This window comes from Peromyscus californicus, unplaced genomic scaffold, assembly GCF_007827085.1.
Source record: "Peromyscus californicus insignis strain IS unplaced genomic scaffold, ASM782708v3 Scaffold_10__1_contigs__length_136768540, whole genome shotgun sequence".
Taxonomy (NCBI): Eukaryota; Metazoa; Chordata; class Mammalia; order Rodentia; family Cricetidae; genus Peromyscus; species Peromyscus californicus.
The window spans coordinates 116,814,278-116,886,366 of NW_026294391.1; the positions used below are offsets into that span (position 1 = coordinate 116,814,278).

Here is a 72,089-nt window from a genome sequence, read left to right on the forward strand (position 1 = left end):
AGAACAAAGCAGAAAAGATTGTGACTACTCAACTTTGAATTCAAAATATTGTACAAAGCCATAGAGATCAAATCAGTATGAGATTTGAATAAAATTGATACATGGGTGTATGGAAAAGAATAAAGAAAACAGAAGTAAACCCATACATTCACAGACAAATATTTTTTGACCAAAGTGTTAAGAAAAAGCAATGGAGATAGAATTATCTTTTTCAATAAATCACATTGGGAAACTAGGGCATCCACATGCAGAATGAGTCTTATCAGCAGGTACAGAGGTCAGCTCAATAGACTTAAATGTAGCTTCTTCTTCTTCCCTCCCTCAGTTTTGTTCCTGGTCTTCATGTTAGGGCAACATATATTAAGTTGGGAACTGTTGCCTCTTGTTCTACTTTCTGGAAGAGATTGTATAGCATTTGTACCACAGATTTAAATATTTGGTGGAATTTGATAATGGAATTATGTAGGTATGGAGATTTCTTTTTTGGGTGCTTCAAGTGTATGGATTCAATTTTGGTAATACTAATAGAGTGATTCAGATAATCGTTTTCATGATGAGCGAGTTTTGGTAGTTTGTTCTTTTCAAGACATTGATTTATTTAATCTTACCAGTTAAATTTATGTATGTGGACTTGTTTGTAATAATCCCTCATTAACCTTGAAATGGCTAGAGGATCTGTAGTGATATCCTAGCTGGTGACTGGTCATCTCCTTTCCTTTATCAGTCTCATTAGAGGTTGGCAAATCTTGGCATCATTGTAATAGAACATATTCCCCAGAATCACTTATATCTGACTTTCATAGTTTCGAGTGATAAATACACCGTGATTTGAATTGCTGTTTCTCTATACATAATGTCTCATTTTTTTTCTATGTGCTTTCAAGATTTCCCCCCTTGTCTTTAGTTTTCAGGAGTTTCATTGTGATGTATATTTGTCACATAGTTCTTTAGGACTATATTGTTTGGGGTTTGATTCACTTCTTGAATATGTAAGACTACATCTTTCTATGAATTTGGCATGTATTAGACATTAATTTTTCAAATAATTTTTGAGACACAGTCTTGTCTTGTAGCTCAGGCTGGCATAGAACTCACACTGCCCATATGTCTAGCTCCCAAGTGCTAGTAATTAGGGGCATGTGCCATTGCACTCAGCTTCAAACATTTTTGAAACTCTAACACTCCTTGTCTTCTTTTTCTGGAAACACAATAATCCAAAATTTAGAGCTTTTGTCAGTGTCCTGTAATCCCTTTGATCTACTATTTTCCCTGCTTCTTTCTGTAGTTCCACAATATGCAAAAAGCATTTACAAATCAACAAGAAGGAAAACAATCCAGTAACAGTTTCCTGTTACTGACTGTGGTGGTTTGAATGAGAATGGCCCTCATGGGCTCATTTGTTGGAATGCTTGGAACCTAGTTGGTGGACTGTTTAGGAAGGATTAGGAGGTATGGCATTATTGGAGGAGGTGTGTCACTAGGTGTGAGCTTTGCAATTTCAAAAACCCACAACAGAAACAGTCCTACTTTCTTTATGCCTCCAACTTTGGATCAGATGTAAGCTCTCAGCTACTGCTCAATGCCGTGCCTGCCTGCCACCGTGCACCCCACCATGATGATAATGAATTCACCCTCTCAAACTGCAAGCAAGCCTCCAATTAAATGCTCTCTTTTATAAGTTGTATTGGTCAACAAAACAGTGACTAAGACCCCAACAGTTCCAGTTTTCTCCAGAGTTGTCTGTTGGGTTTGCTTTTAGAGGGATTGGGTATCAGTTTTCTCTGGTATGCTAAGTTTCACTAGGTTTCTATTCTTTTTTTAACTTAAAGGTTTCTATATTAGTTCTTCTCTCATCCTCGTCTTGCTCTTATGCTTTCAGGCATTCCTTTTTCCTTTTAAGAGACAGTAGAGATAAACGCACATGTGTTTAACTAACTTGTGAGTACCCTCAACAAAATATTTAATGCCTTCATCTACCTACCTGTCTGTCCAAATATTGTGAGCTCCTCATGATCAGTAAAGGTATTTTATTGTCCTGTCTCCACAGCTCCACACATGTTGGCAATGCAATGTCTGTTCGTTAACTGAAGGAATAAATGGTCATTTGAAGAATGTGTGTAGAATGGCCTCACCACACCACAAGTTTGGCAAGAGCCAGATCTTGTAGGCATTGCTTACCAAAGCATCCTTGTTCTTTTCTGGGATGAAACTCAATGATAGTTATTTACCCAGAGTACACAAAGCACTGGCTTCAGTGGCAGTACCACAAAATAAATAAATAATGAACAAAGCACTGGGAACATTTGGCTAAAAGCAGGTATAGATTTCTTATTGTTTAGAATAACATCTATTTATTTTAGGTGTAAAAAACCACCTAAGAATACTGTTTTAAGAGAGTCTGGCTCTTATTTGACATTCTTTGTTAGCAGGCAGCCATCCTTTTTAGGTATGGTGTGTAAGTTCATGTGAGAATAGATATTTAGGAAATATCCACTGGGCCCAGCAAAAGTAAGAAATATTTTCCACTGTCTCATTGTAGATGAGTGGGCTGAAAGTTCAGTTCCCCATGTGATTCTGTGGCAAAAGTGAACCTCCATGTGATGCTCTATCATTTCACCTTGTTGATACTGAATGGAAGTGAGAATTCATCTCTGCCATTAGGGCTCACTAATTTCTCAGTAGACAGCTAATCAGAATGTACACTAAGTAACAGTACCTCCCTTCTGGGCTCTCGATGGGGAAATCCAAAGGACTCATCACCAATGAGATTTTCCAGTGCTGAGCTCACAAGACAGTTGATCTTCCATTACTCCTTTCAGAATCTCCCCATACTTATTTGTTGTGCTATGTCCAATATTTTTAAAGGATTTGTTTTTATTTTATGTGTATGAGTGGTTTGCCTGCATGTATGTATGTGCACTATGTGCATGTCTGGTACCTGCAGAGGCCAGAAGAGGATGCTAGATCCCCCTGGGACTGGAGTTATGGATGGTTGTGAGCTGACATGAAGGTGTTGGGAATGGAACTCAGGTCTTCTGCAGGAGCAGTAAGAGATCTGAACTGCTGAGCCATCTCTCCAGCCTCTAGTAATTTTTGAACTGTGAGAAAGAAGGCTTGGAAGAAATATGCTTTTCCATCTTTGCCAGAATCAGAAGTCAAGGCTTCCCGTAGACTGTCCTCCTAAATTTGCAAGGAAATGCTGTAACTGGGCAGAGGGAGTGATGACTTTGTCCATAGCTCAGTTGCGTTTCTTTCGAATGTGGCAGCGTGGCTACATTGGAGCTTATGATAATGACAACAGCAAACTAACAGTTATCTAATGCTTTTCAAGTGTCAGACACTGTCCTAAGCATTTTCCATTAAGAATTGCCTATTAAAGGCCCATAATCTCATATCCACAAGTCCAAATATTCAAAAAGATCTGCAAATTTTAAGATTTAAAAACTCATTTGGTGGCAAAAATCTGTCCTGAAATGACACTTTGCTATTTATGGTTTTTTATCTACCATGTTTAATGTGAATATACATCCATTTCACAGCAGAAATATTAATGCATTTTTTCTATGGGATATTGCCCCAGAACCCATTAGAGATGAGAAGAAATATAGAGCATATGTACCATATTATCTTTCTAAAATCTAAAATTTTCTGAATTCTGAAATGTAGCTGGCCCCCAAGGGTTTTGGATAAGGGGTTGTAGATTGGTTCCAGCTTATGTGCCTGCCTCTAAGATTCCATTAAGGGAACATTTTCACTGATGCTTTAAAGCTCTTTCCAAATTATAACTAGACTGACATAAGTGAGCACAAAAGGAAGAAGGAGTTGGATAAACCCAAGCGAAGGGGCTAGGCAAATGCGTGTTCTACCAGCAACTCAACCTCCTTCTCATGTCATAGTACAAATGCCAGGCCCAACTGCTTTTTTCCCCTTTATAATTGTTGATAATCAAGCTGAAAACTTGCAGAGGTCTAATAATGCACATTCAAGTAGGAAAATCATACTGTTGCTACATGAGCACAGAGTTGCAATTCTGCCTCTTCCCTTACTCTAGTCTTCTGGGGATTCTTAGTCACAACAATTTAATTACCATCAAGCCACTAATATAAAGACAGGAAGCTTGCCTTCCATACACACACCTCTAAGCTAGAATATGTCCTAGATTTTAAGGTCACTTTCACTGATTTGTGTGGAAAACCATATTCATTTCATTTCATTTGTTTAAAAAATAATTACTAAGAACTTGGTCTTCAAGAAACATTGGAATAGATTAGGTGTGCCCAGAAATAAACAGGATAGAAAAATTCTCATGTATATTTGCCAATGAACATATTGAGTTCAAAGTAGACATGAAAAAAAGGATGTTTGTGCTATCTCTAATTTCTTGAATATTGAATAATTCATTCCATTAACCAGTGAGTTCCAAAAGTGGGTTACGATGTGGCATTTCTACTGGGAAAAACAGAAAAAGGAACACTGTGGTTACAGTTATTGCTGTAATGCTGTCTCTTCACTTCTCACAGGGAAAAGAGAAAGAGAACAACAGACAAATGCCTTATTTTTAGAGTCTGCAAGCCTGCTTTCTTACTGGGCAATGTTCATTCAAACCTTCTGCTACAGAGTTAGGCCTTTCTGAAGCCCCCAACTAACACTGATTTTCAACCCTTGCTGTACACTGACAATCACTTTGAGAAAATTAAAAAAAATTCAAAGCTGAAGACCCACACCAGAACAATTAATTCAGAAGCCTGAGGCTAGGTACCTCTGTAGGCAGAGGCACCTCTTAAAAGACTCCAGATGATTCTGAGATTTTTGTGAGGACTAAGAACCACTACAAATATTGATTAACCCCAAAAAAACTGCAAAAGTCCAGATTTGTGGACTCAATTGTATGCCTGGATTTTGATGACGTTCAATTTGATGAGGTGTGCTAGGCATGTAAGAACTTTATGAACATTATTCTTGTTTTATTCTCAGAGAGTGCAATCACTTCTATTTTATCCACAAGTCATCTCTGACATTTGCTTCAAATGTACCAAGACCCTGCTAAGGATGCTTGTATATAGGTGGCACTGTTTCACTACCCCCCAGCTCAATATGAAAATTCACCTGCTGCCAGAAGGGACTCTGGAACAAGATGTATCACCTATTATCCCTAGTTGCAGCGGACATCTAGTAGAAGAGGTCCCTGGGAGTTCAGGACAACTTATGTAAGCATTTGAGTTTTATGGTTTGGTGCTACATCTGAGGACTGTTTATTTGGACAGCGCTCAAATGTTCTATAGTTTGAGGACAATGTTTCTAGAGATCTAGTCAACTAAGGAAGCCTAAAATTTCAGTTTCTACAATAAGAAGAAACACTCGGGTCAGGGCTTGATGATTTTGGTCTTAGGGGTCCTGATAGGATTTCTTTGTTCAGGTGGTTTGTTATGTTAGAATTTGGTAGATTTATATTGGGCTAACCTCGTTGTTTCTCAATAACTCTAATTCCTCAAGGGTCTCTTTATAGGGACTGCTTGTCTAATTATGGAGGAGCAGAGAAGCCTTGCAATTTGCAGAAACAAATACTCCTAATAAATAGATCTCAGTCATCTGCATCTAGCTAGGTCTCTTGGGAGGATGAAAGGGGCATCTCTGCATTCTACCAAAGTTATAGACCCAATAGACCGTCCTAATCCTTCTCAGCAGTTGTCTTCCTTCTCCTAAAGTGGTTTGGTGCTTAAATTACTGGCCCTGAGTACCTTGCTGGTGGAAGTGGACAATCTGTTGGGCCATAAAACTCCAATGCAGAAGATAGAGGACCTCTTCAAGGAATGTATGGTGGACAGGCCCTTTCAAAGAGGTCAACAGGAGCATGGTGTGGTGGTGTACGCCTTTAATCCCAGCACTGGGGAGGTGCATCTCCATGAGTTCAATACTGCCCTGGCCTTAAAAAGAGAGGTCAGTAAAAACTTTAATTGGAAACTAACTAACGGTTATTATGTGAGATACTCACCACCTGGTGGATCTTGGAAGAGACAATTTTAGCTTAGATTTATTATTAAAAATTTGTAATAGGGACTGGAGGGGCTTAGTGGTTAAGAGTGTACTGTTTTTTGCAGAGGATCCAAGTTTGTTTCCAGCACCCATGTTTGGTGGCTCACAGCTGTCCATAACTCCAACTCCAGGGGATTGGACATCTCTGGTATCTGTGGACACCAGTACTCATGCCCCCACACAGACACGCATATATACACATAGTTTAAAATAAAACTTAAAAGCTGTAATAGATAATCTTCAATTGTATGTAATTTCTTTTGTATGTAAACTTGCATTTAAACTAACCAAATTGAAATTTGAATTGCCAACAAGATAAAAATCTTAGGTTTCATGCTGTATTTTTGTTTCTTAGCCTCTACTTACCATTTTGTGACTTATTATCCTTCTTCTTTGTAGTGCTAGGCTTCTGCTTCCAGGGAGTGCTAGTTCCTATCTCCTGATCCATTACTACCTTCCTTAGCTTTATAATTTGCTGTGGAAGCTAAGGAGTTTGGTCTGAAGTTCAACCAGGCCTCAGAATGTTGGGTTTCTGGAGCCATAATAATATACAACTTGTTGGCAGTTAGTTTCTGTTGTACACTAACTGATGTACACTGGTGTCCTGCGGCTTCTTCAAGGGTGAGAGGCTTATGCAGTCAACAGGATTACATCAGGGCTTCTGCCACAGGGCACAAAAGATGGGTCTCAGTATACCCAGGAGGATTTGGATCTTTCTGAAAGGGGTAGGAACAGTATCTTAAGTGACTCCTCTGACAAACTTCTATCTCCAAAAATATTTACATTATGTTTCATATAGTAGCAAAATTATAGTTATGAAGCAGCAACAAAAATAATTTTGTGGTTGGCAGTCACCACAACATGAGGAACTGTATTAAAGAAGGGTCACAACATTAAGAAAGTTGAGAACCACTGCCTTAAGGCATCATAGAATCTTTTGCAGTTACCCTTATAAGTAGATATGAATATACCATAAGTATACCTGAGGATACATCAGCCGTTGTAGTCCCTTCCATGGATAGTTTGTCTTAGGGGAATCTAACAGACACAGCAATTTGTAGGAGAGACAGATCTGAAGTGGAACATTCTACCCCTTCACTGTGAGCAGGACATCTGTCAGAATAACCATGATTTCACACTCAAGAATCCTGCAACCCGGGCAAGATAAAACCTGAAGTGAGCAGCAGACTATGATGTAAGTAAGGGCAAGTGTTCATCAGTAGCCTTGAGAACTGTTCCAAACCTTTTAGGTCACTGCACTTAGCCAGCTGAGAAGCCAAAAGTAAGAGCTGTATTATAGCCAGCCTATCCCTTTTATTTGGTTATTTACTTTTTTGAAGCACGATGACAATTTTATTGGCGTTTAAAAGAAAAAGCAAGTCAAAAATCTCAGGAGCTTCCTGGTGTAGGAAGATGGAGAAGAAAGAGAGAGAGAGAGAGAGAGAGAGAGAGAGAGAGAGAGAGAGAGAGAGAGAGAGAAAATGAGTGAGCAAGCCCAGAGTGTTCAGGAAAGTATGCCCAGGCTACTGTCTATAGGGTTTGCTGTTCTATAATATAAGTCTTGTTCTAGTTGACTTTTCTGTTAGGGACCAAAAATCTTCTTTGTAGACGTTGATACCTGTACTAAGTGCCCTGTTCAAGCGAGGCACGGTGACACATGCCTGCAATCCCAACACTTGGAAGCCAGAGGCAGAAAGATTGCATTTAGTTCAAAGCCAGTCTGGTTTACCTAGTGATTTTCAGACTAGCCAAGGCTAGCCTAGCCTGTCTTAACATAAACAAGCAAGCAAGCAAATAAACAAACAAATAAATGAATCCCCCCTAACTCCAACCAACCAACCAACTCAAAAGCATTTCATAGGCACTGCTTTGGATTTTCCTTGTGTTTCACTAGAGAATTTGTGACCCCAGTGCTCCTTCTTCTTCCCTTCCCTTGAAGCCTCCCCATGTCTTTCAGCATACATATGCATTCCACTGCCCACATGCCAGTTGCCTGCTATGGACACACTGTGCCTTTTCATCTGTCCTTGATGCAGACTTGAAATAAAGGAAAGCAGAGGTATTTGTAGTAAAAGCTTTCAAGTGTTACCAGCTCCCACTTACACTTGGTGCCACCTGCTCCCACTGTCTTTCTGAGTTAGTCCAGACCACCTAAATCACAGCCAAGAAGTCAGTCTACCAAACCTCCCTCTTCCTTTATCACTAATGTAGCTGAAGTTTTCTCTAGTCCTGCCTCGCCCACGGTCAGGACAAATCTCTCTCACCCGCCAGTCCTGCAGCCACTCAGACCCAACCGAGTAAACTCACAGAGACTTATATTGCTTACAAACTGTATGGCCATGGCAGGCTTCTTGCTAACTGTTCTTATATCTTAAATTAACCCATATCTATTAGTCTATACCTTGTCACATGGCTCGTGGAGTACCAGTATCTTACATGATGGTACTCATGGCAGCATCTGGCAGCGTCTCCTGACTCAGCCTTCCTGTTCCCAGAATTCTCCTCTCTCTTTGTCCCGCCTATACTTCCTGCCTGACTACTGGCCAATCAGCGCTTTATTTATTAACCAATCAGAACAACGCATTCACAACATAGAGAACATCCCACAGCACACTAAGATGGGGGTATGGAAAATGTTCTGGGAGAAATAATACAGAGAATGTGTATTTTAAAAAGACAGAGGTCCCACCTCCCTGGAGCATTTGTGGCTCTAGGTGATGGCAACAGAACACCAACCACAGCCAACATGAGCTAAAGTAGCCCACACAGGCCATCTGACCAGGCAAATTGAGTTGCCCTCCTGGAGACATTCCACTGGTCCTCTGCCGAGGTGCTAGAGCACCTTATCGTGAGCTTCAAGTTGGTATTCTAGAAGTCAAGTCAACTTCACCAACTTATTGGTAGTAGGAGAAAAGCAAAGAGGAAATGACAGTGGCAGAAAGAGAGCGAAGGAGGAGCAGAAAGGACAGGAAGGAAAGGAAGGGAGGGCAGATGGAAGGAAGGAAGGTACAGAAGGCTACAGACTGTCACCTCAGTCTTCTTAAGAACTTCAGTGCTGAATAGTGTCCTACCTCAGGGTCTTCCTCCTGGGGCCAGGAGGATTGCTGTCAAAGGCTGGTTCCCACCAGCCTCTGTGGCACAGAAGCCAGGCTGGGACACTCACTACCAAGCCAAGCCCACAAACTCAAAAGAATCTGATCCAGTTTTCCACCACAAATCCTCTTGCTCAGGGTTCTTCCCTGATGTCCGCTGGTTTCCTGTGTAGGACAGACTTTCAAAGGCCATCACAGAACTCTGGTTGAAGAATTGGCACATCCATCTTGCCTACCACAAAAAAGTCACCAACTGATCTGAAGGTATCCACAGAACTCTGTAAAGAGGTGAAGCCAAGGTTTTTGCTGAGATTTCCCCAGAAAGTGGCTTAGGCAGGATGCTTGGTGTAGTGTGGAGAAGGGAGGGGGCACTGGAGAAGGGATCATGGCTGACCATAGGTAGGCAAGGCTCATGGAGCTGCTAACTCAGTCCTGCAAAGTGAATCTCACATCCCAAATGCGGACTAGTTTGGCTGGGGGTGTGGTGGGTGCAGTTCCCTACTGGACTTCAGGCCACAGCAATGACATAGGACTAGCCACAGAATTTGGGGGATTGGAAAAAATGAAAATATGAGACCTAGTGCTCATGAATAGTTAAAAAATTTAAGAGGATGAAAGTAGGTATGGGGGTCTTCTAAGCACTGGGTTCTGTGTGAACATATAGGTCACATGCCCATAAAGCTGTTCCTATAGCTAGGTCAGTCTGTCAACTCCCAGGAGCTACTGGTAAGGGAGGAAGGAAAGGGAGGGCTAAGAAGCAGAGAGACTGGGAATGGGGAACCAATGTGAACTCTTCCATCCAGGATAGGCCACAGTGGGTGAGGAACTACACCCTGAGAAAAGATCAATTTTAGTCATCAGTGGTATTGTTTCCCAAGCATAGGAACTATGACACAAACCTGGCCTGAGAGGACCCCAAAAGTGCAGTCTTCAAAGTCTGCTTCCATGGAATTTTGCTCCCTGATACCCTTAGCATGGAAGAGAGGTAGGGGAATGAAGTTAGGAAATGGAGGCCTTGACTTGGATTCCAGGCCACACTTCCATTAGAGTATGGGATGTGACTAGTGGCAACTACAAGATAGAAAGGGATGGTGATATTTAGGCCTCAGGAGCGGAGATGTTCCTTCTGAGCACTGGCTCCTTCACTTTTGACGAGTTTTTACTGCAGGCACTTTCTTATATGACAGGACAGAGGTAATGTTGAAGTCAAGGGAAGTGGCGAACCTGCCCTTCATTGTGGCTAGAATCAGCGGCAGTTATAGTGTGTGTTGTCATTTGAAGTAGCCGTGAAAGACTTGTACACACTACAAATAATCGAGTGTTTTCTCTACTTCAGTCCCACCACAGTCGATTGTCCCAGTGCAAATGCTTAGTTTTCTCTGGCCTCTTCCTTCTTGGAACCTGTTTGAAAGCCCTAGAAGCCATGTCCTAACAAACTGCTTTCCCTCCCGAAGCAGCACACTTCTCCCCTAGAGAGAGAGAAAGCAGGGAAAGAGAAAAGGGCTTTGAGGCTCCTGCTTCTGTAAGGCAAGAGGATAGGAATGGCAGTAAACAGTGGATCTGTGGGCAGCATCAAAAACGCCTGAGAAAGAGGTGCTGCTGGGGACAAGGCAACAACTTTTCCATTACTGTTCTTACCAGTCCACAGAATACTTTCAGAAGTCCCTAACAGGGCCAGCCTCTTTGGCAAATCAGCCTGCGAGCTGTCTTTCAGCTCATCACATGAGGCAAGGATCACTATTGATGCACATTTTCTACCACAAATTACCACCCACACTTATCCCTTCTACATAGATAAAGCTGAAGGATGACAGAAAAGCTGTGAGTAATTCCAGACACCTGCCTTTGTGAAGGCAAAAACACAGCTGCTCTATCCCAGAAAACGGATCTCCGACACCTTGTGTTCAGGGTCAGAATACATTCTCCGTTATTTCTGCCGAAAGTTGGAGAGTGAATAAAGGAACTTCCTGTCTGCTCTGTGCACTTACAAGTCTCCATTTGGGCTAACATCAGTGAAGAAGAGGGAGTTAAGTAGGGACAGGGCAGCCATCATGTCTCTGCTGTTACCACTGTTTTCTTGACAATGCCATGTTTCCTGCCCGAGGAACTCTACCCATTCCCTCACTGCACTTTCTCCAAGCTAGCCATCAAGGCTGGGAGTCTCGATCTAAGCTCCCTTTAGTCAGTATACAGTTGCTTCTATAGGAAATAGGTAAGGCTCTGGAAAAATTGAGACTCTACCAGCGCTTCTGCTCTCTGGCATCTGTCAAGGCCTGGGGCAGTTGTTCAGTCTTAGCCCCTTAGCAAAGAGTGCTGAGAGGCATAGGCACAAAGCAGTAGAGGCCTGTAGACCGTTCTCTAGACCTCACAGAGCACACTCCTCCTTCTACTTCCTGCTTACTCTGGGCTCCAACTCCCGGTAAGTCTCCCTTTAGGTGACCCTCTTCCTCATGAAGCAAAGAGGATGATTTTGGATCCATGCCCCTGATAATCAGTGTAAAACTGCTTCTATGGGAAATAGAAGAGGGTCTGGGAACACAGTGTTTCCAGTCCTGAGCTCTGCAGAGGTACAGATGCAGTTGGCTTGCCTCAGTTTACCTGAGAGAGAGAGAGAGAGAGAGAGAGAGAGAGAGAGAGAGAGAGAGAGAGAGAGAGAGAGAGAGAGAGAGAGAGAGAGAGAGAGGACAGTTTGGTAGTTAGAATGTCTAGGCTTGGAGCTGAAAGAAGAAAACAGAATAAAGGATTTGGAAAAGAGTGTATTGATCTTTGTATAAAGAGGAGGATTGATTTGGGGAAAGTTTGAACCCTTGTTTTCCATTCATATGTCTCTAAGTCATGATTGTATATCCTTCTCAAGTCTTCATCACTGAGTGACGTTAAGTCACTGCCAAAGTTTCAAGCATCTGTCCCAGATTCATTATCTTGAAACCCAGAGAAGTAGTAAAGAGTAACAAATCACCTAAATCCAATACCCTAGTCCCATAAAAGCCAAATATAGATACTTGCATGTATAAAGGGAGCTAAAAAACAGAGCCAACCAGACAGGGGATGGAACAAGTGGAGGTTGGATTCTAGAAACTTCTAGAGTGGTAACATTGGCAAATTGATTTTCTGGCTTCACCAACTTACCCAATTTGGTACGTGTGTGTGTGTGTGTGTGTGTGTGTGTGTGTGTGTGTGTGTGTGTGTGTGTGTGAGAGAGAGAGAGAGAGAGAGAGAGATTATGTCCATAATGTAGCATACTAATGCGCACTCAAACATGTGTTGTGTACTAGATATCTTGAAAACAGTTCATTTCATTGTCCTTTTACAAATAGTGTCATATACTCTAAGAGAAAGAAAAGTAGACTGGGGTTGGAAGGATCTTAGCAGCTTTTTTCTCATCCCTCCTGTTCAGCAACCTCAACTTGCTGTGTGGATGTCCATTCCACAACCTTCTGTCCATACGGACCCCTACCTGACCAAAAGATGTCCAAACAGTCCCCACTCCAGTCAGGAGGCTCCATACTACTAAACACAGCCATTCTCGCCAGCCTTGCACCCCTTAAAGAAGCCCAGCTCCAGTTTCTAGGATCTCATCGGATGGAGAACAGTCTTCTTAGAGTCCAGGTGGGATGGAGGATGGACCTTAGTGTTTCTGGCAATGCTGCACTGGGAAGTCCCTCCCGCACGACCACCACCCTGCCTGAGAAAGGCAGGGTGTGCAGCAAACACCCAATTTAGTCTTCACTGGTGCCAAGGCAACATGCCACCTGCTGAGGACAGACGGGGACTGTCCCTCTTGCTTTCATATGAGCTAGGTGGTACACAGAGCTATTTACTCTGCTGGAAAGAAAATGGATTATGTGAAACCAAGGCATCTCAGAAGTAACAAAAGAAAGAAATATGAATGGAAGCATAATTACAGATTCAGAGTGCTATGGTCATTTCTTGTACTTGTCAGGAGTTCACAGTCCTCTTCTTGCTAGGGATTTTGTGCATCTTCAGACCTTGAAACCATCTTTATTGGTCACAGCTCATCTGCACATTTATTTTCCTATAAGTGATATTTAGTTTGCATGTCATTGTGTTTAATGTTTTATTTTTGACATCCTCTGAGCTTCTTCTAGAAATTTGTCTTAGACACTAAAGTAACATGTAATAATGAAGATACCACGGACACAGTCCCACAGCCCAGAAGTCTATCCTCTAAGAGAGAGAGGTTCTGAGTAGGAGTGTGGCCTGGGAAAGTAATTCTCTTGAACTACAGTGCTAAGAGTTTGCATGACCTGGCAAAGACAGTGCAGATCCTGTTATATATCAGACTATGACAGCCCCCTGTCCCAACTCCTGGAGATCATAGGTCCCTCCCCTAGTCCACATGATCAGTCATGGTTTTCAGGAAAAGGAGTGCTGAAGGAGTTCTAAGTCACTCTTTGGTCTCATTTTCAAGTTGTTTTTCTTACTTTCGTGGTTCTTCTCAGCACTGGGTTTAAGATTCCACCCTTGCCTTTTCCTATCCTCTTCTAAACATGGAGCAAAGTTCCCCTCTTGATAACTTGCAAAATCTGCTTTATCTCCACCTCTAGATGCATGACCTAAGGTTCCTTTCCATGCAGGAAGAGGCAGAGTCCTGGTAGTTCAAGTATGTTCTGGCTGAGAACACACTGTCATCCTAAGTACGTAGTAAAGGTTCCTCAAAGGCATAAGCTTCATCTAAGCCACTAAATAGTCAGAATTCTTGAGAATCTGGGGAATTTTTGTTTAGGACATTCTTGACCCAAGTCAGACAAAGTACAGATGACATCTTGAGAAATCATCTTGGTGGGAGTGGATCAAGACAGTATGCTTTGCTGGAACTAGTCAAAGCTTGTGGTTTGGTTGAAGCTACCTCTCTCTGATAAGGGATTGGTTAGGAACACAGACTCAGAAACCTGCAACCATGGTTCAGGTTGGTGCCTTGACTTTCCCAGTCCTTCAGCTTTCCCAAATATACACGGAATAGCCAAATCAATCTGGTGAAAGCAGTAGTGAGATCTCCCTGGTGCTGGCAGTTGTGAAGTCCATCTCAAGAGGTGAAACTACACTATCTATCACCCAGTAGACTGCAGTGAACAAAGGAAACTGATGGGTTGGGGAGTTGGAAACATGAAAGTAACCCTAGAGAGTCTTAGAGTCTTAGTCTGTTTAAATAAGGGCATCATTAGAATGCTTCTTCTGAAAAAAAGGAAGGGGGGGTAACGGGCTTCCATGCCTTCATAGGTTGGACGGAAAATAACCAGGTCTAGTAGACCAGGGGTGACCACTGGGGAAGGGCTGCACTGCTTGGTGAAATTGTGAGAAAGACTATGGCTTGGAGGAGTGACATGCAAAGTGTATGGCTTGGTGGGACTCCAAGCAGCAACAATGCCAGGTAGAATATCCATTTATGAGCACAGTAAAGACCCTTTGAAAGACCCGGAAGGATTAAAAAAGTACCAGTAACTCTAGCTCTGAACTGCTCACTCTCTTTATAGGTATTCAGAAGTGCTTGAGGTAGAAGACTTGAAAAGAAACTAAATATCCCATGTGAGCAAGTATGTGTTACTGAGGAATTCAGATTGCATAGCTGTTTGTGTATTCCCTTTGCTTTAAGCTTTAAGGCTAGGTGCTAAGTCTTTCTCACCCCTTATCTCTCTCTTTCATAAACATGAGCTCTAGTCCTGGTGGAGTGCTATGGAGACCGCTAAAAACGTCTTCCTCATCCATATCTTCTTAAGGCATCTAGCCCCGGTTTTACTTTTCTGTCACATTTTTAAATGCCATGGGTATCGAATCTTTGTATCATGAGACTAGCCAGTTGAGAGTATCCAGTCCGCATTTTAATCAATTTCTACAAACAAGCAACTATCATTACACCACATGACACAGCGTTAGAACACCTCAGCATGCCCAACTGCTTCCTGTGCTCCTCAACAATCATCCCCATTCCAATCTTCTGACCCAGGCAACTGCTGATGTGCAGTATATGTCATGTCCATGTCTCAGCTTCTCCAGAATTTCATATTAAGGACTCATATCATATGTCTGATGTGTTTCATTGCACATATGTTTAACATTCATCCATTTTGCAACAGGTAGGGAAAGCTTGTTGTTTTTGTTGTTGTGTAGTATTCCTCTATTAAATAATTATTTCTGTTTTTTATTTTTTCACTGAAGAGCATTCAGGTTATTTATAATTCATTTTTATGAAAAAATTTTCCATAACCATTTGCATATTGGTCTCCGTGTGGACATATGCTTTTCATTTATTTTGGGTAGATACCTAAGACTAAAATTGTGGGGCCATATGGTAAGCAGCTGGTCTTCATTAATTGAAGCACCTTAAACAGGGATTAATAAGTAAAAGGCTGAAAGTAAGTTGTGTGGAGCTGGGACATGTGGAGAAAATTCTTGAAAAAGATTACTGAGAAGAGAGATTAAAAACACCTGGAGATAAACTCACCTGCCTCATAATTTGTACCTCAGTGTTCAGAAAGCCTAAACATTTTAGTCAATGTAAATTTTTCTCAATTTTAATTGTAGTTCACACTGATCATGGAATATGAGATAGGCATGTGTGAGTGGGGTACAGGTGGCTACATCTGGGAATAGTCTCCATAAATGTCCACTTTTAGGGAGGCATTAGGTTTAGTCATGATGACAATTTGTGTTTAATAAAACATTCCACTTAGAAGATTCAACTGAAAAACCCAACTGTTAGAATCTACCACTACAATTTGTGTTTATTTCACTTGGTCTCTGCAAAGGCCATTCTGAGTATTCATGTCTTCTTGAAGTGGGAAATTATGCAGATAAAATTTAGGGGCTTGCAATTATGAATAAAAACAGAGAGGCTGGTAATAATTGGAATTACTATTGCAGATTACATTCACAAGTCAAACTGTATCTTCTTATAATTAATCAAATCCTATTAAGTAATAACAAAGAAACTTTTACTTTGCACAGAGGTATAAAAACAAGCACTCCCCTGTCCCATCTTGTACCCTTTCAGTACTTTGTACTATAGTCCTAGTAGCCTCTTTTCACTTTTCTGTAACATATATTCTATTTTCCACTTCCCCCTACACACACACACACACACACACACACACACACAAGCATACACAACACACACATGTACAGCACACATACATACATGCACCACACACACACACACCACACACATACCACACACACACACCACACACATACACAACAAACACATATACACACATACAGCACTCATACATACATACACCACACACACATACACCACACACATGTGCGCGCACACACACACACACACACACACACACACACACACACCCCTATATACATTTTCTGTAAAAAAAAAAATGAGCTTTTCTTTTTGGTGCCACAGTGATTGCCTTAATTTTTTAAAGCTTCTTTTAGTTGATGCTACCATCATCTACATGGTCCTTATCTCTGGAATAGTTTGCGGGTTTTTTTTCTATTGGGCAAAAAAGAATAATTTTCATTCTTACACCATTATTTGGGTCAAGACCTCGAGAGGCATTATTCTGTGTTATTTGGTTGTAGAATAAAGCATGTTCATTTGAGTCATTTTTAGAGAAAGAACTCCTTTAAAAGATCTTTTTTATAGAAATCTTTGGAAAAGATTTCTATTTAAACAGACGTCGAATGGAAACCCTGTTTTTATTGAGACACTAAGGGACAAAGTGACTGGTGGTCTGCTGGATTTTTCATCACTTACAAGTTGCTTTGGTATGATATTGCACAGCCCCAGGGACATGGAGGTGGGAATGACCACGTGTCCAAGTCAGCTGTTGAGCCCAGGTCACTGGACGATTGCTGGGGGAGATGACATAAGCTCTGTCGAGGTGTGAGTGATTTGTTGCTTCCTCGTTTCTCTGATATTAAATTTTGAGGATTGGGTTCAAGTTTGTGCGTTGGGGGTCATCCATCCTTATTTGTCATATAAAACAGACTGCATTAGACTACCATGTGATGGGAGATGGTGAGGTGTTTTGTTTGTTTGTTTGTTTGTTTTGTTTTGCTTTTTTAAAAAATCACCAAGATATATCTAGAACAGGCTGGGTAGAAATGAAAACACAGGTGATTCTAATAAACAATTATATGGCTTAATAAGCCTTAATAAGATTATTCAAAGGACTACACACCCCCAAAATGGAAAAGCAACTACAGGGCATTTCTTTAGCCCCCTTCCTTATCTTATGTCATAGGAATGCCAATGAGACTCCTCCATCCTCCACCTCCCATTTCCCAGTGCCAGATCTGTAAGCGCTTAGCCAAGCATTCTGGGAGACACAGAAGAACTGAAGGGAAGGAGTAGCCGGATGTCTTGGGTTTTCTTTCCATTCTGTTCTGTTCTCCTGATACCACCTCATTGCTAGACGTAGGCACTAGACGTGACAGTCAACTACATCTGAACTGAGCAGAGAAGAGGTAGTGAAGGCAGAGAGTGCAGGAGACATGTCTCAAAGGCAGCCTCAGTCACCTAATCAGACTTTAATTTCCATCACAAATGATACAGAATCATCAAGCTCTGTCGTCTCCAACGATACCACACATAAAGGATGGACCGGAGACAACTTTCCAGGAATAGAAGCACTGTGTGCCATCTATATCACTTATGCTGTGATCATTTCAGTGGGCATCCTCGGAAATGCCATCCTCATCAAAGTCTTTTTCAAGACTAAAACCATGCAAACAGTTCCAAATATTTTCATCACCAGCCTGGCTTTTGGAGACATGTTACTTCTGCTGACTTGTGTGCCCGTGGATGCAACCCACTACCTGGCAGAGGGCTGGCTGTTTGGGAAGATCGGTTGTAAAGTGCTTTCCTTCATCCGGCTCACTTCTGTCGGTGTGTCAGTGTTCACGCTAACAATTCTCAGCGCTGACAGGTGAGTTTCCTCTTTCTGTTCTATTGCCGGGATGTGAAATTAGGCAAAAAGATAAAAGAAAAGCTTGTGCTTAGCGTTTACTGGCTACCGGTAGGCTTTTCTTACACTGTGTAACCTAAATGTAAGCTTTGAAAATCCAGTAGCATTTTAAAATAAAAGTTAGATTTAAAATGTTAAAATGCCTTTGTTAGCATCTGAAGAGTGCTTGAAAATATATGCTCTGGGCGGGGGGTTTCTTTTCTTTGAAATGTAATTGTGTGCTTGAAAGAATAGCAAACGGTGTTTTTATTTTCCTCCGGCTTATTAAGTCAGGCAAATTGTTGCAGGTGCAAAGAAAAATACTCATGCTTTATACATTAGTGCAGCCTAGTGGTATAACAGAGTCAACATGAGAATGCTGGCATAGGTGTGAAATGGACCGTGTGTGCATTATCATGTTCCAGAAGGATGATAAAGAGAGAAAAGGCATCAAATTGATTTGAAAGTCCCCAGATTAGCTAATAGAAGGAAAGCAGGAAGGTTTTCATCATCCTGATAAGTCAGTGTCATGTCATCACTTCATTCTATTTGTTTTCTCTATAATCATGTGGTGACATTATCATTTCCAGAGAAATAAATTAATTCTGATGGACTTTTAGAGTCTTGTGGCTAGAGCATGTGAAACAGGCTCACTGTCAGGGCGTTGGGGCTCCATGTTAGGGTGTTTTTAGTTTGGATACTGTGTTTTTAATAACTATTGCAGAATAACCATGAAAGCATGAAAAATGAGGCTCTAAATATTAAAAGTAATGCTTTAAATTTTTTGCAAGATACTGTAGGTAATCAATGTCCAGCAGCATGGTCAGGAAGAGCTCTACATTCTGGAATCTGACACGAGCTAAAGCTTGATCTGTGTCATTATTATTATTATTATCATCATCATTATGATTATGTTGCTTTCCTGGTCTATATTCTTGAGGGAAGACTCCTGTAAAGGCTACAGATTTTAAGGTGTCTCTGTCTAAATGAAGAGGCATGGTTGCATGAGCTCTAGCTTCTGATTTTATCCTAATCTCCCCTATTGATCCATTAGCATAGGGAAGGAAGTAGCCCTTATGAATGGGGAAAACATGAGCTTTTTCTGCTTTTTACTGGTGGAAATGTTATCTAGAAAGACTTAAGACTGCTTACTCATTCAGGAGAGTTAATTTAATTAACATGAGTCATTTACATATACAGGATTTCTTTAGAATACTTATGGCAACACATAGGTGATGAATTATTCTCAAGTCACACAGAAAAAGACGCTGAAAATATTTGTCCTAAATAGAGGGTCTGTCACAAAGTTACAAAATAGCAGATCTGGAATTTCTCATAGGAGTAGATAAAGGACAAGCTGATTAGAATAAATAAATCATTGGGTATATTCTGTGTATTTGAAACCACAGCCAGTTCTAATTGGTTCTATATGACTGGAAAGGAGGAAGAACTGGATGATTGCTAAAGTCACATGTGTCACTGATTTCAACTCTGCTTATGATTATGTGTTTCTAGATACAAAGCGGTCGTGAAACCACTTGAGCGACAGCCCTCCAATGCTCTTCTGAAGACCTGCGCAAAAGCCGGTGGCATCTGGATCGTGTCTATGATATTTGCTCTGCCAGAGGCTATATTCTCAAATGTATACACTTTCCAAGATCCTAACAGAAATGTGACATTTGAGTCATGTAACTCCTACCCTGTCTCTGAGAGGCTCTTGCAAAAAATCCATTCTCTGTTGTGTTTCTTAGTGTTCTATATTATCCCACTCTCGATTATCTCTGTCTATTATTCTTTGATTGCCAGGACTCTTTACAAAAGCACCATGAATATACCTACTGAGGAACAAAGCCATGCCCGAAAGCAGGTATGTATGAATTAGTACTCCTGCAAATACAGCCTGAATTTAGAAGGGAGCCCCCATCACCTTTCAGCAAGCTACATTGCATTTATCTGTGTAGAGATCCAATAGCAATCCCAAATGTCACACATTGAGCAATGCTGAGCAAGTTATTTGACCTCTCTGAGCCTCAGTGACACAGATACATAAAACTCCCATCATAGTTCCTGATGGTACTCTTCACTCAGTCACTGGTAAGACTGTTAGTATTATAGACAGGGTAGTGCAAGTGTGAGAGAAGTAAAAGTTATTTGTCCTATAAAACAGTAAGGGAATCTGCATAACATGAGATTATAAAGCAAAGCATCATTTGCTTTAGCAAGTATCACAGAATGGTAGAAATGCATAGACTAGTGAAACTGGCAAGACTCATCTGACATTACTCACTGAAAACGGCTTCTACACAGATGAGCAAGCTGAGGTCTGGAGAGGGTGAAATGAAGTGCCCATAGCAAAAGAACACAGTGACTCACACACTTGATTAAGGCCGTTGCAGGACTTAGGTGTGCTCTCCCTTCGTAAATCTGTACAGAATGAAAGGATGCTACCAAACATTGTCCTGTTAGACTGGGGGTCAGGGAGGCTTCTATCCTGTAGAAGAGGGAAGTAGTGCCATTTACTGAGAGAGGAGAGGGAGAGAGGGAGGAGGGAGAGAGGGAGGAGGGAGAAGGGAGAGAGGGAGGAGGGAAAGAACTATGCCTTTTGTGTAGTCTACCAGTTAGTTGAATAGCTGTGCTCATGAGGCTGAAGCTATATAAGTTATATACTTAGTGTCCATGTGATCCAGTTATCTTTGCTCTGTCTGAGCCTCTATTTTATGAGGTGCATCTCTTATATTAACAGATGTGAATAGGAGTATTCTCATATATGATGGATGGCACATTTTGTTTTTATTCCTCTGACTACATGATTTAAGTCCCTATAGATTAAAAGTAACTTTAGTACCAGCCTGACAACTTTCCTAAACTGCAGAAGACTGTTCTCACCTGTCAACCTCTGCGGATGCAGTGAAAGCTGCTCTGAATAGTATCGCTCTCTCCTTTTAGTGAAATTAAGTCACCGGGGATTCCATAGCACTGCTTGAGTTAACTAGAGTATCTCAACATCTGAGGATGGTGGGAGGCCTCAGAATGAGAGTTAATGAGACCAAGATCACAGGTTACCATGCCAATTAACTTGTCATATTCTATATCCACAGGCAGACTTCCCATGTGTTCCAGGCAGTTAGCTCATAAGCATGTGTTCAAAGGGCGGCCAGCTTGTTAACTGTAAATTCCTATGTCAATACAGAGGATGGTTTTTTTTTTTATCTGTGCCAGCTAAATGGATATTTTTGTGTGTGTGCAATTTTCTCCCCATATAGATTGAGTCCCGGAAGAGAATTGCCAAAACAGTATTGGTGCTGGTGGCCCTGTTTGCTGTCTGCTGGTTGCCGACTCACCTCCTGTACCTCTACCACTCCTTCACTTACGAAAGCTATGAAGACCCCTCGGCCGTTCCTTTCATTGTCACCATTTTCTCTCGGGTGCTGGCTTTCAGTAATTCCTGTGTGAATCCCTTTGCTCTTTACTGGCTGAGCAAGACCTTCCAGAAGCATTTTAAAGCTCAGCTCTGCTGCTTCAAGGCAGAGCTGCCTGAGCCTTCTCTTGGTGACACCCCTCTTACCAACCTCACTGTGATGGGGCGGGTCCCGGGTACTGGGAGCACACATGTGTCTGAAATTAGTGTGACCGTGTTCAGTGGCTGTAGCGTGAAGAAGGGAGAGGACAAAGTTTAGCTTTTCCACTGAAAAAAAAAAATGGTGGTTTTTTAGTCTCATTGCGTGTATCCAATCCGGCTTTAAGGTGTGCATAGTATGGTGTCTGGGTTTTTGTTGTTTATGAATTGTTTTGAAGTTTTCAGAATGAATTATCCCTGTAAGTAAAAGACAAAACGTCATTTTCTTCAAGGTGCAAACAGCAATGCCATTTGGGCTTTCTAAATACAATGAAGCCCACCAAGTAGGGAAAAGCAGGTTTGAAAATGCCAGTCAACTGTGAAGAACGCTGTATAGGAGAGATGGTAAATGACCAAGACAAATGTTTAAAAATCGAATTGGAGCCCTCCTTTGTGATGCTCATCTCTCACGTACTCATGTGGTTGTCATAAAATAGTGTTTGTGCTCATTGTGTGCTGTAAATCTAGAGATTCTACTCCGTAAGTGAGATCAAAAAGAGATAAAACATCTCTCATGGTGTTTTGTAAAACACACACACACACACACACACACACACACACACACACACACACACACACATACACACACACGCACACACACGAGTGCACGCACACACGCACGCACGCACGCATGCACACGTGCGTGCGCGCGCGCGCGCACACACACACGCACATATATATATATACTTTCACAGAGTGACTGCTTTTTTCCTTCAATCATCATTCCACTCTAAGAAGTCTTGCAATTGAAATGAAAAGGTTTGAGAGTCGGAGGGTGTTAAGCACTGAGTCTGGGGCAGGGTGCTTCCCTTGCTGGGTCAACACTGCTGACTTTGTGGATTCTACTGCCATTGGTTAATAACTAGACAGAGCCATCTCTCATAAACATTGTGAAGAATTTGTCTTAATAGGCAGAACAGAGAGCCATCGTGTTGGTGGGCCCCAGAGGAAGATTCCTGTCCAAGTTTCTAATCTGTCTGAAATTCTTTCCTTGAAGGAAACTCATTTTATTTGGGTGAGCAGTGCCCTCTTTCTAAAAACCTGCAGAACTGCCACTTGGGATCTCCATCACCTGGTTGTCCGAGCATCATCACATCATCTACCTGCTTGATATTACTCAACTTGATGGGTGCCAAAGTCCTAGAGCTCAGCTCTGTTTCTACAAGTCAGACAGAAGGCTCTGACTTTCTATCCTCTGCTACAACTTGCTAACACAAATAAGCTTGTTACTCACTGTAATTGGGGGGGGGGACCTTGTAGTCAGTAGATTTGCCAGATTTAAATTTATGCTTTCAGAAAATGTATTCTTGAAGTAAACTAAAGCTTATCTTTGGCGCTATAGTTACATTTGTATTTTTAAAAACTTGATTTTTTTTAGAGTGCTTTTGGTATTTTTGAGCTTTAAATGGCTTGTGCCGTTGTGAACTTCTGCTAATTATGTGGCTCAAGCGGGGGTGGGACATATATTAACACTGGGATTTAAATGTCCTTAAAATTGGCTTGCTTAAAGTGGGGGTGCTAATATCGTATTAACATTACTTTAAAAAGTGAGCAAAATTGTTGTAAAAAATTTGGAGGTGAGCAAATAAATACGAAATAAAGCTTGAATGGCTTTGTGTAAGCTTGTATTCTAAAAGTAATGATAAAATAGAAGAACACATTTCAATTTGAAGACTTATTATTTTTAAAATCACAGAACGATAAAATATTTTATTTTCTTTAATTAGAAAAACATTATATATTTACTTTCCTGAGCCTAACACTTGAGAAATAATTTTATAAATGTACTAGGCTATGGCTTGAGAGAGAGAGTTCAGCAGTAAAGGGTGCTTCCTGAACAAGCATGGGGAGCAGATTTTGGATTCCAGTACCCACAGGCACGATGTGGTCCTGTAATTGCAATTAAAGCACAATTAAATATGGTGCAATGAAAGCACTGATCGGGCTGAGACAACAAGATGCCTGGTGTCTGCTGGCTTCCAGCCTAGCTAAACACAAGCAACAAACAAAACAAAACAACCCCCCAAACAAACCATAAGGTCTGGGCTCAGCAAGAGACCTTACCTCAAAAGGAATAAGGCAGAAAGTGATGAGGGAAAATACATGACACCCTCTTCTGGACTCCATGTATGTGCACCCACACATGCATACCACATACATATTTCACATATATACACTCATACACAGAATCAATAATTAGTATCCTAATTTAAAAAAGTCCCAGGTTACAAAAGTCAAGAGAATATTTTCGTGTTTCCCAAAACTAGAGCTCTGCATGAGTTAGTGATGAAAAATGTATACAATAACTTCTTAGCTTCCTAGGTCATCAGCTCCTTCCCCTTTTGTAGGTAGAAAATTAGTGTTAAAATTTTGGGTTTGTTTCGGGAAGATTAAGTGATTTTACTTCTTGGGGCTAACCTTACAGGTGGCCATAATATCCACAACTACATTTATATTGCTTGTTGTTGTACAGGCAATGTTCCTATGGGATATTTAATTTCTTTAGTGAGAGTTCTAGATAGGGACAGATATGGACATATGCAAAACAAATTGTGAACATATCCTAATTTTGCTCATGGTCTTCCCTTGCTTAAGATTTAGGATACAAATAGCAATACCCCATCAAGTATGAAAACAGTCACCAAGTTATGGACAACTGAAACATGACCTGAGGGTACATCTTCCTCAGTGAAATGAAAAGTGTTCCAATTGAACAATGTATACCTTCTGTAAGTAGCAAATTTAGTTTTAAAGAATTTCTGCAGTTCATATTATCCCAAGTTGAAGACCCATCAACCATTTTGTCAGAAGAACCCCCCCACACACACACACTACTAAGTTTAGAGATTACAAGATGTGGGGACAAGAATACTCCCAAACATTCATACACACACACACACACACACACACACACACACACACACACACACACACACACACACATCTCCTAGTATAGTTCTTTAACTTTTCCAGAAAGTTTGTAAGCATGTTAAGCAAGGTAGGGGAACTTCTGCACAGAAGGCCCTTATCATGCCTTTGACCTTCCATAGGTATCTGCTTTCCTTCTACTCTGATGCTGCATCTGTTTGTACTCAAACTTTATGGGACAAGCTTCTACCGGCTCAGGCAAATCTAGTGCAAAATGCAGTGCTTCCTCAGGCTACGTTGCCCATAGGCTTCCAGGAAGCTTTGGACAAGGTGACTGGGTGACATGGAACCTAGATATAAGGATTTTTTTTTTTACCCATTTTCTTGTAAGGGGGTGTCGAGGGTACTACTTCAGGCACTAAGAATGTGTGCCATGTGCAGTAATGATCATGTAGTACAGTATCTTTCCTGTGTTGTAAACATACTCCAGAATGAAATGGAAGCCTAATAACATATTAGTGAAAAGAGCTGTATCCTATTTTCAGATTAAAGCAAGAACCACTTAGTAATATTTAAATAAACCTAGCAAAATCCATAACATGCACACAAATTCAGTTTTCTGAGAGCTCTACCAAAAACAAGAACCTCATAAAAATAAATGTATTTGGAAACAAAAAAAACTACTGTTTTTAAAACACTGTTAAGGTTGGAACCAGATTCACAGAGGTCTGTGAGGATCCACGGTGCTCTAGAACCCCTACCACTGTATTTACAAGCAAAGGTGACTGGAATCGAAGTAACTTCTGGGAAGCTTTTTCCTACTGTCAAGTCTGGGTTATAATATGGATGTTTACACATATAGAGTTCATAACTACCTTTATTGAATTAAAATTGTACATGCATAGTTAACATTATAGCAACAAATATTGTTGAGAAATCCAATCCACATATAAAAAAAAGCTCTTTAGAATTTTCCAGTTTTTGAGTATAAAAGGATGCTTGAAAACTGAATAATCACTGCTCTCCAGCATCTGGTACTTCTATTATATTTTTCGCCAAACCATAACTGAGTCTCCCTTGATGCGAGCCCGTATTCCTGACTGCTGTCCCAGAACCTCCCCCAGTGCCTGGCACTTAACAGGAGTTCACTAAATACCTGTCTATTTTAAAAACATGGACCCCTTCACTTTTGGAGATGTATGAAATATTTGGGGGAAAGTCCTGCTTAGAGCAGTTAGTGGGCTGTCTTTCTAAGAGATGAAGAAACGGAGCCACACGGTTCAGCTGGCATTTGTACATGGGGATGTTTACAGTCAAGCTTCAAGTTTCAAGCTTGAGTATCTCTGATACCTTGCAGTACGCTGCAGGCAAATGCTACCCTCACCAAGTGCAGCCCGAAGGTGGTACCAGATGCATAAAAAGGGGGTGAAATTAGGAAGAGATGGGACCTTCTGCTCATCGTTCGTTCGCTCATTCACTCACTCCTCACTAGACCCCAAATAGCATGTGACGTGTTTGGGTTACTAAGGTGAACAAAAGCCGTGTGTACGCTAAGACAAAAATTTAAAAATAACTAAATACTTGGTTCCTTCGCAGGGGCGGAGATTTGCGCGAAAGAGGCACACCGGGTTCGCGAAGCGGGAGAAACTTGTCCCATGGTCCCACCCACCTCCCCAAGATGGCGGCTGCCGCAAAGCCCATCCAGCGGCAGCCCTACTGGAGGAGTCCCAAGCCTTTTCTCAGGCTATCGCCTCGTCCGAACTGCAGGGGACCCCACCGAGCCCAAGGTTCCTGAGGTGTCAAGGATTTCTATAGGCTGCGTCTCCATGGCGAGTTCCCGTGAGTACAGACACGCGGCAGCAGCGCGCTTTTGAAGCCCCGCCCCTGGCTCTCGCAAGCGTCGCGGCCGTTTGACGCCAGAGTGGGCGTGTCAACGCGACCCGCTACGTCGCCACGCGCGGATAATGGCGACTGCATCAGCCTGAGGTGGACTTCGTTCTCCAGTTATTTCCTGTTGTGGCGGGAGGAAGCCGTGGTGCCTCCGGAGCGGACGGCGGCTGTGACGGCGCGCGTGCGCGCTTCCGCTTCGCCCTGGACCAAGCGGTGGCGTCGAGGCCCCGCGGAGCCCGCCCGGTGGGTGGCCGCGACTGCGCTGGCAGCTTCAAGGCGCGTGCGTGCGCGTGTGGGGCGGGCGGGAGGGCGGGGCCTGGGCGGTGCGGCTCAGACTTCCCAGGGACTGCTGGGGCGCTGCGGGGAGGCGGGCCAGGGGTTGCACTGCACGTTCTGAGCTCTGCCGACCTCCCTTTCTCTGCTCCTCTCCAGCGTCGCTTTGGCCTCTTCACTTCTCTGAACACTGTCCGTGCGGCCACGTAAGAAACATGAGTGGCAACAACTTAAGCGGGAACGACGAGTTTGATGAACAGTTGAGAATGCAAGAATTGTACGGAGACCCCAAGGAAGGTGACACCCAGAAGGATCCCTCTGGAGAAACCGAATCTTTGGGACAACCGCCGGATGACACTCCCTACGAGTGGGACCTTGATAAGAAGGCTTGGTTTCCTAAGGTAAGAAAGAGTGGCTTGAGTACCACTGTGGAGCGGGGCTGTGGGGATCCCTGGACACCCTTGCGGGACACTCCTTAGGTTTGCTTTGCTGAAGTACTAGGTCCTTGAACCGGTGGTTGATGGCTGTCTATTTGTTCAGTTTATTTCAGTGCCGATGTAGAAAGGAAAGTAAATCTTAGGGTGCTGCCTTAAAGCTTTTTATGCCTTTTTTTTTGGTGAAGGTCACAGTTGGTTGTTATATTGATGACTGCTTTTTATTGCAAAAAGGAAAACCACCAAGGAAATCACATTAATAACAGTTTTCTCCTGTATAGCCAAACTTATGTGAGATGTTTAGTGTATAGGCTGTGGACAAGATTTAGCTTGTTGATTTAGGGGGTGGGAAAGCAGCCTTTTACCTCATTCTATTGAATAAACTTGCCTTGCATCTTGGTTTATTTTTCTACTAAATTTTGTTCCAGAGCATCTAAGTTTGAACCTTTGTAACCACAGGAATATGATGAGGAAAGCACAGAAAACGGTTGGAAAACATCTCTACATTTGTTTTGAGTACTTGGGAATTGCTAAGTGTTTAATTTCAACATGGAAATAAAACAACTAGTGTTAAACCTGGTAGTGTAAACTCTATGGTGAAAGTACCCTGTTAGTCTTAGCCTCATAGGAACATTAATATCCAAGTGACTTGAGAGCCAAGTACACAAAACTTGTCTCCATTGTGTAGACGGATTGTTAGTTGAAAAATTACTCCAACTATTCTTTCTGATTTTATATTTGTGCATAGCTCAAGCTCTCCAAATTTTTAAAATTTTTTGTCGCATTTCTGAACTTGCAATACCAGCTTGAATGTAGATGTGATTTCTTCTACCTTCTGCGTGCTTCTAATTGTCCGACAAGCAATTGCTTGGTAACTTTATCTTTTGTTACTGAAAACCATAGTTCTTCAAATTTTGGGTTTTAAATTTTCACTTTTATGTGTGCCTGAAAGCGATAGACATAACTTATAACTTCATTCAGCCATTTTTCAATAGTGCGTTCCCCTGCAAAGCCAGGGCGATGGGTGTGTATTGAGTGTGTCTTGAATTTTGTTTTGTCACTAAGCACTAATGTGAATTAGTGCTCATGCTAAAATGGGCATTTTGTGTTTTAGCACAGTTGCCAGCCTCATTCATAAACACAAAAATCTTAGTGTACATGTATTTTTTTTTGTGCATCTGTACACCAAAAAGTAGATTCTATGGTTAAATTTCTAGGTGACTGTTGGTTTTACTCTGTCTCATTATTTGATACTTCTTTTGTATTGGCCACCTTAGTCAAATATACTGTAGAGAAGTAGTAATTTAAAAACAACTAGAAAAGGTGCTAGCATCACTTAAAATTCTCTCCCATACTTTTCTTGTTGGCAATCCGAGTACTTTTGTCTTACTTTGATCATATTACACACTTTCTACATAAGGTGATTGTTCTCACGTTATACTTGAATTATTACAACTACTTTTGGCATGAACACTTGTTTAAGTTTTAGATTATATTACTGAATGTACAGCCATATAACACAAGTGAAGTAACCATGTCTGCATATGTGCTGACTTAACCCATTTAGATCACTGAAGATTTCATTGCTACGTATCAGGCTAATTACGGCTTTTCTAGTGATGGTGCATCTAGTTCTACTGAGAATGTCCAGGATACCAACACAAAGACCGTAGAAGAACCTCCACAGAAAGCAATCCCAGAAGCCACTGACCCCAAAAAGAGGGGAGAAAAGAGAAAGGCCGAATCAGGCAAGTGGTTCTGTTTTGCAAACTTGGGTTTAAAAATGAAATAGAAAAATGTGTGAATATGTTTTACATTTTGGAGGATTATAATAGCATTGAAGGAATGGTAGGTAATGTGAGCTTTCACTTTAATATAGGCTTAAAGTCATTAAGAATTGAGATAGCCTTTTTCTCTTTCACAGAGAGCCCTAAAACTAATTCTCAGTCAAAAAGTTTATGTATTTTGAAAGTGGGTAGTGATTTGAGTTAGACTTAGTCTTCTTAATTAAAGAGAACATTCTCAAAGTTTTACGAAACTACTGTTGCCAAGATTTCATGAGATTTTTGTTGTTTCTTGCAAGTATTTTATTTATTTCATTTTGATTTTTAGGATGGTTCCATGTTGAAGAAGACAGAAATACAAATGTATATGTGTCAGGTATTTATCCCTTTTTAATGCAGTTTCAAGGTTGGAAACATTTAATGCCGAGACCTTGTGCTAAGTGATTTTTAGTTTTTAGTGTGTTTTATTCAGCTATTTATGCTAACTTGGGATTTACTTAGTACAGAATAAAGAAAATTTATGCAATTTTGCATGCTTTTCTGTATGTCTGCCTTAGATAATTTACATCAATTTGTCTCTTCAGATTTAGTGAAGCATTGCATAACTATGATACATTTTAATATATAAAATATGAATGATCTTCAGATTTATAGATAGGAAGTTTTGCACTCATTTACACAAATCAGCTTTACACTCACCTAAGTTGTAGGTTTCTTGTTGGTAATATGCTGAATAACTTTTACCTTTATTAAATACTTGAAAATTGTTCTCTGAAACTATAGGTCTGCCTCCAGACATCACAGTGGATGAATTCATACAGCTTATGTCCAAATTTGGCATTATTATGAGAGATCCTCAGACAGAAGAATTTAAGGTCAAACTTTACAAAGATAATCAAGGAAATCTTAAAGGAGATGGGCTTTGCTGTTATCTGAAGGTTGGTAAATGGTCAAATAAGTTTCTTGTCCCTCTAATTTTAACTGAGGAACCAAGGCTAGAATCTTTTGTAGATGCTAACCTAAGCCAAGAACCATCCAAAACACAATAGAAAGAAAACTGAAATTTCAGACTGTGACTGTAGGTGATGCTGATACCTTTTCTAATTTTTAGTATATATAAATTACTGCTTCCATACAGTATACTCGACTAAGGATGTAAATACATAAAACAAAAGTATTAAGTAAGACAGTGTAAAATCCAAAAGTCAACTTAGTAACACTAGGGTTATTTGCTTGTTTTAAGAAACTGTTTGCTGCAAGGTCAAAATGTTATGTAAATATGTGATCGAGGGGCTTTTCTTTAACTTCAAAAAAAACCTAACTGTAAAGATCTCATCATCAGTGCATGTAATCAGCAGTTTAAAAATTGAGAAGGAAAAAAATGCCAGCGACATTATTTAGCACATTGGAATGAATTGGAATGGGGTATAACAGAGTCTAGCCTGCCACCTATTTTTGCAAATAAAATTTTGTCGGAACACAACCACACTCACTCACTTATGCCTTTGTGTGAGGCTGCTTTTGTGTTTCATCAGTAGCGTTGAGTGGTTGCAGCATCCACCTCTGACCCGCAAAACCTAAACGATTTACTAACCGGCTCTTTACAGAAAGAATTTTCTAACCCTGAATTAGACTGGAAAGGAGGTGGTAAATTATACTTACTGCTTTCAATACCACAGAAGAGAAGTAAAATGGAAATTTTCAGAATTTGTGTGGTCTTGTTACTATAAATTGCACAGGGATTGTTTGTTGTGAAAGAAAATTATCATTTCTGCAACACTGGTCACCTTAGGAGCATGTATTATCCATTATTGCCTGGTTAAAAAACAAATGGCCACAATTATGACATGAATTTTTCATAGAATCTGAAAATAACTACAAATTAAAGTAAAAAAAGATAATGTAATTATATATCCTGAGTGTGTAGTTAGTGGATAGTACACAATGGAACCAGAAGACAGTAGGTTTGAGCTGGCAGGGGTTATCAGCTTTTAATCTGTTTTGTAAGCAAGATGGGTTAGTGGACCCTAACACAATCATGGCAGTTTTGTATGTTTATGTGTAATATTTGAGAATTTTACCAGCCTAAAGATGACTAAAAACCTATGAAGTAAATTTTTCAAAGAGGAAGGTGTTGATCGGATTTTTTTTAAAAAATATTATTTTCTTTTATTTGTGTGTGTGTGTGCTTGTACATGTGTGTGTGTGCATGTGTGCATGAATTTTTTTACACATGAATGCTGTTGCCTGCAGAGGCCAGAAGAAGATGTTGGATCCTGTGGAGCTGGAATTATAGATTGCTGTGAGCTACCCACTATGGTTCTGGGAGCCGACCTTGGGTTCTCTGCAAAAGTAGCAGGGCTCTTGACTCTTGAGCCATTTCTTCAGCTCCATGATTGGAGTTTTAAAGAAAAATACTGCTTTGTGACACACTTTTGTAACTTAGGGCCCACGAAAGTAACAGCTTGTCAAGCCAGTAAATTGCACTTTCGAAAATAAAGTTAATTATTTCAGGATCTGTATATGATTTGAGCAGCTGAGGTCAGTGGTCCTTTGTGCCTTCCTCGTACCTTCAGATCTTTGACTCTGTTTGAGTAGGGGCAGTAAGTACCCTGTTTGTGTAGGACCTAGAGTCCATAAATGCACTTAATATATAAGCCATTAAATAATTATCTTCTACTTGGTATGTCATTACAGCTCTCCACTTTAGTTTTATGAAGCTGAACATTAAAGGTTGGCTTTATTATTTCCAGTTCCTTGAATCATCTGTTGTTAAATAGATGTTACAGAAATTATTCAAATCTCTTGTCATTCCGCAGATGAGAAATTTGGGCTCCTACAGAAAAACATTACCCAATAATATAATTTACTAAACACCTATTGTATGCCATGCCCTGATCTTTCCATACACTTTTTTATCTGATTTTGTCAGAAACTCTTTGATGAATATATTATTTTAGCTTTTTATAGATGGAGAAGTTGGGGTTCAGAGAACTAGTCCTTCCTAAGTTAACACAGGTGTTTGAGGTATAGCTGTGTTTTGAACATAGCTTTCCTGATTTATATTCTAGGATTCATTATCCCAAAGTAGATAGCTGGCATTGTTTATCTCAAAATCTCAAGTTTCATTTGAGTGCTCAACTTACTGTTTTATTTTCCATTATAAAGAAAGAGTCCGTGGAACTTGCATTAAAACTTTTGGATGAAGACGAAATTAGAGGCTACAAATTACATGTCGAGATGGCCAGGTTCCAGCTGAAGGGCGAGTACGATGCCTCAAAAAAGAAGAAGAAGTGCAAAGATTATAAGAAGAAACTGTCTCTGCAACAGAAGTTTGTATTCTTTTGTGAAAAGTTTCAGATAAAGCATGTTTTGGGGAATAACTACTTAGTTTTGTTCCATCAAACACATCTACAGATTATTCTAAAAGAATTTCATTAGCTAATCAGGGAGCATCAGCAATCTACTTCCATGGGCTGATTTGGCAGTGGTGAGGAGGTTTTCCTTTTTCTGGGATGATTTTTTTTAACTGTGTCCTATGCTTCTTTATTTAAAAACAAAATGTTGAGTGACGGGCTCATGATCATTGGCATCACTGACCTTCATCTTTCCTCCATCACCTCTTCCCACACTTCCTGTCCCCACCCTTTGTGCTTCCAATCCCTCTTCAGTGCAACGTGACAGCTACTTACACAGCGTTCACATTGTGTAAGGTATTATAGTACTCGAGAGATGAGTTAAAGTGCATGGGAAGACGGGTATAGGTAGTAAGTCAGTATGGTAGTGTCCTGTGTTAGTGTTCTGCGTGGCTAAGGATTTTGATGTCCAGCTGGGGATGTGTGTCCTGGAAGCAGTCCTTCACTGATGACTGAGGGATGCCTTTTCATCTTCTTAGAAAGTTGTACATACTAAATCATTAGGAGGTTTTAGAAATCTAATTGCAGTGCTCGTCTAGTAAGAGTGCAGTTACTTTGATAGGGAACATAGATACTAAGCATGTTTTTTTTTTTTTTGCCCCCTGCCTAGAATTTTTTTAACTTCAGAAAGTTCTGTGGAACTCGGTTGGAATCAAGTAATGACTATTATTAAACTTTCACAAATCTGAACCCCGATTTCAGTTCACTGTTACTTCTTGTTACATTAGGCAGTTGGATTGGAGACCTGAGAGGAGAGCTGGACCATCCCGGATGCGACATGAGCGAGTTGTCATCATCAAAAATATGTTTCACCCCATGGATTTTGAGGTAGGAAATGGTGTTTTAACACCTAAAAATTCTGGTATGTTTTCTAATAAGAGGGTTCAAAGCTTACCGTGTCCCATCTTTGTCAAGGCATGTTCCTGTATTCGTCGGTGGGGTAGGAAAATAGAACCAAGAATCAACCTGTATTTGGAACTCCTGTGTTTATCCCGGTGTTCTTTTCATTGTATCCCAGATAAGACAGTTAATATTCATACTGTGGCTCAAAATCACAGCTGCTTGCTATCTGAGCTCAAAGACTGATGGGAATGGCCTGTGGATTTGTAGTACAGTTCAGTAGACACCAGCTGATTTTGGTGGAGAATACCAGTTCCACACTTGCTTCTGAAAACTTTGTATTACTAATAAAAATTTGATCCTTAAAGAAATCTGATGTTCATAATGGAGGTTATTTTTCAGGACCACATTTTCACCAAGTTCTGTAACGGATATTAATATCCATGTAAAATCCCCAAACCAGCAAATAAGATGTTAAATGAATAGGAATTGTCAAGCTAGCTTAACACTGCATCGTGCCTCTGATACTGTCTGCTAGTGTAGATGGATACTATCAGTAATGGAAAAACAACTTTTGTTTTCTCTCTTTGGTTCTAGAATTAATGATAGCACATAGCACACAAGGAAGAAAATGTTTGGAATGTAAAAATTCAGATTTGAAAACATTCTGGTTGCAGTCTGAGTTTAGTCTTGTTCTTTTTGTTTACGTTGTCAACAGTGTCAAAATGGTAGTTTTATTTTAGCCCCTTAGCAAGGGCCTTAAAATGGACAGTTCAACTTTATCTCCATACCTCATGATGTGAGCTTGATGAGAGCCTGTTAACAAGGAAGATGTCTTGCTTTTTTGTTCAGGGTTTCTGAACCTGGATCTCAAATCATGTCAGTCTAGACCTGCATAATCTAAATAAAGTAGACTCTAGCCACCACAAATTATTATTATAACTAATTAAGATTCCTGTCCTTAGTTATACTACACACGTGTAGTAGCTACTATGTTGGGTAATACAGATACATAGAACAACTGAAAGTACTGGATGATACTGGTGTAGATGTTCTATAATTCTCTTATTTTTTGTTTTGTAGACAGGGTTTTATTAGCCCAGGTTGGCTTCAAACTTACAATTCTCCTGCCACTTCCCATGAGCTGGGATTCCAGGCATAGTCTGGTGTGTTATATGACTCCTGATAGAAGGGTTCAAGAGGAATTTTAGGGACTATTTAGTTTGACTGAAGACTGGTTATGAACCTAAAGAACAGGCACCAACATTAAGCTTTTTAGAGGAAAATAAAAGCAATGTTGTTGAATTACCCCAAGGTATCAGAAAGAACTTATATTTGGGAGGATGGAGTATATTTTTATTCTAAATACTAGAGTAATGTTAGAAGTTACATACCTAAAAATACTCTCTGGTGTCAGGGTAAATAATGAAGGATTATTTTGTAATGTAACTTCAGATGGGTTCAGTTTGAAGCCTTACCTAAAAATACTTTGCCTGGAAAGTTTGAATGTCAAGAAATGAAGAATCAGAACTCTGGCATAAAGGGAGGTTTCTTTTTTGTGCACATTCGCACAGTCCAGTAGAAATATACAATGTGAGAAGCTACATTTAAGCTTATTATTTCTATAGCCTTAGTAAAAAGCAAGATGTAGCTAGGGAGATTAATTGTGATTAGGACTTGCCCAGTGACCACATATGGTCATTGTCCACCATCTTAGTCAGAGTAAAGTTCAGATCACAAAGTTCTGTGTCTAGCTCACTAGGTTCAAGAGGCTACTGTAGAGCAGAGGTGATTGTTCCTTTCTGACGCTTTTCATGCCCTGAAGCTTAGAGTTCTGTTCATCCTTATTGGGAGTCTTGAATCCTTCCAGAGTTCTAGGAGGAGAGTCCTCCTGAACTAGAGACCACTGGTATTAACAATGCTTCTATGGTTTTTTTTAGCACATTCACATGGAAAAGCAACAAGAATATTTTACTGTGTGCTTTAAAAAATACACACATATGTATAACCATATAGTTTTCCTGTGCTACTGTGGACCTCCTCTCTGCCATGCTTGTCCATTTCCTCTCACTTTGAGTAGACCTGAACTAGGAGCAGTGAGTGAAGTCATCTAACTTAATTCTATTTTGAGTTTTTGTAGTCTGCAGACAAATGTTTTTCATTTGTAAATTTGTCACAGTAATAAATTTGGTTCTTGAGTTATGAAGAAGGAAGGAGCTCCATTTTAATCCTGTTTGTTTTTGCAGGATGATCCATTGGTGCTGAATGAGATCAGAGAAGACCTTCGAGTAGAGTGTTCAAAGTTTGGACAGATTAGGAAGCTCCTTCTGTTTGATGTAAGTTCATGGCTTGCACCAGTAAGTCCTGACATCCTTCCGAGCTGAGGAGTGACTTTAATTGCCCTGGATTTTAGATTAGTGTTTTTATATTGCAGGCCTACTGTCTGTCAGCAATAGTTCAGTGAACATGGTTTACAAGGCGAGTCTTGGATTGTTTTGATATGCCGAGCTTATTTCCCTTCCTTCTGACTCTTAAAGAGTACATGATCAAGTGACAGCAACTAGAAGAAAAATGTATTGAATGTTAGTTTCCTCCCAAGTTCTTGCCTTTCTCTGAATTATTCACCTGATCACAGTCAAGGAAAAAAACCTCTTGTTTATTTTTCTCTGTACTTCCAAAACTGATAGAAAGTACTTAAGTGACCATTTCTTAACAATGTACTGCTGATGTGCTGCAAGGGCCTTTACACTGCATGCCACCTAATCCTCAGAACCCTTTGAAGTAGGTAGCTACTAGCTGTACAGTTGAGGAAGCCACATCTTCTCATGCAGAAGCCCCTGTTCAGTGCTCATTCAGCTCCTGACAGGCAGGATTTAATCCCAGGGCAATTCTGACCTCCCAGTTTACACTCTTATCACATGGTCTTCCCTCTTGGATAATGTTGTTAACAGAAACATTTGCAAGGACACTGTACTGGTTCTTGCTAGACAAGATAAAGCTAACGAAGCAGCTAGCTACTGGCTGGAATAAAAAGGAAGAAAGATTTCAGAAGTCTTTTAGTTCAGAGTGTCAGGAAACTTCTACTCTTTACCTGTCTTCTGAAATATGTATCTGATTTTTAATCTTGTCATTCAGTCCTTCTTATGCTTGTCTTTTTAGAGGCACCCAGATGGTGTGGCCTCTGTGTCCTTCAGGGAACCAGAGGAGGCTGATTATTGTATTCAGACTCTGGATGGAAGGTGGTTTGGTGGCCGTCAAATCACTGCTCAAGCCTGGGATGGGACTACAGATTATCAGGTAAATCCCACAGCTGTCAAGGGCACAGGAACTGTTGCATTGTCAACTGCAGATCTAGTTTGGGGGTTGATTTCATCTGTTTTGTAGAATACATCTCGTAAGTAATGTTTTGCATTGGAGGATAGAGAAAAACTTCTCACTTCTCACTTTATAAGTCTGAAATTTTGAGGTTTTCTCAGAATGATAAGAAAAGAACAGAGTAAACTAAATTATTCCTCAACTTTCTTGTTACAGAGAATGGACAGAGCTCCAATAGTAATGTTTTAGGAAATGAAACTTTTCAGCAGTCCTGTGATATTGGTGTATATTTATATGATCTTGTTTAAGGTTAACTGTATTGAAGGTTGTGTAATCAAGGTATATAGTTTTGAAGACCAGGGTAAGGAAGTGCTTGGATTGCTTTAGAAAAGTTGCTTTACAGAACCAGGGTACTTGTGTCAGTATTAGAAATGCCCAGAGAATTTGTTGCCTCTTTTGCCGAACACTTCTCTTAACCTTAGTTTCTGTTTATGCACAGGTAGAGGAGACGTCAAGAGAAAGAGAGGAAAGGCTGAGAGGCTGGGAGTCATTCCTCAATGCCCCTGAGGCCACCAGAGGCCTCCAGCGTATGGATTCCATCTGTGGTTCCGAAAAGGCAGGGCCTTCCAGAGTAAGGCATTTTTCAGAGCACCTGAGCATGTCCAGCACGAGTGCTCAGGAAGCTGCAACTGGGATGGCATTTGAAGAAACTATCGATGAAAGTAAGTTTGAAAAGGCAGAAGATGGGGCAGAATCTGAAGGAGATGCTTCTGAAAAAGATGCTAAAGAAGGTGGGTCTGATGAAGGTTACCCTGAGAGAGAGTGTGAAGAGGGCTGCCTCAAGACAGAGTGTGAAGAGGGCTTCCCCAAGACAGAGTGTGAAGTGGACCACCCCAAGTCAGAGTGTGAAGAGAACCGCCCCAAGAGGGAGAGTGAGGAAGACTGCCCTGAGAGCGAGCTTGAAGAGGGTAGTCCTAAAACGGAGTCTCAAGAGAATGGTCCTGAGAGAGAATCTCAGAAGAAGGGCGAAGAGAATTATGACCAGAATGGCTTTGCAAAAGAATTTGAAGACAATGACCACAGCAGAGAGTCTGAAGGGGAAGAAAGTCTCAAGAAAGAGTCAGAAGACGATGACTCCGAATCTGAGGAAGACTGCTCAGAAAAGCAGTCTGAAGATGGCTCTGACAAAGAATTAGAAGAAAATGGTGCTAAAAAAGATTCTGATGAGGATGCCTCTGACAAGGAGTCCCCTGAAAATGTTGAGAAAGAGTCAGAAGAAAATGACACTGACAAATCAGAATTTGATGAAGGATCTGAAAGAGTGTTAGGCGAGGAAGGCTCTGAGAGAGAATTTGATGAAGACTCAGATGAAAAGGAGGAGGAGGAGGAGGAGGAGGAAGATGAAGACGAGGAAGAAGTCATATTTGAAAAGGTTTTTGATGATGAGTCCGATGAGAATGAGGACGAAGAAGAAGCAGATGAAAAGGAGTGTGAAGATGCTGATGACAAAGAGGAAGAAGATGACACAGACGAAAAGGAAGATGGAGAAGACGCAGATGTAAGGAAAGATGAAGATACCAGCGACAAGCTGTTTGAAGAGAATTCCAATGACAAATTTTTTGATGAGGAAGAGGGTCTCAATGAGAAGTTGTTTGATGATTCTGATGAGAGAGGGACTGTGGGAAATGTGAAGGAAGATGGGTCTCAGTCCACAGACAGCAGCTTTGTCCTCAGTAGTGATGATGATGATGATGATGATGGAATGTAATCCTTTCCACTTGCTTTTTAGGAAGAGCCCTGTGTCTCTATTTGCCTGTGCTTCAGGGTCAGTAGTAGTGTTACATCAACATGTGCATAGTGGTAGGATGGCAGCAGACTAATGTCTCGAAGGTTTTTGTTCTCACCTGTACCAATGGATTTAAATATGTTTATTGGTTCTTCAGTTAAAACTTCATAGTTACAATGCAAGTAAACTGGATACCCATCGTTTTGTTGGATTTGTGAAATGCATGCAAAAGAATATTTTTAAAGTATTCTAATTGGAGTTTGTGATATTCAGAAATAAAGATAAATTGATAATATGCAGAAACTGAAATGTGGACTTGAGTTGACTTGTGTTTTGCTCTTTCAAATATTGCTCAATTCCTCCCATAGCCCTTGTTTCCAGCTGTGTTACCACTTGGGATAACCTTCCCCATTCTGCACCACATGGTCCTAAAGTCACAAAAAAGTGACACTTTAGACCCCTTCCCCAATCCTTGGAAGTTACCTGTTTTCTTTTTTACCCCTTTCTATTAAAGCCACGATGTGCATGTGGTCCCCAGCTTCAATTATTGAAAACAGAGAGAAGGTGATCAGAGTTTGACTGTGCCGGTTTAGAAGATGACTGAAGTTGTGAGGCCTCTCTCCAGAAAGATGTATGCACAAGCATCACACAGCTTCTTATATACAGTTTGGAGAGGGGCATAGATTCCCCTGGAGACTAAGAACTTTTTTCCTAGGAATAGACTTGGTGTTTTGTTTTAGAATTACAGTCCTAATATTGTGCCACGTCAGGTTGTTCCAATACAATTAGGATTCACCCTTGGTGGAGCTTTCTCAATTCAGTATTGGGGAACTTGCTAATAATTTTGTAGTGTTGAGTTCTGTTGGGAGCACTGAACTGCATCAGTACTCAAACATCCACTTATTAGAAACTATCTCTAAAGGAAAGGAATGCTTTGCCTTCTATACACATTGCTTGGAATGTGCAGTTCTACAACATAAATTAGGCATACAGCTATGACAAGAGAGGTCTTGATGGGAAGTGTGTAATTTTGACTGTAGTGGCAGCACACAGCTGTAATCCCAACACTTGAGAAGCAGGGGCAGTGGCATTGCAAGTCCAAGGCCATCCTGGGCTCCACAGGTTCAGGCCAGCCTCAGCCTTAGAGTGAATTCCTGCCTCAAAGAAAAGCATCATTTGAAAATGCAGACTCTGCCATTAAACAGTACGTCTGATCAGTTGTTTGGGGGGTTGAGGGGGATTAACACTGCTTGGCAAAGACTTCTTAGCATTTGTAGTTAGGAAATATGGCAATACTACTACGTTTTGGACTTGATTGTCAAAGCATTGCTAACCCTAGCAGTTTACCATCTCGTGTGTGTGTGTGTGTGTGTGTGTGTGTGTGTGTGTGTGTGTGTGTGTGTGTGTGTGTTATTTGGTAAAAAAATACGCTCTTTTCATGTGAACACTAGAAGTCACAAACAGCTATGAAATGGTTAATAATTTGTTCAGTGGCATAAGTGAATTAGCAATATCTAATGGGTAAAAATAATGAAAATACATCATATACATGTATGAAATCGTTAATTTAAAAGCACACAACACTTGCTCAACAGTTCTCTTAATTTCTGCCTTTAATGCTCCTTAAAGGCTGGAGAATTGGCTCAGCAGTTAAGAGCACTTGTTGCTTTTGCAGCCGACCTGGCTTCAATTCCCGACATTCACGTGGGGGCTCACAGCCATCTGTAACTTCAGTCCCAGGGGATCCAAAGCCCTATTCTGACCTTCACAGGTATCAGGCATGCACATAATGCATGTACGTGCATGCAGGCAAAACACTCAACACAGAAACTCAAAAAAGTTTTTTTTTTAGGACTATCCATAATGTTTTTTAAATGTATCACGTGGAATTCAACCCCTAGCTTATGAAAAAGTGGCTGTAGACATACCTTTGAATGGCTTGAACACCATGCTGTCTAGTCCATGAGTACTTTGGATTAAGAAGAAATTTCAGACAGATGCAGAGACCCACAGACAAACAGGAAGGCCTCAGGGAATCCTGCTGAAGAGGGGGAGAAAGGATTGTAGGAGCTAGAGGAGTCAAGGGCACCACAAGAAAACCCACAGAATCAACTAACCTGGACTCGGGCTCACAGAGACAGAAAGGACAACCAGGGAGTCTGCAAGGGACTCACCTAGGACCTCTACACTTAAGTTACATTTGTATAGCTTGGTCTTGTGAGACTCCTACAGTGGGGAGCAGGGGCTATCTCTGATCTGGCCCCCTTTTGGGACCCTACTCATACTGGGTCACCTTGTCCAGCCTTAATACAAGAGGAGGTGCCTAGCCTTACTGCAACTTTATATGCCATGTTTGATTGATATCCATGGGAGACCTACCCTTTTTGAAACAGAAATGGAGGAGTAGATGGTGGGAGGCAGAGGGGAGGTGGGAGTACTAGGAGGAGAGGAGGGAGGGGAAACTTTGGCAAGGATGTTAAAAAATAATAAATCATTAAAAAAAAGAAATTTCAGGTGGCATGGAGATGGCTCAATGAATATAATGTTTGCCTTGCAAACATAAGAGCTTGAGTTCAGATATCCAGCACCCATTTAAAAAAGGCAGCCAGAACAGTGCCCACCTATAATCCTCACCCTGGAGAAGTGGAGACAGGAGGACCCTTGGAGTTCACCAGCCAGTTACACTTGCCAAATAGGTGAGTGCCAGGTTCAATGAGAGACCCTGTCTCAAAAAATAATGTGGAGAACGATAGAGGAAGACACCAGACATAGACCTTTGGCATATATGTGTACCCACATGTACATGGATGCAACATCCGACACATACACAGAAGTACAAACTTCAAACTATTTTAGAAGATGGTACTATCATCTTTGGCACTATTACAGAATTCCTTCCACAGGGGAGATGAAAACAACATCTATTTCCTTTTAAGGTCTTTGCAACAAAGCAGAAGTCCACCAAAGTTCAGCTAACCTAGAGAACTGATAAATTCATTGGGTTTACTTACAGAGCATGGGTGAAAGTTTGCTTATGTGCATGAGTGACCCCAATGCTACTGTATGGAGAGTCTTCACACAGCATGGATGGTGGCTTCTCCATAGTTGTATAGATGGAATCTCCCCCAGTTAACCTTCCCCTTAGCACCTCCAGAGTCTCCAAGGCCACACGCAGTTAGGGCATTAGGGCAAAAATGAATACAAATTGCTGGAAGGAGTGGCTGGAATCAGAGTTGAGGGTCTAGTGAACATTGCCTTCATTGAGGATCATCATGGCCAACAGGCCTGCTAGTGACAACCTCTTGCAAGAAAGTATAGTGGATCTGCTGAAGATGGCAGCTGTTGTGTTCAGAGGACTGATTTCTACAACGGGCAATTTGAATGAAACACTGAAATCGTGGCTTTCTACAAAAGAAGTCCCATAATGGGAAAATTGGGTAATTTCTTCTGAGTACTCTTCTCCTTTACTTCCTTGTCAAGAAGTAGTTAATAATTGGTATTTCTCAAGGCCCAAGAGCCAAATCCAGCGTATTTGAAGCTGTTGCCTTTTCCGTTTCTTAATGCAGTCTATTTTCCTAACGTAATTACCTGCTAACTCCTGAAGACTGGAGTGAAAATCAGAATTAGCTTACATTCTTGTTCTGCCTTTCTTAAATAATGGAAATCTTGCCCTCTAAAAGTAAACAAGTCTGGTGAGGTGGCTCAGTGAGGAAAGGCGCTTGCTGCTGAGTCTAGTGACCCAAGTTTAATCCTCTGCTCCCACATGGTGGAAAGAGAGAACCATTTCTTCTAAGCTGTCCTCTGGTCTCCACACACACATGCCATGGCATGTTTGCACCTACACACGCACACAGAGTCACACACACAGAGTCACACACACACAAATAAGTGTTTAAAAGCAAACCAAACATTTACTCACGTAATACAGAGTACTGTTCCTTATTAGTTTGAGCAATGCCATGGCTTGGGGAACTTCAGCCTTATACGTTTGTCCTTTGGATTTAATTCATTGTTCTTGTATGTAGCCTTGAACTCTCACTACGCAAGTTATGACGTCTGGCCCTCCTGCCTCTGCCTCTCAAGCGCTGAGATGTGTGAATCACCACACCTATCTTATACGTTTGCCCTTTGTGACCATTTATCTGTGTTCTTCTGGGTTGTTCTTTTCCCCCTACTGACTCTCTGTCAGATACAAAGGGAATGCCCTAAGAAAAAAAAATTAATGTAATATGTGTATGTGTGTATGTATAAATACATAAGTACAGCCTGCTCAGTCTGTATAATGTTACTTGCATGTTTATGTTTCAGGGCTGACCAGAGGAGTGGTGAATTTGAAAAAGAGCAAGGAGGGATGTATGGTAAGGTTTGGAGGGAGGAAAGGGAAGGAGGAAATGATGGGATTGTAATCTTAAGTGAGACAGTTGATTAGCTGGAACTGTTTGGGAGGCATCCAGGCAGTGGGACAGGGACCTGTCCTTAGTGCATAACCTGGCTGTTTGGAACCTGGGGCTTACGCAGGGACACTTGGCTCAGCCTGGGAGGAGGGGACTGGACCTGCCTGGTCTGAATCTACCAGGTTGAACTGAATCTCCAGGGGAGTCTTTGCCCTGGAGGAGATGGGAATGGGAGGGTGGGCTGGGGGGAAGGCGGGGGGGGGGGGGGGGGCGGCAGGAAGGGGGGAGGACAGGGGAATCCGTGGCTGATATGTAAAATTAAATTAAATTATAAAATAAAAAATTAAAAAAAGAAAAGAAATAGTTTTAAAGAGAAAAATAACTTCTTTAAAATCATCTTGCTCAAAATATTTTTCTCACTTATCACACCTTATTTACACGACATGGCTTGGTTTATATCTTACAATAAAATGCTTCCATGATAAAAAAGTTAACACCATTTCTTCCTTTAAAAAACAAACAAACATTTATTTATTTATTTTACTTGTGTAAATGTTTTGCCTGCATATATGTCTACCTTTTTCCCATATCCAGAAGTGGATGTTGGATTCCCAGGGACCAGAGTTATAGGCAGTTGTGAGCTGTCAGGTGGGTGATGGTCATTGGACCTGTGGCCTCTGGAAGAGCAGTAAGTGTTCTTAACCTCTGAGCCATTTCTGTATTCCCAATCACTCCTTAGATCACAAATTGCTGTTACGTGTAGCCTAAGTCCTGGATTCCATCAGTCACAGGAATGACTGCTTGAGGGAAAAACAAAACCCTTTACTGTGTGAAATGGCCCTTATGTGTTTGGTGCTCTACATCAGCTCTACTTTTCCATTGAAAAGCATGAGCCGGTGGGCTTAGCTTCCTGTCTTGGGCATGTGTAGAACTCACAGGTTGCTACATTGAGATGGGTTTGTCATTCCAGCTGAGGTAAAGAATGCTACCTGCCAGCATCTTACTGTTTTCATCACCTCCAACTATTCTACCAAAATAACAATGATGATTTCAGAACAGTCAGATCTAAGAATACAATGTCCAATGATGTACGCTTTTCGGTTTGACCAAGACAATTACACTTAAATAATGATAAACCTGCAACATCTTAATGTGAAAATGTCCAGATTCAACTGAATGTCTGATGTTCAAGTTTGAACTATTTTTCTTATTACCAAAGAGATTTATACTACCTTTAAACTAACATTGTATTTGTTTTTTAGGTGACTCTAAAGAAATTACAGATGAAGTTACCAAACTTTGCACTGCATTTTGACTCTTTTGATACCATCTTATACTGAGGATATGTGGACTTTTATATTAAGACACCAGTAGTGTCAAACTTTTGATTTAATACATTCACACCTAATATATCTTTTGTTTTTTTCCTCCATGGGTACTGTAGGTTGATCTGACAACCTCAAACATGCTGGGCAAGGACTCTAACATTGAACGGTATATTCATCCTTATAGCATCTGAAATATAATTTGGTTGAGTCAAATAGCAAGTATGTATCGGGCTGGGGTCTACCCAATATGTTAGATGGGGTGGTGTGAGTGTTAGCTTTATATGGAGTACTGCTCTTACAGAGACTAGAACGGTGCCTGGCATACATTAACGGTTCAGTACATACGTGTTAAATGATTGATTCTGTTCTTTGGACATGCATACACACTCTCTAGATCACTTTAAGTGGTTTGTTACTTCATGACTAACTCATCACTGTTCTTGATGAAGTAAACATCAAAGGGAATAATCTTGTTCTTCCTCAGCACTTCAGCTGTTCAAATTAAAAATCTAATAATCATCTTTTATTTCTCCTTCACCTTGTGTACCAAAGTATTATTGGCTCTAACTCCAAATGTATCTAGAATTGAAATGCATGTCCCTATCTCTACTCTCACAAGCCTGGTACCACCATGTTGAGCTTATCACCTTCATTCTTGTTCTTTTCCAAGGAATTTTTTGCACAACAACTGTGAGAATTTAAAATAAACAAAGCTTGTGTAGGCAAGATGGATCATTGGGTAAAGACACTTGTCACTAAGCCTCCCAACCTGAGTTAGATGCCCAGAGCACACATGGTACAAGGAGAGAATTGACTCCAACAAGTTGTCTTCTGACCTCCACAGGCACCTGCTGGCATGCAAATGCCCACCCAATAAAGAACTGTAAATTACACTTCTGATTGTCATGCTTGTCAATCCCCTGCCCGCTTCCATACCCTAGCAGCATATAAGCTCTGTACCAACCACAGCTTTGTTCTGGTCTCTGCTGCAATGCATGTCTCATGCCTTAAAAAATTAAAACCACGTCACCAAGTGCCCTGAAAGCTTTGTGTTCAAATGATCCAAAATCCTCACATGCCTTGCCCATGAGGTCCTCATGCTCTTGTCTTTGACTCTTGTCCAGATTCGCCTCCAAACTTTCTATTAGCTACCACTGTCCAGTCATACAGGCATTATTCCATTTCTCTTGCCTGCATCAGGACCCTTGCACATGCCTCTGCCTCAGATGTTTTTACTTAGCCTTCAGTCTGCTTAAGCATTATCTGTTTACAGATCCTGACTATCATATCTATGGTAACCCGTCTCTCCTCCCCATCCAAATAGCACTAGTATTGAGTCTTCTTCAGAGCAATAGGAATTTGCTTATTATACTTCCAAACCACTTGGGGATGTTCAAACCACTTGAGGATGTCACTCAGTGGTACACAATTTGACCAGCATACATGAGTTCTTAGTTTCAGGTTCAATCTCTGGTAGTGATAAAATCAAAACAAAATAAAACAAAATCCATCCCTTCCAAACAACAACAAAAACCCTCCCATACCCAAAGTGATAATGCTAGCTAGACCAAATCATTCATTCAGTGAATATGGACTATGGATCAGACACTATTATTGACCTGAAAATAAAAGAGTTAATGAAGGAGAATTAAGGAATGACAGATTGCACGTTTTAAAAGATATTAAGCCGGGCGTTGGTGGCATGTGCCTTTAATTCCAGCACTTGGCAGGCAGAGGCAGGCGGATCTCTGTGAGTTCAAGGTCAGCCTGGTCTACAAAGCGAGTTCCAGGAAAGGCGCAAAGTTACGCAGAGAAACCCTGTCTCGAAAAACCATTAAAAAAAAAAAAGATATTAAGAAGGCAACCTCTGACGATAGCTACTGGAAACAAATGCAATCAGGGTGAATTGCTAGACATGACCTGGTCAGCGAAGGCAATGTTTTAACTGGGGTGATACGGATTGAAAGATGCAGTAGAGGGCAAATTGAGGCACATATCCACATGATGAGAAATTAACCACCAAGTGAAAAGCTGGGAAAAGACTGTTCCACTCAGAAAAGAGGGAAAAAGAAAAGACAGGAACAAAATCCCCAACAAGGTCAATGTGGTTGGAGTGGAGTGAGCAACGGTGTCGGAGAGGATGAGGTCGGGGAGGTGCTGGGGCCCTGGCTGAGAGGGGCTTGAGACCCTTGCAAATGTAGATTTCCAAGGATGATTTCTATTTAGATTATAGCAGGAAATCCCTAGAGAGTTGATGTTTTGAAACAATTAGTGATGGAGGGGCTGGAGAGATGGCTCAGTGGTTAAGAGCACTGGCTGCTCTTCCAGAGGACCTGGGTTCAATTCCCGGCACCCACATGGCAGCTCACAACTGTCTGTAACTCCAATTCCTGGGGACATGACACCCATGGCACAATACCAATGCACATAAAATAAAAATAAATAAATTAAAAAAAACAAGTAGTGATGTTGTGTGATTTGTACATAAAGAGAACATTTTTTAGGCTGTGTATTTAAATTTTTTCTTTTTAAAAAATTATATTTTAATTAACATATAAAGCAATGGGTTTTATTGTGGGATTTTCATCATACTCGTCATTGTACCTTGTTCTAATGCATCCCCCTCCCCCATGGTCCTCTACCATCCCTCCTCCCACTGGCCTCCTCTCTCCTCAAATGCTCCCCCTTCTGTTTCCATTCCATTGTCCTTTCGTTCCCACCAAAAAGAGTCATTTTTTTTAACCTTCAGTTCGAAGAAAGAACTAGAAGATTAGAAAATATGTTGTCTCAGCAGCCCAAGCAAGCAAAAGATGGGGTTTGGGGGGTTAGAGTAGGAGCTACAGGTTAGGATTGGATTCAGGACATATTTTGGTAGTGGCTAAAATGGGAGGGGGTATTAAGAAGTTTGAGTTTTAATGAATCTTCAGACAAACTTCATAGAACGCTAAATGTAAGAGAGCTAATGGGAAAGGCAGGGTCAGGGCAAACCACTCAAAATCCATTGAATGTTGCAATTAGAGTATTCAGAAGAACAATTCGCAATTCTAAGGACAGTCACAGTGGGTTTTTCCAAACCTCCAGCGGGCGTTTGTGCCCTGTGCCACAGCCGGTTCATCTTTTGGAAACCTTGAAACCCCCCAGTCAGCCTCCTTCTGCAAGACGTGAGTCCTCATTCACTTCTCAAGAAGGCAGTTTTCAATAAACTTGTCAACAGTGATCTGTGACAGAGCCTTTCCATCTCTTCTATGTTAAATGGTGACATTACATAACACTTACTCTTTGGTATCATTTTCACCTGTGCCCCAGCTTTGTCAGATGGCTTAACAAAGGGGAAAAAATCACATAGCAGATATGGAAACCACTCAGCTGGCCAAAAGAAAGTCTATGTGCGTATTTCCTGCTTTGGGGCTTAGTGTCTTCATATATTGAAAAAGGCTTCTGGTGTGAAGGTTACTCAAAACGCTTCAAAATGTATTCCTAGAATGCTGGCATGTGACCCAGCACCATTTCTTTGTTATACTGGCATTACTCTCCTATTGCTTAAGTAATAACCAACAAACATAATCATAGCAAACAGGCTACGTGAAGGAAAGACTGGAGTTTTAAGGACAGGAGTGATGCGGTATGATTTATGCTCCAGGGAGATGATTCTGACGGCAGAGATGACGAACAACAGAGGAGAGGTTAGTGGAAACAACTGGTCATGGGGATCGTGGTGATAGTTCAAGTGAGCGGTGATGGCGGCTCACAGTGGGCTAATAGCAGAGATGGTGAGAAATGAGTGGATTCAGTCTGCGTGCGTTTTGTGGGTCGAGATGAGAGTGTTTCCTGAGGACTGGACGTGGAGATTAAGGGAAAGAGATGAAGGCAAAGATTAAGAAAGAGTGATTGAAAATGACCCTCTAGATTTTTGACCTGAGAACCAAATGAGTCACTGCTATTCACAGGGTAGGGAAGATCTACCTCTCAGGCTCTTGAGCATTTGAAGGTGAGACAGAGGAAAAGGGCCAGAAAAGGGGAAATAGGAGGTAAAACAGAAGAGTGTGGAAAGTAAAGGAGAAAATATTTTCTGAAGAAAGGAGTGGCAAACCGTATCAGTCATTGAGGGAAGATGAGATGAGGTCAGACTGTTGGTCATTACATCTATCAAGATGGAAGTTGTTGGCGATCTTTGTGAGGCCCCACTGCAGTAGAGTGCTGGAGAAGAAACCAGAGAGTTGACAAGAATATGTGAGACAAGAATATGGAGGAAGCAACTATAGGCAACTGTTTTGAGGAGGTTTTTGTTGTTCAGGAGAATACAGACTGACATCAATTCTAGAAGAGAATGTGGGAATTTATTAAACTATGTTGCATGATAATGGGATACTGTAGACGGAGAAACAGCTGTGTGCAAGGAGAGAGGACAAAGGCCTTGTGAGGTGGTTGAGCTTGTAAAGTGTCTCTTGTGCAAACATGAATTCTTGAGTCTGGACCCCAAGAGCCCAAGGAAAAAGCTAAGTATGGTGACACACACTTACAATCGGAGCACTGGAGGACGGAGACTGGCAAGATTAGCCAATTGGAGAGCTCAAGGTCCAGGGAGACATGGTGTCACAAAAAGATAAGGTGGAGAGCAACTACAAAAGACAGTGTCAACCTCTGGTCTCCACATGTATATACAAACAGAGAGAGAGGTGGGAGGGAGAGAGAGAGAGACAGAGAGAGAGACAGAGAGAGAGACAGAGAGAGACAGAGACAGAGACAGAGACAGAGAGAGACAGAGACAGAGAGAGACAGAGACAGAGAGACAGAGAGAGAGACCATGTGTTTGAAGCCCTGAAGTAAGCTATTTCAATTAAGAGATGTAACCAAATAGCCTTTGGCTTAGCAATTAAGTTTATCAGGACATCTTGCAGGACAGCTAACATGATCTAGCCTTGCACTGTTCCCAGTGTTTTCAACATCTCTCCCACATCATCACACATTGTTCTTCTGTTCAGTTGGGAGAACTGACCTCATTTTTAATTGTTCTCTCAAAGTTAACTGTTGAATAGCAGTAGACATCATGTACAGAAGAAAGGGAGACCATCCCTCCTCAATTCTGGGTCTTAGAGACTGCTGGAAATACTTTGGGATAAGAGAATATACATCGAAAGGATTTGGAGTCCTGCAAATGTAGGTGACCAAAGGAGTTAGTGTATCTAGGCACAGATATAATGATGACCTTATTGGTACCCAGAAGTTAATGAAGCTTGGGCAAAGTGCCCTTAAGTCAGGGATTCTTGTGCTTTAGCATACAAATCTCAAAAGATGTCTACCCTTAGAGATTGTGACTTTAGAGGGTGGAATGAAGCCCGAAATTCCCCATTTCTCATACTGTCTCAAGAGCTATTCATGATACTGGGCCAGAAACCACACAACAACCACTGACAGAAGGAAGGAATCAACCCCTTCTTAGCAGTTGAAACCAGGAAAAACTTCATAGGAAATGTATGTTACTGAGACCATCAATAGGAGGTACAAAAGGCTCCTCTCTGTTTCTTTGGATGGCATCTGAAAGTAAATTGATCACATGATGATCTACTTTGATTGCTAACAAAATGATGAGGAACACATCCATTCTTTTACCTAAGAAGCTAACCATCCCTAGGAAATGTTGCTTTTTGGTAGAGCAGTGTTAAGGGATGCCCAAGTTTTGTCAAATAAACATGATGGGGAAGTTTGAATGACAGTTGGTTATTTCTGTACTGTGAATTTGGATTCTATGACTCCTACATCATTTATAAAGGAGCAAAGAGGAGCACAGGTGGTTTTCATTTCCTACCATTAAATATGATAGATTATTAATCAACATTCCAGAAAGATAGCCACCCTGTAGTCTCTGGGAAACCATCACTAAATTAATAGCATCAGTCTCTACCCAAGTGATGAAGAGGCTTTGTAGTCTGCCTCCCTGTTGGCCAACATTCTTTGGGTGGATTTTTAGATTGAGCAGAGCCCAGCAGTGGTATTAGTCTCCCTGTAGGTTTGCACAGATGAACAGTGTTCATGCTGATACTTTGTAGTGGCTTGGAGTTATCTTGTTATAAATCGGAAATATGTTTTGGTTGAAAGCATATTTCTTTTTAAATGCCTCTAATATATTTAGAGAAGTAGAATTTCTAGACTTCAGAGTGCTTTGCTGCATCCTATATCATACATTTTAAACTTTGCTGGATTCTGCCAAGTTACCACCAGGACATGTTAAGCTGATTTACATCCACAATCAAGAGAATAATCAGGTCCTATCTTTTGCTAATACTAGTTGTTTCTGTTCTTCCAAACTTAGGTCATGCTGAATGTTGAAAATATATTAATTTGTACTGCACTAACAACTGAATTAACTTCGGTTAATTCAGATGTTTTTTGACTCAACATTTCTTCCTCTGATTTGCCTGCTCTCATTGCATGTTGGGTTTCCCATTGGTTTCTTTGCCTGCTCTTCATGAGTTGTAGTTCTGTACACACACACACACACACACACACACACACATACACACACACACACACACACACACACACACACACACACACACACACGTGCATGCAACCATTGTGAGCAGGTGAGCAGGTACCACAAGAATTTCTTTTAGTTGGCCATTTATTTTGTAACTTGTGGATTGGGGCACACATGTTCACTGTGTTTTGATTAGTAAAGTGTTTTCTTTACTGAGTGTCATGTGAGGCTTAGAGAGACCATTCCCATCTCAATATATTTATTGAAATATATTTCCCAGATACATATCTCTATTTTTCTTTTATTAGTTTAAAAGTATATTTTATGACTACATCTTTAGCCTTATGATATTTCCTTTTATATAAAGTGTGGGGGAAATTAAGAAAGTTTTAGACATATTAGGATATCTGTCAGAGGAGAGACATCTGTTTGGGCTGGAGATGGAAACTTGTGAGTTGAAGTTATATAAAACACTCCAGGAGAATATCATTGTGTCATATCTGGAACTTTTTTTTCAAATAGCTCTTTATGAACCTTCCTTTGCCTTATAAATTATAAATCAGATAATAAGCACAAGTGATGGCTTTTAAACAAACAACAACAACAACAACAAAAAACCCCAAAAACCTCTGGGCAAGAATCAGAGACAAAGGGAACTATAAGAAGCAAAGGAGAGAACAGAACCACAGAGTTCCTGAAGCAATCTTGAGATTTAAAGATTGAGCAGACAGAGCTGATCAAGAAGAAAGGACTCGGAAAGTCATAGAAAAACCAGAGAGGGTGGTTTTGCCATGGAAGCCAATCGGAGCATGTTTGAAGAGTCAAATGAAGCGGCCACCTCTGCTTCGAGACTATAAGACAGAGCCAAGCCATCGGATTTAGTAGCATTGGGGTGTTTAGTGATGTTGAAAAGAGAAAGCCTGGTGGCATGGTCCCAGTGGGAGCCCTGTGGAGTGGGTTTGGAGGGAATCGAAAGGTGCAAAGTTGAGACAGTGACTGTAGACAGAGTCAAGAAGCTGTGCTAGGGAAAGGATCAAAGACATGGGAATGGAGGCCGAAGAAGAGGTGTGAAACACACGCTTTAACGATGACAGGGAAGGTAGAGTGGAGGTGGAGGTGTCGAAGCAGGAGAGAAGGGAGAACAGATGCAATATGTACAAACCTTAAGTTTGATTCTTTTCTCAATGAATAGCCTGATATCTCAAAATCATCACTTGATTTATCTAACTTTCCTCTGATTTGAACACAATCTAAGACAATTTTCAAGTGATTTTTATGGCTCCTTGTTTTATTGGGTCATTTTACTTCTGCAAGAACTGTATCTTTATCCCTTATCATTTCTTTTGCATACCAGACTACTTTTGTCCTATGGATATCATACTCTCTTGGACATCTCTTAAGACACTAATTCCAATTTTAAACTGTACCTTCCATTTCCATGTTAGCTTTCTCCTTAGATGTTGGTTGTTTTGGCTTATCAACTTAGTGTGTCCATATCCCATTGTCAGTTGATGATACACTTTGGTAAGTGGTGTGGGGTTCTCAGTACATCTGAAAGTCACAGTTCATCTGATAGGCCTCTTCTCTAAATTTGGCGGTTGTTCAAGTGAATGAGTGAGTACCTACAGAAGAGTTCCTGTTAATTGTAGGTGTGTGTGTGTGTGTGGGGGGGTGCTATCAAAGTCTGGATACCTAGTGGTTCAGAATTTGGGAAAGCATCTTACTAGATGTGTTTCAGGATGTAACAGTGGCACTAACATGTCTTTTGTCGCCATATCCTATATTGACCACCAAATTACCTGGGCATTCGCCTTTTCTCTTTCCAACCAGAGGGACCACTGTAGGTTTCCTTTCTGTGCATTGGAAGGGCCTTGTTTAGAAAGCTGTTCTTGCTGGGTGTAGCCAGAGGTGAACACTATATAGCAAGACTGCACAAAGCTGGAGAGTGGCCAGTCTGCCTTGGCAGAGCTTCAGCTCAGTTCGCTGCTTTTTGCATCATGACTCACTCTAGCTCCAGGCTGCTGCCAACTTTGAGTACTTTCTGGGGCTCCATTTAGAAGATTCATGACCACTTCTTCAAAATCCTTCCCCTGTTGCTGTGTTAGGAGAATGTGAGTTCCAGAGCTTTAGTACTGCTTCTGGGAGGTCACCAGCACAGTGATCTGGCATATAGACTAGAAAGTCAGGCTGCCAGACTATTAAACACTGCTTACACTCACTGTGACTCTGTTTACTCCATTTAAAAAAAATTGGGTAATCATGGTAGTTGTCTTGTAGAATTATTTAAATGGATTAATACCTGTAAACTAACTGACTTGCTATGATTTTATAATCTACTAGTGAGATGTTTTTCTAGGGCTCTCTGGATTGTTTGTCTTATTTTTCTGTTTCTTTTTACATTTTAGTGGGATTTGGAAAGAAGATCAAACTGTAGTGCGTTGACTCAGTCCATCACTTTAGAATATGAATGAGCACCTGTCTTTGAAAACTATATAAAAAAGAACATTCTAAGTTCCTAACTGTCTAACATTTGGGGCTGCATCTTCTCTCTATTTAGCTAGAATAAGATAGTGCAATTGTAAGAAACTTTAGACTGCAGGTGTGCTGCTACATGCCTGTAGTTCCAGGATTTGGGAGACGGGGGGGGGGGGGGGGAGAGAGAGACAGAGACAGAGACCAAGAGACAGAGAGACAGAGACAGAGAAAGAGAAAGAGAGAGAGATATCTGAGTCTGAGACCAACCTGAGAAACAGTGAGAATCTGTTTCCAACAAAAAGGAATAAAATAAAACAAAAGCCTTAGCATTCATCTAAAAGAACATTCTTACTTTCAAACTAGGCAAAGAATAGAACCTCTCCAGGATTGAATATCTGTTTAGAGGGATGTCCTAGAGTAGAGTTGAGTGGAATCAAGGCCTCTTGTTTCCTAGTTCAATTCCATGACTTCTGAAAATATGAAAATGACTACTCCCTAGCATATGCACCGAGGCCTTAAACTTCATTTTGTCTGTGGGCTTCCTAACTCATTTCTTCTTAAAACAATGCTGTTCCTCTTTCTACTGAAATCTCTTCTTTCTACCTGTCTTTCAATCTCATCCTCTCATACTGATTTCCTTGCCGTTTTATATTGTTAATGACAACCTTCATCTTTAATATTTATTTTTCCTTTAAATTTTTGGTACATTTTTATATTTTATGTTGCACATCTTCCCTTTTCCATACCCCCTAATGTGGTGATATTGTGTTCCCCAATATATTGTGCATCCTAATACACTTATCTGTGGTCAGAGAACAGAACAGCCACTAGACAGACATAGAGGCCAGAAAATGGTGGCACATACACTTTTAATCCTATCACTTGGGAGGCAGAGATCCATCTGGGTCTCTGTGAGTTCAAGGCCACACTGGAAACAGACAGGTATGGTGACGCACACTTTTAACCCCAGCAAGTCATGGCAGGAAGCATAAAGGTATATAAGGCATGAGGACCAGGAACCAGAGGCTTTTAAGCCTTTAGGCTTTTAGCAGCAGTTCAGCTGAGATTCATTCTGAATGAGGACTGAGAAGCTTCCAGTCTGAGGAAACAGGATCAACTGAGAAGTTGGCGAGGTGAGGTGGCTGTGGCCTGTTCTGTCTCTCTGATCTTTCAGAGCTGGCACTGAGTTTTTTTATTAATAAGATCTTTTAAGATTCGTGTTACATTTGGTGCCCAATTTGTGGGGTATGGATTCTTGAAATAGCCACTTGCCTGTGGCCTTGCAGACCCCGATGAGGCCCAAACTGCACGTGACCAGTTGAGGCAGCGCACTCAGGTAGGATTTGCTGAAGGAGGCAGAGGCAGGAGTTTCCCCAGTTCGAGGCCAGCCTGGGAGGCTTGCTGAGGAGAAGCTAGATATGGGGCCTGGCCCGGCCACAAATGGTGGCAGCAGGACCCTGTAAGTGGTGGCTGCTTCTCTGTATTGCCTGCTGCTTCTCATTGTGCTGGTGACAACAGCGACGCTGCTACCCGGGACGAAGGGTTTACTGCTGCTTGTTCAGAGAAGAATTGCCAGGACCATCATGTTACAAGAAAGCATTGGCAAAGGTCAGTTTGGAGAAGATTGGCGAGGCAAGTGGGTAGAAGAAGTTGCTATGAAGATATTCTCTTCTAGGGAAGCATGTTTGTGGTTCCAAAAGGAAAAGACTTATCAGACTGATGTTACGCCATGAAAACATCCTAGAATTTATAGCAGCAGACAATAAAGACAATGGCACATGGACTCAGTTGTGGCTGGTGTTAGATTTCCACGAGCATGGATCCCTTTTTGATTACTTGAATAGATACACTGTTACAGTGGAAGCGATGATCAAACTCACTCTGTCCACGGCAAGCGGTCTTGCCCATCTTCACATGGACATTGTTGGTACCCAAGGAAAGCCAGTTATTGCTCACAGAGATTTGAAATCAAAGAATATCTTGGTGAAGAAGAATGGAACCAGTTGTATTGCAAACTTAGAACTGGCTATAAGACACGATTCTGCCACAGATACAACTAATATTGCTTCAAACCACAGAGAAAGCACAAAAAGAAAATATTTCTGCAGTGAACCATGACCACACCTAACAGAGACTTTGAAGTCTTCCAAACAGATGACAGGATCCCACAACGATGACTGCACACAAACTATGATAAAGCCCTTAAGCTGATTTGGATTACAAACTGCTCAGGACAATTTTGAGATGGCTAGCTGAGATGATCCAGATTCACAGACAACTCGAGCAAGGACTTGAGACAAGCCCTACATCTTCCCATTATGCAGAGACTGGACAACAAATGATACAGCTACCTCTCCCAGGACTTGACAATTAACCCAAAAATTTTCTTTTCAGGATCCCCTAAAGATGTCTTCATCCCCAGAAAGCAGGAAGTGGTTTTTGGTCGCTCAATGGCTTATGGATAATTGTCATTGTTTAGGATGGTTGGTTACAAGTTGTTATTGTTAACAGTCAGGAAAAAAAGATTAAAAAAGGAGATTAGATTCAGGGTTCTTGTTTAAAAAAGAAGAAAGAAAAAGAAAAAAGAGGATATAGATAAGAGGCAGATTTGAATCCACTCTGAAAAATAAGAGATATAGAAATAATAGGATAAAAGGGTTGATTATTGATTCTACTCTGAAAAAAGGAAGATATAGAAATGATAAGATAAAAGGTAGATTGTTGAATCTACTATGAAAAGAAAAAAGAGAGAATATGGATATGATAAGATAAAAGGGTAGATTATTGAATCTACTTTTATAAAGGAACTACTTGCTTTAAATATTTTTTTTTTTTTTGGTTTTTCGAGACAGGGTTTCTCTGTGTAGCTTTGCGCCTTTCCTGGAACTCACTTGGCAGCCCAGGCTGGCCTCGAACTCACAGAGATCCACCTGGCTCTGCCTCCCGAGTGCTGGGTGTTTTAAATATTTTATATTGGATTGTATTTTTGTATATTATATACAAATTTTGTATTTGACTCACCAAAATAGGATGAATAATGAAATATTTTGTCTGAATTTGTCAAATGTTAATGGACTGGACATTGTTAATTTATATAATAGAGTTTTTTGTCTGAATCTGTCAAATGTTAATGGACTAGACATTGTTAATGTAATTCTTGACTGTATATATTGCATATATTTATTGTATATACTTTTTCTTATATTAGTTATAACTTTTTTATTTTAGACAAAAAAGTGGGAAATGTGGTGATATTGGGTCCCCTAATATATTGTGCACCCTAATAAACTTATCTGGGATCAGAGAACAGAATAGTCACTAGATAGACATAGAGGCCAGAAAATGGTGTCACATGCCTTTAATCCTTGGGAGTCAGAGATCCATCCAGATCTCTGTGAGTTCAAGGTCACACTGAAAACAGACAGGTATGGTGACACACACCTTTAACCCCAGGAAGTCATGGCAGGAAGCATAAAGGTATATAAGGCATGAGGACCAGGAACTAGAGGCTTTTAAGCCTTTAGGCTTTTAGCAGCAGTTCAGCTGAGATTCATTCTGGATGAGGACTCAGAGGCTTCCAGTTTGAGGAAACAGGACCGGCTGAGAAGTTGGTGAGGTGAGGTTAGCTGTGGCTTGTTCTGTCTCTCTGATCTTTCAGAATTTACTTCAATAGCTGGCATTGAGTTTTTTATTAATAAGACATTTTAAGATTCGTGTTACACCCTAACCTTTCTTTTCTTTTTCTTCCTAGATTTCTCCTTTGTTCCTCTAGACATTTTTACTTCTGCTTTCATTTTATGTATATGTGCATGATTTTATCTCATGATATAAAGCCTAGGAACCACAGATAAGAAAAAAAACATATGGCGTTTGTCTGAGGCTGGCTTGATTTGCTTACTATGATTATCTCCACTTGATTAATTTTCCTGCGAGCAACATAATTTTTGTAGTATACTCACCCTCTTGCTCCCAGCTGGACCCTTTCCATTGGCCTTTAATCACACTAAAATCTATTCCTTTAATTAAAAGAAGCAATAGGAGATCCTCTCATCCTCCATTCTGTTCCGTTTCTTCCCTCTCTCCCCTTCAAACTCCTGCCAAGCTCTTTGTATGTGATCAGTACTAGCTCTTCCTCTCCCATTTCCCCATCACTCTTGATGCCCTCTTTGTCTTTATACACTTCTCACCAAGGTCGTGGCTGACCCCTTAGGCTTCAACTCTAGCAAACCCTTTCCAGTCCCAACTGTCCAAACCTTCTGTGTCTTAGCACTGTTTGGCAGTCTGGCTCTAGGATATTGGCACTCTTTTGCTTTGCCTCCTTGCCTATTCCTTCCCAATAGTGCTTGTGATATTTTAAAAAAAAATTAGAAAATTATAAAATCCCACAGTGATGTCTCTGATGCAGACATCTGTCCTGATGGAATTCTCATTGCTTCTTCAAAAGAATGTTCTCAAAGTGGAGCTTTGTCTTTTCTTTCCAGTGTACCATGGCTCCGGCAAAAAGGCACACTCACCCACAGACTCATATGGTCCCTGAATCCAGGGGTTAGCCTTGATATCCTTTCTTCCTTATATGCAACTAAGTACCAAGAATGCTGATTTTGTTCTGTAGATAGGTATCTATCTGTCAAGCCCACTTATGTCACGTCCACCTTCAGCTAACATTGTCTCTTTAGTAAGTCATGAGAACAGCCCTCTGTTTATTTCTAATCACTGACTATCTTACTCCTTTTGCTTCACTATGGCTGGACTGATGTTTATAAAATGCACATCTGTCTGGGTGTGGTAACACACATCTTTAATCCCAGAAGTCAGGAAGCAGAAGCCAGAATGGCCTACATAGCAAATTCCAGGCCTTTCAGGATCACATAGAGAGACTCTGTCTCAAAAACCACACATCCGATGATGTTGCCTCTCCTACCCCATACTCCGTCCGTAATATATATTTCTCTACAACCCATGAAGAGGTTCTTAGTATTTTTAGGAAAAAGATAAATTCTTCAATGTGGCCTTAAAACTCTGTTCATTTTGGGCCATGCCTGCCTTCCCAGCTCATTATTTTAAAATATTTTACTTTTTGAGATTAATATAATTACATCATCTTCACCTTTCCTTTTCTCCCTCCAACCCCCTCCCATGTATATCCCCCTTGCTTTCTTTCTAATTCATGGCCTCTTTTTCAGTGTGTGTGTCCCTTTTTATTTTTGATTATTTCTTTTATTTTTGAGATTAAATATAATTCCATTTTCTCCCTCCAAACCCTCCCATATATCTCCTCACTCCCTTTCAAATTTATGGTCTCTATCTCTTTAAGATTATATATATATATATATATATATATATATATATATGTATAAAACACAATATTATATCTATATCTTAAATATATATACCCCCTTTGTCTTGCTACTCAGATCTGCCAGGCCTCTCCTGGCACCTTAGGGTTTTTGCACCAACTGTGTCTTCAGCTTACAGCACTGCTCGCTCCTCTTGACAACTCTTTTTCAGTGTTCGGGACCTCATTATCGTACTTACACTCTAGCAATCCTTCTACTGGGAGAGTCTCCTTTTTCACCGATTAAGTCAGGATTCCTTCCTACAGGGTTTTTAGCACAGACCATTGATTCATCACCTTTGCAGTTACTTATGTGAACACTTTAAAAACTCATCTGTCTCTTCATATCTCATAAATCCACTCAATACGTATTTACTGAGTCCCTACTATGTATCAGGCATTATTTTATAAATAATAAATATGCAACGTGGCCAAAGATAGTGCCACCATGAAATAAAATGTGGGTGAACAGAACAGAGAAAAAAGACTGTTGCTCTGTGTAGGACAGTTATAGAGAAGCAACTGAGCAGCTGTTTGAATGAAGTGAGAGAGCAAGGCATGGGGATGCCTGGAGTGTGAGCATTACAGCAGTAGCAAGGGTAAAGACTAGCAGGTCTCTAACGTGTTCAAAATATCCAGGAGATCAGTACGTTAGAGTACAAAGGAAAGAGAGTAGTAAGAGGTGGTGATAGAGGTATGGAAGTTTCTCAGGAAGCCTGAAGATAGAGCTACCATATGACCCAGCTATACCACTTTTGTATATATACCTGAAGGACCCTAAATCAACATATGACAGAGACAATTACACACCATTACAATAGCCAAGATAGAGAATCAGCTTAAGTGTTCATCAGTGGATGGCAGGATAAAGAAAATATGGTGTACACCCACAATAAAAATTTGCACAGCCATAAAGAAAAATAAAATCATGAATAAAATAAAAATAAAAGCATTTGCAAGAAAATGGATGAAATTGGAGATAACTATGTTAAGCAAAATAAGCCAGTTTCATAAAGACAAATTCTATATGTTTTCTCTTATATACAGAACCTAGATTTAAATTCATATATATATATATGTGTGTGTGTGTGTGTGTGTGTGTGTGTGTGTGTGTGTGTGTGTGTGTGTGTGTGTGTAAATATGTGTGTTTCTTTCTGTGGTGTGTGTGTATAAATATGTGTGTTTCTGTGGTGCAGGTGCACACACATACACATCATAAAACTATAAAGGGAAGCATTAGAGAGAAGGAACTGATCTTAAGTGAAATGGAGAAGAGAGAAGGCAATGGAATATATATGATATAAAGCAGAGTGAGTTACTGTCTCAGGGAAGGAAAGGAACCATCCAGAAGGGCACACCAGATATAAGGAAAGACAGTGGGAGAGGGAGACAAATAGCAGCAAAACATGATGACATGTATGACCGTGTGATAATAAAATCTGTTACTTTATATACTAACCTAAAAGTAATACAAATTGAAAAAAGATGAAAACAGGGATTAAGGGATGCTGGCTCACGGAAGGCTTTGTAGGCTAAGCTTTTGCAAGGTAGAAGCTTTTACACAGGGATTCTTGGATTCTGTGTATGTTCAGAATTGATCATCATGGTTGTCTTGGGATGGATGGGTTGGAAGTCGAAAAAGTAGAAGCAGGAATCTATTTAAGAGGCTGTGGTCATGGTCCTGGGCAGAAATGATGCTGTCCTGATGATGGTGAGAAAGCATTACCTGGAAAGCATTTGGAAGGCAGAACCTTTAGAATTTGTGATGTGTTCCTTTAAATCCCCTGGGGATTGATTTCTTTCTTACACACAGGAAAAGCAAAAACAAACAAACAAACAAACAAACAAACCTTAGTGTGGCAGGTGAGGGCTTATGACATAGGGTCCCTCCTAAGACTTCCCCCTCCCCTTCCTTCCCAGCCACACTGTCTCTTCACTGTACCGTGAGCAGAAAAAATATGATCTTCCCTCTTGGAAACGATCTTCCATCAGGGATCAGGAAGCAGTGGTCCACATGCTTTTCTCCTCTTTGCTGAAAGGTCACATTATTGGAAAGTTCTTTCTCCACTACACTCTATGAATGAGCCCCCTATTCCAGCATTCCTAATTCCCATTACTTACTGACTTTGTCTTCACAGTGCTTATCACATCTGATGATATATTACATGTATATCATTATATATACAAATATACTATCATGCATACATATGTACAATACATACATATAACATATATGTATGTGTAATATGTACTATATATGTATATATAAAATGTGTATATATATAAATATTTATATATGCATAAAACATAATGGTAGATAGTGGAACCTTTAGGAGATGGGACCTAGTAGAAAGAGGTTCACTAATTGGTGGCACACCCTTGAAAAGAATATTGAAACCTATTACTTGTTTTCTATTTACTTCTTGGTCACTGGAGGGTATGAAGCTTCCTTTGACATGTGTTCCCTACCCATGATGTTTTGCTCTGTCAGCTGAAACCTCAGAAACTGTTAAGTCAAAATAAATCACTTCTCTAAGTCAGTGTTTCTCAGTCTTCTTTTTTTTTAAATTAATTTATTTATTTTATGTGCATTGGTGTTTGGCCTGTATGTGTGTCTATGTAAGGGTGCCAGATCTTCTGGAACTGGAGTTACAGAAAATTTTGAGCTGCCTTGTGGGTGCTGGGAATTGAACCCTAGTTCTTAACCGCTCTTAACCGCTCAGCCATCTCTCTAGCCCTCTTTTCTCAGCTTTTTCTTCTTTTAAGATTTTTTCTTTTCTTTTTATCAAGAGATTTTCTATTCATTTTACATATCAACCATGAATTCCCCTGTCCTCCCTCCCAACCCACCCCCCATTCCCACCTCCTCCAAGGCAAGGTCTCCCCTGGGGAGTCAGCAGAGCCTGCTACATTCAGTTGAGGCAGGTCCAAGGCCCTCCTCCCTGCACCAAGGCTGCGCAAAGTGTCTCAGCATAGGCCCCAGGCTCCAAACAGCCAGCTCATGCACTAAGAACAGGTCCCGGTCTCACTGCCTGGGGGCCTCCCAAACAGTTCAAGCTGATCGACTGTCTCACTTATCTAGAGCGGTGACCCCTTTAATATAGTTTCTCGTGTTGTGGTGACCCCCCCCCCCCCCCAACCATAAAATCATTTTCATTGCTACTTCATAACTGTAATTCTGCTACTGTTAGGAACCATAATGTAAATAGCTGATATGCAGGCTATCTGGTTGAGACATCAGGTTGAGAATTGCTGCTCTGCATTGCCGTTGTGGTTCTGAGGTATCTTGACACACTCATAGAAAACTGCTTAACACAGGATCAAAGAACAGATCCAAGTTTTGAGGCCAAAAAAAGGTGCCATTTACTGAGATAATTACTACTGAAGGCTTTTCAAATGAAGACAGGAGCCCCCTGTTTTAACATCCTACGATGTCCCTGCTCTATGTACTTTTACTGCAGGCTCAGAAAAGTTTGTGCTCCCTCTGCAGCCCATGGAAGGCTGTGGCAAGACCAGAATTGGAGGAGCCTGACCCTCCCTTTCTTCTCAAGGAGAGAGGAAGAAACTAGAGATAACCTCTGTGACCTCTCAGTTCCTGAAATGTGGTGTGACATCAGTTTGATGGAACCCCCACAGCAATGTCTTAGATGTACCCCATTCTGTGCACAGAGGTTTTGGGCAAACAATTGGCTTCCAGTTGAGGAGACAATACCACAACGTGCTTTTTAACGAAAAAAAATAAAGAAATACAAAATAGCTATCTCTTTTCCTCATTCCTGCAGGTGCCCAACCAGGTTGACTCGCTGGAGTGCATTTTCTGCATTCTTAATAGATAGCTAGCAGGAAACGCCTTGCGCAGCCCCAGCTAGAGGGGTAGAAAATAGCAAGGGGAGGGTACACATCCCCAGATCCTGCTTCCACAGTTGTTGAGCTACTCCAAAATCGGAGGAGGATTTTGCTGTCTCAGGTAACTGCCGAGAATTAAGGTAAGAGAAGCTGGGGACTTGAGAGTCTGAAGACAGATGGAAATTCCCATGGGAGTAAATTGGAAGTCACGATACACTGTGCTAAGTGAGATTTAATCTGGTTTTTCGGGGGATTTTGCTTCAATTAGTCACTGACAAGTGCCGTCATTGACTCCGCACCCGACCCCGGGAGTACTTGATGCGTTTTACAGGAGTGTGGTAAAAGTGTCGATATAGTGTCCGTGTGGAAGACTGGAGGCTAGACTTCTGGCTTTGGATTCCTTCTCCGGAGGTGTTCTACAGTAGTTTGGGTAATATTTCAGGGTCTACTTGGAACATTCTGGGTCTTTATTTTTGTTCTTGACATCTCCTTAGAGTCAACTTTGCAGTATCTTTTTGACCCAGGTCAGACCACCCTTCTTTCATTGGAAAATGAGGCACTCAAGATTTTCATAGGGATGTGGTGAAATTTAGTTCTTCATAGGATTAAAACAAATGACATTGATCAGAATGTGTATCCTTTTAGAGTCGATTTACTTAGTTTTTTTTGTTTGTTTAGTCAGAGTTCACTGTGTTGCCCAGGTCCTCTTACTCCAACCTCCTCAGCACGCTGGAACCACGTGAATATGTCACAACACCCAGCTTAACTCTCTGGATTTAAATATCCATCAATTGCAATTTCCAATGGAGTCAAGGATAGTCCAGAGAATTCCTTGTAGGCAGGATCCAGAGAAGTTACACTTGCTGAGTGTGTGTTCCTGTGGGTGCGGAGAAAAAGAGAGGCAGCGGTAGAACATGTGGTTGATTCAGTGTCTCTAATAGTTTACAGTATGAGCTCTCCAAGGGAGCTGGGATGATCTCTGGCTTTTCCCTGGTTATTTGACATGTGCTTTCTTAGTCTATACCCAGTGAGACTAGAAATGTGTTTGTGGCCATGCTATCCCAAGAATCTGGCTAGTTCTTTCTGTGTGGCTTCAGGGGAAATTAGCTAAGAGTTTGCAAGCTGTGTCAAGCCTGAGCCAAGCACGGTGGCTGCTGGCAAGGCAGAGCCTGAGAGGACTGTCCTGCAAAGGTAGTAAGTGGCACCTGCAGCGCCAGACAGTTGGAGCCTTCAAGGAAAGCCCTGAGGGAGAAGACTGGGGGTTTGCTTGCATTCCTTGCTTTAATGTCCTGGCTCATGACTCAGAGGACTAGAGGTCTGCCCCATCCCCACATTTGATAGGTGGAGAGACTGAGACTGGAAGAGGCAGAGAGACTTTTGCACTCATCACTTAGAACAGTTAGAGGCAGATAGAGGCTAGAGTCCGAGAGACCTGAATCTGAATGCCAGCGTTGCCGCTGTCTACCTTTATTTCACCCTTTCTAACATCTACTTTGCTTATTTGAAAATGGGGGTGATAATGTCTACTTTGAAGGTCAAAGCACTGGAGAAGATATATGGACAGCTTCCAGCACAAACAGCTGTTGTAGACTGTAGCTTTAAAATGCCAGCATCTCCACATACGTGTTCCTTTATCATCCCTATTACCTTTCCTTTGTATTGACAACTCACAGAATCTGAATATATATTGTATTTTTATTGAGTAACAATTCACCTACTGTAAAATAGACCTTCAGTATATAATTTGATGAGTTTTGACTAATGTAGTAACTGCCACCCTCATCAAGACAGAGGTAAGACATGACCGAGCATGTGGTGTTTCAGTGCCTACAATCCTAGTTCTCAGGAGTTTGAGGCAAGAGGAGCAGACATTTGAGATAAGCCAGGGTTACACAGAGAGACCTTGCTATACCCCTTCATGTACTGGGGGAAAAGGATATGGGGCATTGCAGCAGTGGTGAGGGTTCCTTCTTGCCTCTTCCTCCTCAGTCTCTATGCCACAAGCATCTGCTATTCCAGCTTCTAGCGCTGTAGGTTATCTGTGCTTGTTTCATATAAGTGAAACCATACAATATGTGGTCTTTTTTATTTGTCCTTTTTACTCAATATAATGAGATTTATCGGTATTGTATGTGGTGTTAGTTTGCTCTACTTTACTGCTAAGTAATATTCCATGGTATAAATATATCACAGAAAATGTATTTTCCCAGTAATAGACTTATTTAATCAGTTTCCTTTGGGGGGGGTTGTAAACACAACTGTCATGAATGTTTATGTAGAAGTATTTGTGTGTGCATGGCTAGGGTAGAATGATCTGAAAAGTGAGCCATTTAAAAAGATGCCCATTCGAGGCCAGCCTGGTCTACAGAGTGAGTCCCAGGACAGCCATGGCTGCATAGAGAAACCCTGTCTCAAAAATCTAAACCAAACCAAAACAAATTAGAAAGGTCCCCTGCTTGTTTCCAGATTTCTTCCTAATGTCCCTAGCATAACTAACCATAAAAGAATCATAGAACACTAGCTGAAGAATTCACACTATTCAAATCCTTCTAAGAACAATATGAAGCCTGGAGGGATTTGTTACCCTCCACCTCAGGGTTATGCACTCAGGCCTCTGACTCCTAATCTTCTATGATTTCCTTGCATTGTACTTCCATTCTGTGAAATGGTATTCAGTCATTGTTTATTGAGCACCGATTTGTGCTCAGACATCAAGAAATTTGTAAGACTCCACAATACATAGGATCTCATAGACTAGACAGAAAGGCCATATATTAAACCCTAGTCATTTTTTGGTTATATTCACAAGATTGAATAGATTAAATATACCGTTAGCCAGAGTACACAGCAAGTCTGGTTGAGTTTCAAGGTAAAGATGCAATCCCAGGCAGGCTACTTCCTAGGAAAGGGAACCAGGCCCTGGTCTTGGTGCAAATAGAGATTCGAACTTGAAGGAAGGACATGAAGGAACTGGCAGGGTTGGAATGCTGCTGTGAATAATGCAGTCCAATGCCAAGACAAGACAGCAAACAGCTGGTGAGCAGTGGCAAACAGAACATCCAGTCTTTAGCTTTCCAATAATGCGGCTATAATATACTGTCATAAAAGTGGGTTTTGGAGAGCTCTTTTTGGTTATGAATGTGGGTGTCCAAAGACCTTTGAGCTGGTGCTGATGTAATTACTAGCTTCTAAGATGGACAGGGTTCTGTGTAGGACAGTCTCAGGGGAGGTTTGGTGTGATTTACTCTCTTGCATGGAAGTAGTCAGGCTGGAAAGAGTGCTGGTACACAGTATCTGGACCACCGTGGATTGCTTAGTCAAGCTCTCAAGGGAGTCTGCCTGAGGTGGTTCTGGACTGACCTTGGTTCATGCATCTGGGAGGAACATGCTTCTGTAGAAGGCAAATCACTCTGTTATTTGGCCTCAATGCTCTGCCACCTCCTCTTCATGGTGCTTTTCTAATCTGGCTGCTTGATAATCCCCTTTTGTAAGAGATGGCCACTATCAGTGCTTGGCCGAGCTTTGGAAAGCTGTTTCCTGAACTCTCATTATATTGGGCTTGCTGTTTTTCAAGAACCCTGTGGCTCCTTGTGAGGTCCACTGAGGACCTGTACTTGTAGGAGCAAACTGTTTTTCCTTAAGAATGGGGGCAACATAGTCAAAGTACATTATGTATCCATATGAAAATGTCCTTCTGATACTCATAAGTGTCAATTAAAATAAAGAGAGAAAAGAATGCCATTCACCCAAACTTCAACTGAGCCACTTGGTAAAATAGGGCTAGTGACATTTTTCATTTGGTTCCCAGCTATCTCCTGTGTCACTCACTCACAATGGAAGAAATAAAGAAGACTGGTGTCCGCATGCCCAAAAGCAGGCAAAAACCAGTAAAGACAGAATGGAATGCCCGGTCCGTCGTTTTCACCTACTTCCAAGGGGACATCAGCAGTGTGGTGGATGAGCACTTCTCCAGAGCTCTGAGCAAACTCAAGAGGCCCCAGGGATGGAGTTCCTTGAGCCAGGGTGACAATGTGATCCTCAAGAATGGTGAGTGTTAGGAGGGAGGGGACTCTTTGCGGTACTCCATATTCTCAGCTATCTGTGTGTCTGGTAAAGGCAAATCACACTGCCTACTGAGAAACACCACTTAGACAGACATTTAGGGTAAAATGGACAGTGCTTAGTGAAATGAGCTCACTTTCCTCATTGTTTCCTTGATTGTGTTTTCCAGTCTGAGTTTTCTAGTCTGCACAGGCTAAGAGCTCTGCCATTGTCCACTCTGACCAGCTTATCAGCGGTATTATTATTACTATTGGCCTGAGGGCAAGAACACCAAAGGATCCACAATAAGATAAAGGACGATCCAGCCTCCTGCCAGCCAGTAGTGGATGATCTGGCAAGCAAGGGCAAAGCCAGAGGGAGGCCCATGAGGAGTCTTGCCACATCCCTCTCCCACCCCTCACAAGATCAGGGGTGTCTATTGCTCAAGAGAGCTATGTCACAATGTGAGATGAAAATGCTTGTTTGGGGGAAGCCATGGCCATGGAGCAGGGGCCATGGTATGCCTTGCATAGACCTGAGGCACTTTTGCCTTCATGGGTCCCTTCCTCCATAAAAATTGCAATTTATAATTTCATTTGTATAAAAATGGACTTGATTCAGGTTATATGCAATTTTTTTTCATACGTGGAGTATCAGTTCCATAATCTTTTGGTTTCAAAATAAGAATTTCTGGACTTCTAAAAGTATTCCTGGATTCTAGACATTGTGGCTCCCGTGTCTGATGGAGTTAGGCAACGTGGGTCCCTTGTATCTTCTCAACATGTTCATGCAGGCTGAGGCCGAACTGATTTTAGGAGCTCACTATTTCTGTGGCCAAGCACACATGCTGGATGCCTTGCTTCATAGGCTGACTATGGGGGGCTCTAATTGGGGCAGTTTATGAAAAGTAGATGTGTGAAGCCCCTTTCTGTAAGCAAGGACATCTAAGTGCAGAGTCCATCATCCTGCCTTTGTTCTTCTGGCACAGACAAGGCATCAGTGTGTATCTGATGTGCTGACCTTTGCAGAACTTAATTTTCTAGGTAAGCGATGTGATTTTCTCAGAGAATCTTGTGGGTTAGAATGATGTGGAAGAGCATATGGCAGTGGGTACTCAATCTGGTAAGTGCTGTTTCCCAACTACTTACCACGATGCCTGTCTCACAGAAGTCACTCAGTAAATACTGCTTGGGTGAATGGAACTGTGATTTGGAGCACAGCACAATGACACAGACTGGATATGTTACAAAGAAAAGGGATTTGTGCTAGGGATGTGGCTCAGTTGGTAGAGTACTTGTCTAGCATGCTTGGAGCCCTGGATTTGAGCTTCAGCACCATAAAAACTGGGCATGGTAGCATATCTTTATAATCTTAGCATGTGAAATATGGAGGCAGGAAGACCAGGAGTTCAAAATCATCCTTAGCTATATAGGGAGTTCAAGGCCAGCATAGGAGTACATGAGACCTTGTCTCAAAAAAAGGAAAAGAAAAATATTTTGGCACAGAGTTCTGATCCAAGGTCAAGGGCCTATTTCTGCTATTGTCTTCTTGTTCACAGTCACAATGCAGTGCATCACATAGCAAGGGACCAGGAAAGTATGTATATTATCTGGCTTCTCTCCTTCTTGTCATAAAACCACTTGAAGTTTAATCATGCGGTACCAATTCTGATGACGTTATTGAATCCCTAATTGTCTCCCAAAGGCCCCTTTTGTAATCACAATAGACTAACTACATTTTGTACCTCTTAATACCTCACTAGAGAGATTAAGATCCAACGGGAGTTTCAGAAAAGACAAGTCACATTGAGTCCACAGATAAGGTCACTACACAGAAGGGCTGCTTTGTGATACATTGACTTAGAACCAGTTAGCCTGGTGCCAGGTAGCTCTACTACTCCCTGTGAATGTGCTATCAGGGTATGTCCCTTCATCTGCCTGTACCTGCTTTCTTGATGCTAATGGACAATTATTAAACTACAAAAGAATGTTTTCAATTAGTTGGTGAGATAATGGATACCAAGTGACAAGTAGCAAGTTTTGTGTTTATGAGGGTGGTGCCATACTGTTTTGAATGACTATTATGATATGATGGTCTACGTTCAAAGCATTAGGATCAGAGAGCATCATGCTTTTATGCAGTATTGGGCTTTGCTGTGTGGCTATTCTAGTGTTTTCTGGGACTTGTGACCTCACCTTGTATGACTCTAGGAAGCTGTTGCCTACTAGGGGACTTGGGCATAGGCTTGTTTCTTTAGAAAACCGGCTTCCCTGGGCCAAAGAGAGATGAAGGCTTTCTTCTCCACTTAGCTTCATTGGATTTTGCATTTTCTTCACGACAGTCTCACAGACTCCTTACGTTGTCTCATTTGGTTTGGGACTAGGCAAATATTTCATTAGCTGACTGAGCAACTGAAGAAAAGACTGTCTCCCTCAAGGCTTCTCTTATCATAGCTAGGAGTCAGGTTTCTCCTAAGCTTGGTTGCCTCAAGGAAGGGCTCCATGAAAGAAGTCCAGGCTGGTAGAGGTTCTCATTGGTGGTGTTCTATGACACACAGCCAGCCTCAAACACGGTGGGAATTTATGAAGTGGCCTTTCATTACTGACTGCTACTTAGCATTCTCTTAACCCCTTTAGGCCAACCCCAGGCAGCCCCAGCACCACTCAGCCAGGCAGAGGAGAACAGGCCCCCATTCACAGGACCCATAGAAGATTTGCCCACATTCTAAAGGCACTCTGTCAAGCCAAATATGCAAGGTCCAAACACAGAGACCTATATGGAAATGCCACCAAATTTTCTGGCTTCTTCGGCTAAGTCTGAGTTGATTCTTTTAATTATATGTGTATAATACACAATAGGTGTACTTTGGGAAATAAAATACCTGAAGAGATCTTAGAGTTACCTCCTCTTTAAGAGGACATTGGAGACTTCAGAGTCAGTATCTGGGCAAAGTTCAATAGCTTTGATTTCTTGAGGCCGGGTATGGTTGCGGTGCTCATGGGGCTTGTCCTAACCTGTGTTTTTCCTGTCCCCTTTCTCCTAGCCCCAGTCTCAGGTACATTCTTAGACCTGGTAACATGCTTAAGGGCTGTTAAGAGAAGGTTAGGGGTGCTGACCTGAGCCTGCATAGTCATTCTCAAAGGCTTCCTATCTGTCGTCATTAGTGGGATGGCAAGGAAACACCATGTTTCTCATCCCTGGAGAAGAGCTATGTGAGATACAGTCTTACTACTTGCTTGTGCTCTCTTGAGCTCTGCCAACATGGTGCCTTCCTTTCCAGTGAGAAAAAGGGACTTGGGCCTGTGTGTCCCTTGCCTCTGCGAGGTGCCAGATAACACATGAAATAACTGCATTTACTCCATTCCTCAAAAGTGACCACAGTTTAGACAATCTAAAGATGAGCAAAGTGCTGCAATCCCAGCACTTGGGAGACTGAAGTAGGGTGAGTGAGAGTTTGAGGCCAGTGAAGGATATTTGGGGGAGTTTGTTTAAAATAATAATAATAATAATAATAATAATAATAATAATAATAATAACTAGCAAATCAAATCTATGGTGCTTACCTTTAGGGGTGGTGGCAATAACTGGAGGGCACCTGAGAATATATTGTGACATTATGTGATTCATATCATATTCATGTCATGTGAAGGCCTTTTGCTGGAAACTGCCATATGGCTTATCTTACCGTATCTTCACACCAACCCTATTGATTACCGTACCCATATTTCTGGTGAGGAAACTGAGGTTCCTAGTCCAGTCACCTGTCCAGAATCTTACCACAAAGGTAGGGTTCCCTGTGCAGTGCTGTCAGCCACTCAACCTGAAGATACAAGCCTACATTCTGCATCCAAAATCTCTGTTAGGAAAAGGAACCTGGATATCTAGCAAAGGGAGACTGGGTGCCCTGGGGAAGTGACCATGAAAGAGAGGATAGGACTGACCAGGACTCTTTGGTGTCCCAGCATAGGACTGTCTCTCTAAGCTGATCCTCCAACTGTGGTGGGATTTTGTCATTAGTTAGTTCAAAGATCATGTATTTTTGTTGTTGGGGTGAATAAAATATGGAGGGACATGTGTCACCAGTCATGTGGACAAAGAGCACAAAGTTAATATGTGCAGACTGTGCAGGCCAAAAGTTGGACTTTTCTGCTGTAAGGTGTATGTGTGTGTGTGTGTGTGTGTGTGTGTGTGTGTGTGTGTGTGTGTGTGTGTGTGTGTTCTTCAGACAAAGTGCCACAGTGCCACATGCTGTGAAATGTTCTGTATGGCAAATGTGTTGGTAATTAGTTAATAAATAAAACACTGATTGGCCATTGGCTAGGCAGGAAGTGTAGGCGGGACAAGGAGGAGAATAGAGCTGGGAAGTGGAAGGCTGAGTCAGAGAGACACTGCCAGCCGCCATGATGAGAAACAGCATGTGAAGATGCCGGTAAGCCACGAGCCATGTGGCAAGGTATAGATTAATGGAAATGGATTAATTTAAGCTGTAAGAACAGTTAGCAAGAAGCCTGCCATGGCCATACAGTTTGTAACTAATATAAGTCTCTGTGTTTACTTGGTCGGGTTGAGCGGCTGTGGGACTGGCAGGTGAGAGAGATTTGTCCTGACTGTAGGCCAGGCAGGAAAACTTTAGCTACAGCCACATGGGGTTATAAAATGCACTAGTATTAAAGGCAGAGAAAGAGGAAGAAGGGAAGAGGATGAGAAGGAAGGGGAGGGAAGGAGGATGGAGACTAGATGAAAGAGTCAGAAGAAAGGCAATCAACCAATCATACATTTATTTTCACACCTGTAACTTATTTTGGTTGTTTATGAGTCAAGTCATTTTTTTGGTTTTGGATTTAAAAATCGCTTAGCTGGATGGAGTGAGGTTTGCCTGTAGTCCCAGCTACTTTGGAAGCTAAGGCAGGAGAATTGTTTGAGACCAGCTCAGGGCCAGTCTGGGAAGAACAGTGAGACTGTCTTAAAAAACAGAATTGTTTAACCTTCAAAATAATGATTCATTTTGAAAATTTTGAAAACAAAAATGCACACACCTCAAATTTTACACAAAGCCACTTTGCGTATAATAGGTTGTAATCTATTTTTATTTGACAATAAGCAGAATGATACATCTTTGTGCTATTGTTAGTTATTCTATGACAGTATTTTTTAGCTCAAGAGCATCATGCTTTATATGTACCACATTCACTGATTTTTATAACATCTAGATTATAGCTAACCTTTCGGTATAGTATTAACAGACCTTTAAGCATCCTTGAAGCTAATTTTTTGCTTGTATCTTTGAATATCCTTAAGATAAACTGTCGTTGGTGAGGTGACCAAGGCTATAGTTTGGTTACACATTGACTGTGTCCTCAGTAATGTTTCAGTGTGCTGATATGAGAGATGGTAAGATCTTTTAAGAGGTGGGTCGCTCCTCTCAGAAGGGATTAAAGCAGTTCTCCTGAGACTCTGCATTAGTCCTCAGTTATCAAGAGTGAGCTCTTATACAAGAGTGAGTTTGACCCCTAAGGTGCTACCTGGCTTCCTGTCTCCCCATGGAATCAGTCTTATACACACTTCTGTAATGAGGCCATTCACTAGGGGAGTGCCAAGCTCCCTGCTCACCTTAAAATAGAAAGGTTCAGTGAAGAGGTGTGTGTATTGTGTGTGCATGTGCGTATTGTGTGTGCATGTGCGTATGCATGCACACATTTGTGAGTGTATATACATATTTGCAATTTTATATGTGTGTTTGTGTGTATTCACATGCTCCAATGTTTGTGACTGAATATATGTGTGTGCATTCATTGCGATATGTTGCCAGAACCTGCTATGTGTGGGGAATGGTGAGAATTCCCAGGGATATGATGGTGGAGAGGAGAAATGAGCTAACTCCATGAATACTGGGTAGTGGGAAAGAACATCAGTGAGTG

The 72,089-nt window shown here is 41.2% G+C and overlaps 3 protein-coding genes across 3 annotated transcripts in view; all 3 read left to right on the forward strand.

Moving 5' to 3' along the window:
* The first annotated feature begins 17,459 nt into the window (after nt 1–17,459).
* Nucleotides 17,460–23,244, forward strand: Brs3 (bombesin receptor subtype 3). The gene is made up of 3 exons (XM_052747299.1): nt 17,460–18,034; nt 19,568–19,919; nt 21,316–23,244. Exons 1-3 carry the CDS (start codon nt 17,601–17,603, stop codon nt 21,727–21,729), a joined length of 1,200 nt encoding a protein of 399 aa, XP_052603259.1. The 5' UTR covers nt 17,460–17,600; the 3' UTR covers nt 21,730–23,244.
* A 2,996-nt stretch (nt 23,245–26,240) lies between these two features.
* Nucleotides 26,241–38,583, forward strand: Htatsf1 (HIV-1 Tat specific factor 1). Its single transcript, XM_052739828.1, has 10 exons — nt 26,241–26,669; nt 26,859–27,100; nt 28,701–28,881; nt 29,246–29,293; nt 29,701–29,855; nt 32,086–32,249; nt 33,062–33,161; nt 35,420–35,509; nt 36,333–36,470; nt 36,988–38,583. Exons 2-10 carry the CDS (start codon nt 26,915–26,917, stop codon nt 38,254–38,256), a joined length of 2,331 nt encoding a protein of 776 aa, XP_052595788.1. The 5' UTR covers nt 26,241–26,669; nt 26,859–26,914; the 3' UTR covers nt 38,257–38,583.
* A 27,380-nt stretch (nt 38,584–65,963) lies between these two features.
* The window catches only part of Vgll1 (vestigial like family member 1), a 14,071-nt gene continuing 7,945 nt past the window's right edge, over nt 65,964–72,089 (forward strand). Inside the window, 3 exon segments of the mRNA XM_052747305.1 lie at nt 65,964–66,183; nt 67,962–67,970; nt 70,239–70,278. Coding sequence (XP_052603265.1) covers nt 65,964–66,183; nt 67,962–67,970; nt 70,239–70,278 — 269 coding nt within the window.

Excerpts from the sequence above, each read along its gene's own strand:
- Htatsf1 (XM_052739828.1), top strand. The coding sequence starts at position 26,915 with ATGAGTGGCAACAACTTAAGCGGGAACGACGAGTTTGATGAACAGTTG. Across the intron at positions 29,294-29,700 it reads TACAAATGTATATGTGTCAG|GTCTGCCTCCAGACATCACA; the intron begins GTATTTATCCCT and ends CTGAAACTATAG. Across the intron at positions 29,856-32,085 it reads GGCTTTGCTGTTATCTGAAG|AAAGAGTCCGTGGAACTTGC; the intron begins GTTGGTAAATGG and ends TCCATTATAAAG.
- Brs3 (XM_052747299.1), top strand. The coding sequence starts at position 17,601 with ATGTCTCAAAGGCAGCCTCAGTCACCTAATCAGACTTTAATTTCCATC. Across the intron at positions 18,035-19,567 it reads ACAATTCTCAGCGCTGACAG|ATACAAAGCGGTCGTGAAAC; the intron begins GTGAGTTTCCTC and ends ATGTGTTTCTAG. Across the intron at positions 19,920-21,315 it reads AAAGCCATGCCCGAAAGCAG|ATTGAGTCCCGGAAGAGAAT; the intron begins GTATGTATGAAT and ends CTCCCCATATAG.